This window comes from Protopterus annectens, chromosome 2.part2, assembly GCF_019279795.1.
Source record: "Protopterus annectens isolate FY-2018-M chromosome 2.part2, PAN1.0, whole genome shotgun sequence".
Lineage (NCBI taxonomy): Eukaryota > Metazoa > Chordata > Ceratodontiformes > Protopteridae > Protopterus > Protopterus annectens.
The window spans coordinates 127330154-127402242 of NC_056730.1; the positions used below are offsets into that span (position 1 = coordinate 127330154).

At 41.3% G+C, this 72089-nt stretch overlaps 1 protein-coding gene across 1 annotated transcript; it reads right to left on the reverse strand.

Moving 5' to 3' along the window:
- Nucleotides 1–30599: 30599 nt before the first annotated feature.
- On the reverse strand, nucleotides 30600–40428 carry PLK2 (polo like kinase 2). Its single transcript, XM_044063802.1, has 14 exons — nucleotides 40181–40428; nucleotides 39784–39891; nucleotides 39549–39665; nucleotides 39242–39371; nucleotides 38294–38381; nucleotides 37560–37655; nucleotides 36586–36784; nucleotides 35914–36061; nucleotides 35435–35532; nucleotides 34745–34886; nucleotides 33575–33815; nucleotides 33343–33472; nucleotides 32134–32244; nucleotides 30600–31345 (listed from the first exon to the last, which is right to left on the reverse strand). The coding sequence occupies exons 1-14, from the start codon at nucleotides 40373–40375 to the stop codon at nucleotides 31154–31156; spliced, it is 1995 nt and encodes a 664-aa protein (XP_043919737.1). The 5' UTR covers nucleotides 40376–40428; the 3' UTR covers nucleotides 30600–31153.
- Between the last annotated feature and the right edge of the window lie 31661 nt (nucleotides 40429–72089).

Genomic DNA, 72089 nt, shown 5'->3' on the forward strand with positions numbered 1-72089 from the left:
TGCATTGTCCATCTGCACAGGTGTCATGATGTTTACTACTGCTATCATAAGACATCTGCAGTAGGCGTTGTACTAATCTTGTACTGTGTATGCCATGAAGGGTGTGGTGCAGGGATGTGGATAACAAGGGTGATTAGCATATGTTCGGAAACGACCAACGAGGGGATAACCACAGGTGTGGAACACCAGTGACATGTTGGTAATGTCCATGTCTAGGATATTGTTGGTCTTGGTGGTGGTGTGTATGGGTTGATCCAGCCGAGTGGAAGTTATGAATCCTGGACAGCGTTGGCCTAATGTGTTGGTACATGAGTAGCTATCCCAGTTAAGTGTGGGGTAGTGTCAGTCGCACATCAGTAGTACCTGTCTGAACCCCACTGTCCAGTACACCAAGAAATGAGGGCCGGTAACCATGGGGTATGTTGTTGAATCCATAGCATGTTACAATGTGTATAGCAGTTCTGGCCACAGTTAGTTGCACGTGGATCACCTCTGATGCATTGTGCTAAGTAACCAGCCAGGAGGTGTGTACCATATAGTGAAATATGGACACACCTCAGCCGTGGGTGTTCTGGTCCAGGTTACATGACTGAAAGGTGTGGTCTGCGTATAACCTGTCAGTGCAGGTGTGCTCTGCAGAGCCTAGAGGCAGGTCCCAGTCACTGCAGAGATATTGAAGAGGTCCATTATAAGGAGTGCCATGCCTGCATGCGTCAGAGATGATGTCAAGCATTGAGCCACATGACCCCATGTTTTGCTTGCCTTCCCATTCTGGTGGTGAATGTTATTGGAAACTGTGCAAGACAGGCAAGAGCCTTACATGTTATCTGTACTCCCAGGACTGACAGGTGCAGGTCATCTGTGCCAAAGCATCGCGTTTTGTTGACCATGTCATTCAAAGTGGACAGATACCGGATGCCTGTGGAATGACAGCAGAAGCATAGGCAACTGTTGAAGTGAAACAGTCAGTTGTTGTACAGTGGTATCTAGTCTGGATGAATGCAGAATGCTCCCCAGGGCTTGGCCGATACCTTCTGGGCTGCAAGACCAGAGAGCTATTGCATGTCCCTGCACATGTAGTCTGGGAAGTTACATCTCAGGGCAGTCACACTAACATGGAGAATGACAGTCAACTTGTACCTGGTGAGGTGTGGCAGGGGTGCATAGGTTATGCTGCAGAACCAATTACCCGACAGCTAGATGTAAGCGACTATCGCCTTGTGTAGCCTGCTGAGTGGGACATCAGTGTGACCGCCTACAGAGTCACCTATGACTGGTGTGTTGGGTATGTTATAACACCCTATTGGCTGTATTTGATGGGCACACATGAGTCTGTGGGCTATAAGTAATTGTTGTTGTGTTTGGTGATGGGGCTGCCTCTGGTGCCTACACAGAGTATGGAGAGGTTCTGCAAATGTCATACTCATACTATGTGTGGCCTGTGGTGGTGGAGATCTTGTGAGACTATGTGATGAGTGGGGTGTGTTGCAAATGTTACACGTCCCCACATGAATGTCAGGTACAGTCTGGGTTGGTGAGAGCATAACCCCCAGCATGGCTACACATGTGCATCTCCCACAGGCTGTAGTGTCATATGTTGGGAGGTGAGCATTGACTGTGTACATGAGACAATTGCTCTATTGCCACATGTTCGCCATATTCATCATATAGACAGGCAATAGCACTGGTACGTGACAGTTGGACATGCCTATATATTCAACCATGTCTCATAAGATATGTGAGTTATGTATGTACAACAGCTGTTGTACTGTAAGCTAGCTGGAAATGTAAGGACAGACAGTGTACTTGTAAGAAATTAGTTGGAATGGGTGCTATAGTAATTAGTAGCTCATGAAGTGTTCACAAGTTCTGAACAAGTGCTGAGCATGAATATGCAATACAGATAGGGTGTTGGATAATATCAACCCACTGCAACCCACAAGTGGAGACGACAGTCATAATTGGAGGCACTGTACTATTACCCTGCTGAGTATGGTCTGCAAGTCTATGAACCTTTATCAATGTATATGTTAGCAGTACAGAAGTAGATGACAGTGCGGATGATTTCACACTGCATAGCATACCTGTGACAGGTCATAGGACATCATCACCCATACCATGTTCCAGCTACACTGAGTATACTAGATGTACCTTCATATGTCACAGGAGTGTTCTACCAGTGGCCTGTTGACAGAATCAACACTACAAAAGGTGTCAGAGTGACATGTGCATATCATACCAGTGGCAGCTACAGTAAAACAGGGTTAATGTTTTGCACTCCCCCCCTCATTGTAGCCCATACCACACAGACAAATGGGAGGCATCTGTGTATGTAAGGATGTGAATGGCCATGACCTAGGAGCAATAGCTGTCTCAGTGTTGTGGACAACATACAGAATGGGCTTTGTGGGTGAGGTGTGTGGCATATGTGCACAATCTGACAGCTGATAATAGCATTGTCACCGCTAGGTGAATAACCCTGCACCCATTAACTACTACCTAGGCAGCGGTCAACATTATGGACACTGTGTAAGGGATGGTGCTGTGCAGTTCACCTCCCTGAGTTGGTGACGTCTCCAGGCCTATTAGGTAGTCATACGAGGCACCCATGTCATGACAGGGTGCCATCCATGAGCATGGAGATCATTGGACAGGCATACTCAGCACTCGGGTGACCAATATCGGATCACGTATCACCTTGAAGGGGTATTGGCCATGTGTGGATGGGCGATAGCCTTCACAATCCTCACCTCCATCAAGCAGCATGCTGGGTGCCTTGCATAAAGACATGTGCTACACTGTGATGTTGGACATGCTACACGTACATATCCTGATCTGAAAGACATACACCATGGACAGTCACCGTCCTACTACAAGGATCGCCACATGCTGGACAGATCCCTGTGCCATACATGTTACATACTCCGCCATACCATGCAACCCTGCCCATCAAAGCTGCACATGTCATCTCTGTCATACATGGTGTGATGACTGCATGGTAGATGTATTATTAACTGTCTGGATCAGTAATGTGGAACTGATGCACCTCGCGGTGGCAAAATGGCTGTTGGATACAGCTAGGAAACCTTGCCCGTACATGCTATAGTTGATAACCATCCCTGCGAATGACGTCCGGCTAGCCATTGTCCCATGTCTATCACATGTGCAACACAGGCGATCCGTGGCAGGATGTTGAACTGCTGTACAGTGCCATGTAGATGTATATGGCAAAACACATGCATGTAAAGGTTCCATGTGTATGTGTGCATTGTCACTGCTCATGTCCATTAAGGCAGTGTATGTGTTGATATGTGACATATACACAGCATCAAGGTCAACAGCATCACTGTGGACACATCCAGGTATGTGCTGATAGGTAAGAACACCAGTACAGGCAAACAGACATGCCCACATCAAGACAGCATTCACATGGAGTATGAACAATGTAATGAGGTGACACACATATATGGTGATGATATCCAATGCATAATGGGTGTTACATGTGTGACACAAACATGTTAGTCGTGTCAGTGTCATGATGATTTGCAAAGATAACTGTGCAGATGTACTAGATTTAATACAAATGTATGTGCAGCTGTATCTCTGTACATCTCTGTGATACTGTGACCTGTCACCATCATTATGTCTTCCAGATAATGCCTCATTCACGCCTGCCAGTGTACAGCCGCCAGGAGGATGATGTCCTCATCCTGTACCTCCATGAGAACTATGAGGTGTTGTTCAGCCATGTGCCACAGCATGCCCAGCAGCGTGATGACCTGTGGCAGGACCTTCGCAGGAGGGTTAATGATGTGGGTGGCCATAACCGCACCTACCAGCAGGGGGCGCAGACACTGCATGGACTTGATATGACATGCGAAACAGCATGCCACTGCAATCGCCAGGGAACAAGGTGGAACAGGTGGTGGGCCACCAACCCAGCCCCCACTCACACACACTGAGGAGCTACTGGCCAGCCTGGGGACACCCTCAGAACAGCATCCACAAACACTAGCTGCCATCGTGGAGGTGGGTGTCTCCCAACCAATGAGCCTGGACTTGCCTGGTAAGTCACTACTGCAATATGACTATTATATCCCATTTAGTTGCATGTGTCACTGTACAATATGTAATGTAACATCATATGCAAGGTATGTTTACACACATGCTGCATACTACAGTATGCTACCCTGTGTATGCACACATGTGCATACTATATGCTGTTGTACAGGCGAATGTGTTAACATGCACAGTGCACCCTGTAGCTGTCATACAGTCATGGATAATGTTCAAACTGCTGTGTCACCCCTATACAGGTACCTCTGGTGTGCCGCACAGACATCAGTCCATTGCAGATGAGACTGTTATCAGTATCAGGCATGTTAATGCATATATCTATTCGCCATGTGGCCAGTTAACACATGTACACATGATGTATGGTCCAGTCACGATATACAGGTCGCATCTCCCATCATTCACACTGGCTACCCATGTGCAATATATACAAATGAAATGAAACACCAACATGAAACCACAGTATCTGTCATTGTTACATGTGTGGACAGCTGTGCATACAACGGTGGAGATGTTGTTCAATGTAGGCATATGTACTATACATTGGAACAACACATGTGTGGTATGCAAACAGTACCACACAGTGAGCTGGGATATGGGCAGCCCACAGGAGTCACCATTGTGTTATATGCCCCTGCAATGGGTGCACACATTGTGAGGTGTCATCTGACATGTCCCAGACATGTAGTGTTCTGGCTGCAATATTGTCACAATATCCCATAATACATACCCCACATACCAAACATACAACCCATTGTCTGCATAGCCCTGTGGATGGTGACTTATCTGACATCTATGGGTGTATGTCATATGGGACTACACAGACATGTGAGATAGATGGCCATCACAAACATTTAGCCAACACATGTTCACACATGGCCATGGAGGATGGCCAGAGACATGTAGCCACAGAGTAGATGTGATGTGTATACACCCTGTTGCACATTGTCCACACATGGTCCAACTATAGCCTTAGTTGACTGATTATACAGTTGATGTGGTACACTGGACATCCTAAAAGCCTGTGCACAGCTAGTGGAGGTGTCACGTAAGTCGACCATATAAGATGTGTTGAACATCACAACTGTGTCATAGCATGCCAGTAGTCACCTGTACAGCTTCCAAAGACATTGACACCACATCAGGCCACAGATACCATACATTTCCCTTGCTGCTGTAGGACATCACCGTCAACTGTGCACCTCATGTGTGTGGTACATCAATGTCATGTGGGACATGCTGTATTGACAAGTCTGCCAAGTGTGGACATGGTTGCCAGGCAGCTAAGACTCTGTAGTAGTTGGGCAGAGATGTCATCCAAAGGTCTTCCAGTGACCTGTCACATGACACAGTATGGTTCGGTGTGTATACACCTCAGCAACGTGGATCAGAATCCACAGTTATGTCATGTGTATGCACGCAGTTATGGCTATGCAATGTGTGCATATTACACACTGTATAGCAATATAGACGCCTCATGATGCCATGCAATGGCACAGTGTCTGTACTTCACACTGTATAGCAATGTAGATGCCTCACACTACCCTTCCATGCTCATGCACATTTGCTAAACGTGCATTCTATCTGTAGGGCATAAAGACAACACTGCAATGTGATACCCATTACAACACTGTACATGTGTCAGGACACCATTGTGTCAGACATGTATGCATGTCAATGCACACGTCAGCAGATTACATGTCAAGGTCACTTCAGCCATGTGTACTGTTAAGCTGTGCTGGTCCACATGGTGTATCACAGGGATGCATGCTTACTACCATGATTGTGTGAACTGCATGGCTACTGATATGACACCTGCTTGCTGTTGTGTGCAACCCAGGGAGGTATGCTAACTACCACTATTAATGTCTGAGCTGCATGCCATCTGCTGTATCACATGCATGCTGCATGCCGTCTGTCAAATCACATACATGGTGTGTCTGTGTGTGTGTGTCTGTGTGTGTGTGTGTGTGTGTCTCTGTGTGTGTATTGTAATCTAGAGTCTTTCTTTGCATTCACAGGTGATGTAGGTGTGTAACCTTTCTGCGGTCCGTCTGAAGTTGGTGTCCCCACGGATACTAGCAGTGATGAACATATGCATGAGGTACAGTCAGGGTTGTCAGGGGCTGAATCTGTGCCAATGGTTGCCATCCCAGCTATGCCCCCCTATTCCCCGCACACAGTTCTCATGCCAACACATACCCCATCACCAGTGGCCATAGAGGAAGGACAGTCAGCATGTGTTAGCTTGGAACAGGAACGTGTGGTGGCTACAGAAGGTGTGTCTCCACACCATGGTGTCAGTGTAATGACTGCAGATGTGCCACACAGGCATGTGGCCAGTGCTGCTCATAGGAGGACCTCTGGCAGACATGCACCTGCAGGACAGAGCGCAGCAGCTGGTGTCACCAGACGCATGTTACAGACTGTAATGGCGGCACAAGCACATGCTGAACAGCAGAACAGAGAAGGGCAGAGGCTGCAGAGGGCTGCTAACCGTACTCTAAATGACAACATCCAGGCATTGGCAAATGCTCAACAGCAGATTGCTGATGTTCTGGACAGGCGATTGGTGACATGGTCGAAATCCTTGACCATGGCATGGCAATCTGCGAGTGTAAGCTGTCTGTGCTGGAACATCTGGTAGGAGTGAGGTGTAGGCCACATGGACGTAGGCCAGCTACACCACCTAGTGCAGGTCAATGTGAATGAGCCACATCACATGCCTGCTCCCATAGTGCTGGTAGCAGTAGCAATGCAGCTTGTGCTGCTCTGTCCACACCAGGACACAGCAGGCCACGTGGACATTGCCCTGGATATTCCCATTGGGGACACGGTTCCAGTTGACATGTGTCATCAGACAGTAGCCAATCTGTACCTCCGCCTGGTAGTGGCCGTGCAATCCCTGGCAGGCACAGGTCACGTGGCCATGGCTGGACACAGTGAGCAGTACATCCTGGTCTGTACAATCTGGAGCTGTCAATAATACCCCTGTGTAGGCCTGGCAAAAGGCAGAACTGTGTGCAATCATACACGCACACAGCAAAAACATCTGTAGGGCACCGCAACACCCACATGCATAACGAACACACATGTCTAATCAGATCACCGGTCCTTACCCACACCCATGATGTCATCTGCTGGTGCAGCCTATGCCTCTGGCAAACATTATCAGCCTGTGCATATGATGATGCCTATGCCGCATCCCTGTCATCCACGCCATCGGTGCAGGGACATACTCAAATGGTCTGATGCACAGGGTGAACAGAATAGTGAGAGAAGTGTATAATACATTAGTTGTGTACTGTTGACACGCACCAGACATACCATGTAGTACAGGTTTATAATGCATTGTTATAGGTTCACAGTATGTGTCTTGGTAACAACAGTAACAGCATGTTGGTAATGATGCCCTGGTTCCCTCCTTATGGTCTACTTGCATGTGCCAACAAGTAGCAGTGTTTGCAGTTTCCCATGTGTAAATGTGGAGTACTCACAGGCATGTATGGCAATACCATCATGCTATACGTAGCCTCAACCTGACTGTTAGAAAGGCTATAATACCACAGATGTCCACACATCTACTGATCCAGAAGCATGTGGGCTGTTTAATAGGCTACAGTGGCTAGAGACGTGACATCCATACCAGGTCACATCACAGGTATGTTGACATGGTGTGGGGGTTTACACAGCAGTCTGGTCGATGATAACATTAGAGTCCACTTGATAGCATGAGGCCTCACTGTGTAGCAGTAATACCCTGTCACATTACAGGATGAGAACACACACAGACATACACAGAAACACACAGTAACATGCCCACACTCACAGGGTCAACAACATTATAATGCACAATTGATAGTGTTGAGGTGAGGACCCCTGCCTATGTGGTAATCACCCTCACAGTACTGTGCACCCACACGATGTGACACAGAGAATGAACATGTACAAGTAGCCAGTAAGGCTGAGACCGATGGCACCAACAGGGTAGTAGACTGCATCACCATGAGGGATTAGGGATCCTGTCTGTTCTGTATGGTAGCATACACCCTCACTCCATGCATCAGACAGCCATACATACATACACACACACACACACACACACACACACACACACTGTGGAGTCCACAAATGTCATTCACATATGGATAGCTGACATGTGTGTGATACACACACCACCCCTGCCTACGTCATGCTTTCCACACTGCAGTATGTACAGATCTCTACAACAGTGTACAGAGGTGTGTAACAATTGGGATGTATTCCCCGCCATATGTGGCATATATGGTCACACAATCAAACACACATGGCAGTGCTGTGAATGATACACCTGCTATATGATGATACATCTGACAGACATGCAGCAGTATTGGCCGCATTATGTGTACCAACGCTACCTTCGGCAATTGTGCTGCTATATGCACACGGGAGGATGTAAGTGTTACAGGTGTCACGTGACTTACAGTCAGTAACACCCGACCGCTGTGTAGGTCTTCACCGTCAAGTAACAGTAACATAACGTACTGTTTGCACATGTAATGGTAGGATGGCTTGTGACACACCTGTGAGTTGTCCCTGGCAAACATCCATCTGCAAAGGTGGATCACCACTTTATGTACACACATCCATCCATACCTGATGTACATCCTATCATACTGTTAGTATTTCACCATATACAGGTGTCAATCATGGGGCTGCATTGCAACTGCATGTTGTAGTTAGGTACAGATGAATTACATACATCAGCTACTGCACATGCATGGTAGGTGCATGCACACCACTACATGTACATGTGTGTTGGTCCTACATGCCTGTCATGTAGCCATGTTTGTATGCATTGCAATTGGTGGACATGTATGATGACATACATAACGCATGGACTGTTGTATGATATGATGGGTGTCATGGGTAACTAGTACAGAGGGCATTTTTCCTAGGTCAGCATTGCTACCTCATGTACTGTTAGCATTCAAAAGCCATGGACCTACCTTCCATGTGCATGCGTGTGATTGCTGTAGCCACTTGTCTGCATGGAGGACAGCAAAAACTATGCTATGTACATATGTGTTTTGTGTGTGTGTGTGTGTGTGTGTGTGTGTGTGTGTGTGTGTGTGTGTGTGTGTGTGTGTGTGTGTGTTCCATGCACATATCCACTGCGATTACGTGTATGTCATATCCATACATGTGTGTTCTTTGGTGTACAGCGACAGTCATCTGTCACAGCTGTGTAAGACCCAGGGCCCCTGTTATGTGTAGAGCCAACCTGGTTATGTACAGTGGTATCATTGCATTGCATAACACATGATGGAACCCTGTCAGTACATGTGTAGTCTGCACAGTTGCTGTAGACCTATGTACAGTCCACTGGTCATGAGTCACACGGTGTTGTGGTAATGTATGGATGTGTGTTGCTGGTCCAAGGACATGGTGATGTCTGAGGGCTACATAGTAGAATGTGGCGTTTACCTCTGTGATCTGCACCTGAGACATCTGTGATGGCTCTTGAGTGTGTACTGGTCAGTACATGTGTGTGGCCTTCATGTATGTGGGGACAGTAACACCATACTGTGCCCTTCCATGTTTAGAATCTATGTGCATGCAAGACAGCCCTTTGCTACTGCTACGTGTGTGAGCATGCCCAGTACGCTGTTGTGTAAATGGACACACAGTACATTCCATACTGTGCCCTTCCATGTTTAGAATCTGTGTGCATGCAAGACAGCCCTCTGCTAAGTGCGTGAGCATGCCCAGTATGCTGTTGTGTATATGGACACACAGTACATTCCAAACTATGCCCTTCCATGTTTAGAATCCATATGCATGCAAGATAGCCCTTCACTTCTACTAAGTGTGTGAGCATGCCCAGTACGCCATTGTGTAGATGGACACACAGACATTCCAAACGGACGTGTGATACTAAGTGTGTGAGCATGCCCAGTGACACCTTGTGTCGGTGATGTGCCTCTGTGTATGGGCATGGCCATTGACATCTTGTATAGCAATGTTGGTCATCCAGGCAACAGATGTCCATACCCCACGTCAGGATGGATGCCTACATTGAACACACTGGTTGACTGTCTTGAAGGGTGTACTGTCTGTGGCATGTCTCGTATCTATGTAGTGTTGTAATAGCGCTCCGTAGATAGGCAGTTGTCCCGCTCACACCACTGCCGTGTGTTTTTCTACATCTACCTTGGGACAGTAATATGCTTTTAGACTGCTCACTGTCTATACATTCCCTATCGGCGTCTTTGCCTTTGCGGATGATGTCATCCACCTAGAAGTATTCCTCTGGGAGTACTGTGCTCCAGTAATCTGTGTGTGTCTGTAACTGTGTGTGTGTGTGTGTGTGTGTGTGTGTGTGTGTGTGTGTGTGTGTGTGTGTGTGTGTGTGTTTCCAGCTGCCTGAGGACAGAGTAATGCTTTTAGATGGCTCACTCCACATACATTCCCTATTGGCATCTTTGCCTTTGCGGATGATGTCATCCACCTAGAAGTATGCCTCTGGGAGTGCTGTGTTCCAGTAATCTCGGTAGCGCATTCTATAACTGTGTAATGCTGTAGTGTGATAAGGTAGTTAGGTGTATGTTCGACTCCGAGCCCTGCCAAGTGTGTGTGTGTGTGTGTGTGTGTGTGTGTGTGTGTGTGTGTGTGTGTGTGTTTCCGGCTGCCTGGGGACAGAGTAATGCTTTTAGATGGCTCACTCCACATACATTCCCTATCGGCGCCTTTGCCTTTGTGGATGATGTCATCCACCTAGATGTATGCCTGTGGGAGTGCAGTGATGCTGGAACTCGGTAGCACGTTCTGTTACTGCATAATGCTGCATTGTGGTTGACTAGACAGGTAAGTGTTCGATTCCAAGGCATGACAGGTGGGTGTTTGGCAGTTATACTGTATGTGTTGGTATCTGTGGGTGGCTAGCTGCGGGATGTGCTCAGTGTGCTTTGTTGCTGACCTATATAGTGTCCACAGCCCGCATATTCTGCCAAGACACTGGGTTGTCAACACATACATTCACCAATAGGTCTGGTGAGTAACTGTCAGCAGCCCTACTCTTACCCTTGATACAGTCTGACCCGTGTGATGCAACATAACACACGTGCCTTGATAGTAACAATACTACATGATGCAGGTGGCACATGTAGTTTCCTTTTCATTCCTGTCTAATGCATTGCTGTTATGTGGTCTGCTGTTGCGATATAAACGCCATATCTACATATGTGTGTACATGTATATGTGTGTGTGTATGTATATATATATATATATATATATATATATATATATATATATATATATATATATATATATATATATGTCCATGTATAGATGTACACAAATAATATATATGATATATGTAGATGTAGAGGTGGACATAGATGTGAACATATATGTCTGGGGACATCAGCACTATTGAATGTTTGTGCCGGATGATCTGTACGTGATAACCTGGGATCTATGTATATCTGCCATGGCGTGGTGGTAATGTACATCGTCTGTAGTGTGCAGGGCCATGGGTTGTAGTTGTGTAGACACCGGTTATTTTGTTGCTGGGAAGACCATGGGACATCGAATATGGTGAAAGTAAAGCACCTGTTGCCAGTTGTGTATGGATCTGAGCAACACTGAGCAGTGGTTATTAATTTGGAGGTTCGGTATGGGTCATATAACTATTCATTAGAAGACTATACTATGCAGATGAGGTTGACTATAGTGTATCACATTTATCACCAGGGTGTGCTGCTGGTCCCTGGAGTGTATGTGTGTAGTCAGCTGTGTGCAGGTCTCGAATACAGTTGACAGCATGGGAGGGGGGTCAGGCATACTGTACTTACATTGCAGTACTGTGCCTCGGGAGTGCTTCTGCTTTAGCACACCTAAGCTAGGGTTGTGTCTATACCTGCCTGGTGACATTGGGAGGGATTACAGCAGTGGTAGGGTAGTCAGGGTGTACAGGCTGCACAAACAGGTGTTGATCAGCACAATCAGTAGATGACATGGCCAGCCCACACATGAACAGTACATTAATGCAAGCAAGCAGCATACACACATGTTTCATCCACACTACACCACCGGTGTATACCTGCAGAGACATTTCATAACACAGTCCAACCAAATGACATGGGCTGCAGCAGGCAACATATACCAATAGGAGGCTGGAGCAGTGAGGATGTGTACGCTGCTGAACAACCCTTACTGGGGTGACATAAGACTTTATAGACCGAGGGTGACTTACCAGGGGCTACATGGGCTGGGGATGTTGGAGCACTATGAGGTGGACAGAGACCTCCTACAGCAGCTTGTTGACCTGTGCCTGCCACACCTGACACATCAAACAGGCCGAGAGAAGCACATCACAGTGGATACCATGGTATGTGTTGGCCTAGGTGTACTAGCCACAGGTACCTCATACAGCACAACTGGGGATATCATGGGTATCTCACAGGCATCTGCATCCAGGGTATTACACCAGTTCACAGACGCCATGTCAACACATGCTAGTGAGCAGGTACATGTCCTCAACACACATGATTAGTAGACCAGCAATATGCATCTGTTCAACCACATGGATGACTAACCTGGGGTACTGGGTGCTATAGCCTGCACACACATATACATCGTAGCACCACCCGGTGAGTGGGGTAGGGCCTACAGTCACTGCAGGGGCATACCCTCCAACAGCTAAGCCATATGTGATGGCCAGGGCATGAGACTGAATGTGTGTGCTGTCTGCCCTGAAAGCTATGATGTGTCCGATATATGGCTTCTGACACAGCTGTAGCACACCAATGCCAATTTGGACATCCCCTACAGTCTCCTAGTGGGGGATGCTGGGTAAACACTGGTGTTGTGGCTGATGACACCCATCAGCAATGCACACACACCTGAACACTCACACCATACTGAGGCAGATGCACAGGCAAGACATATACTTGTGCATGTGTTTGGGATGCTCAGTTCACAGTTCTGGTATCCAGACACATCCGTTGGAGCTCTGCAGTATTCACAAGCTACATGCATACAAGTTGTTATGGTATTTGCTATGCTACACAATCTTATCCTGCAGTAACAGTTGCAGCAGGAACAGCATGGGGCAGGGCCACACAGTCCAACACCACTGCCAAGGCCTGTACAGGCACAGTTTGACTTGGTGAAGGAACTACCTGAGCAAGGCACAGCCAGCGAAAGCCCGTGCACAGTATGACCTGCCCTTGGCAAAGAGGCAACACAAGGCATATGTACTGACACAGTAGGTACCCACAGATTTCCGCTCTCTGACCCGCACACAGTACAATGGATCCCAAACATGACAGTACCTGTGCTCGGCCATGTATAGGAGGTGCACTGTGTGCATCCAACATAGGCAGCACTCCAGCACTGTCCTCAAGTCCGGAACACACCCAGGGTATGTCTATTGACCTAACAAGTGGCAGTTGTATTAGAATGTGTAGTTACCCATTGCTATGGTATGTATGTGAGCATACAAGTGACTGTGGTGGCCAAATGTTAGGGCAGCAGACAGTACACATCCATAGTGGCACCATGACCTCTGTAGCACATACAGGGGTCACAATGGTAGCCTGTAGTACACAGGGTGTCCTAACCCACTGCAGATTATGGGCTGACCATCATGTGTCCGTACAGCCCACACACGTTCCATGCAGCTGGACAGATGTCGACCAATACAGACAAATGATATACGATGGCCTATGGATATGCCCAATGAATGACCCCAACCCCCTAAGACACACACAGATGACAGCAGGCCAGGCAGTTTGATGTAGGTTGTGTAAGCTAGGACATCCAACACCACTGTGCTGGTAATTAAAGCTGGGAACTGACATACCCTGGTATCCCTCCAACCAACAATTTAGGTAGGTCCACACCCTAACATGGAGTACCCGGCATACCAGTACAGTAGTGGCAGATGTGTACAACTCTTGGCTGTGCCCCCCATCAAACTTACACATGTGAGAGTCATGTGTGCCACCCACGGTGCAGTGTAGGACTGTGGTTGTGGTTGGATGTCCCCACATGCTATGCAGACATGTAGCAACTGTCAATGCCACATGACCATTAGCTACCCTGCAGACACAGCATGACACCTGTCTGTGTAGAATGGAGGGGTCAGCAACACAGTACTAACTATCTGGATATGTGACACATGCAATACAGTTGACCATACTTGGCATGCTCACACACATGACAGTATGATGGTAATGTCGGCTGACAACATGTGTAACAGTCATACTGGGCATGCTCACACACTGAAACACAGGACGGCCAGGCATGCATACACCAGTGGTCCGGACATATCTGCCAGTACATTGCTATACTGTTGGAAGTCTGCGCTGTAAGGTGTGTATGTGGTCTATTGTCTGTACATATGCCACGGTCTATTGTTAATTCACATGAGCTATGTGCGCAGGGTACTTCTACCATCACATGTATAGGGCGGATCTTTGTTTGCGGACAGGCCAACACCTTTGGATATAGACTGGGTAAGGCACATTCCAGCAGGTGGGAGCAGTTGTGTGTGGGTTTGCACAGTGTTAAGCACTGCTGACCTCTGGTCACAGCACCTTATACACGTTTAGACTCCACATTTCTTTGACAGTGCACTACTGGCATACTGGTAGACAAACACGCTTACAGCTGCTCGCTCACTGTCATTTCCGCTTACATTTGTCACTCACCCTGGGTGTGTGCAATCCCTTGTGATGCGTATTACATTGGACTACAGTATCGGGTATGTGTAACCATTTTGCAACGGCAGGCATTCGACTGTACGGACTCGGCGGCCTGTCCAGTGATGTATTCATATATGCGTGTTCCTCATATGATCTGCTCCCATCTGACTGATACATGGGAACCGATACTCTGCAATGCTGACATGTGACTTGAGTTTGTTAACGCAGCTGTCTGCCGAGTCATGCTACCGCATACCTACTGCACGTTGTCCACCTTTCAGATTGCACGACGGGAGACTGTAGGAGTGACACCTTTTCCACTTTGCATGGGACAGTCCCTCATCATGCATATCTCATGTGACAATACCAGAACTCTCCACCAATCGGGGACACATTTCTACAGAATCAGGGACATGTCAAGAAAAATCAGGGACACTTTTACAAAAGTAGTGCTATTAACTTGAAACATTGACAGAATCACAGCATATGACTTAATACACATATTCTGAGGTAACAGTTGTTTATTATAACTCTTACTTATTTTCATTAGTCAGTAAGTGTAATTCACCACCTTTCCTTCAACAGCCACTAGTTTTAGGAGGGATTAAGAGGGACAGAGTTAAACTTTCAGTCAAACTCAGGGACATACCTGACATTCAGGGACGGTTGAGTGGTATGGACAATACTCTAGCCATTGCAACTGTCCTGATTAGGGGACATTCTCATGTTGTACGTGTCTGTACTGGTTGCTTGTTACAGGTCTTGTATACCTGACACGTCGATATGTCATATGTAGTAGCATAAGCAACTTTACTGCTGCTAGACTACGCTTTGATTTGTTCCAGTATGTATATTTCTGTACTATGCATGGCTGTAGGTATGTTCTGCCCTGGTACATCTGACATTTCTACAGAGCAGGTTCCACTTTGGCCATTCAGAATAGTGGCGGCCCTATAGACCCTATATGTAGAGCTATCACATGTGTCAAGGCAACACATACCCACAGCCAGTAATAAATGAACGACTTCCACGGTTTGCATACGTTAAGGTTATTCATGTAGCATTATAATTGATAATACTGTTTTCTATTACATGTAGCTGTTACTGATACAACAAATTGATGTCTGACACCACTACACACACTATATAGCCTCCATTCCCGAACTCACAGGCCATGTGCCATAACTGTCATTTTGCAGGACACAACTGCCCAGACAGGTGTGTCCCTCACAGGCGTATGGGTTTTGAACCTCTTCTATAATGCAATCATCTACCTAAGGTGGTCAGCAAATTATGCACTTTCCGTCAGTGGCAGAACTCACATACCAATGGGTGTGAATGAACACTGTATCAGAGACAGTGCATAACACCCTATGGGACACATTTAGATGACTGGTTCTATTAACCAGACACATTCACAGTCACAGAGCATATATTCATTAACGTTAGTCGTGGTACATGCTGTTTATGACTCATACATGTTGTCATCTGTCATTACCTGTATTCCGCCATCTGCTCACCTAATATCACTAGTTCTGGAAGTGTTTAGTTGGACTTTGTTACATTCTGATACATAACTATGGACGTCCATGCTAATTGGGTACACGGCACTGATTTGGTCACTATGTATTCCCCCGATGGTTTACAGACTATCCGGTAGATGTGCTCTTCAGGTTTGGGAGGCGTATGCTATGCCCACATAGGACTATTAATGACTTCCACTGGACGGGCCTACTACATCTCTGCCAACCAGCACCTGCACACTTCAGCCCATTAATGCATACCCATGGTCCACCTACCTAGCTCCCCTCTACAGCAGTCATGACAAATACTTACTGCGAGCGCAGCTGGGGTATGAACACACCCCTACACATTGCCCACTCTCCCTGTCTCGGGACACATGTCATACGTTTTGTCAACCTATGTATTCTCACACTTGCACAGCCTACTGTTCCATGTACACCTACATCCTGCTCGTATTAATGTCAGCAGATTCACATTTACCCTGAATTTTTGGGGTCCCGCAAGGGACACAGTTATCCATGTTTAAAGTGTAGACCTTGCAGAACTCTCCCACTGGCACTTTCCTACCAGTGTTTTGGACAGCGGCAGTGTATTGATCTGTATTGCCTGTCTGTATGTCTGTCCGGCCTAGCTGGGCGATGTGGGGGGTACACCGTTTATTTATTGGACCTCCCAATCACAAATGCCCGGGCTGTAAATATGTTACCCCTAATTGATGTGAATTAACCTATTTATGTACATGTGTATATCTACACTGACATATATATTTTTTGTGTGTATGTGTATATATCAGTACCTGTTGTTTGTGTATATATAAATATATCTATGTATATATAAATATATCTATCTATATGTGTGTGTGTGTGTGTGTGTGTGTGTGTGTGTGTGTATATATATATATATATATATATATATATATATATATATATATATATATATCCATATGAATATATATGTGTATGTAAATTAATATAAATATATGTATATATACGTTTTTATCTGTATATACATCTGTGTGTCCATTAACCTATACATTTCCCAGACATGGACACTTACACATGCGTATTGGGTTTTATCTCTGCTTCAACAGCATACTATCGCCTTAGTCATTGTGACACCGACACTTAACTCCAGTGAACTTGTGCTCAGTATATTGCGAGTTATACAGCGGACAGATGTCGCACGTTTTTCATGTCTGGGGTGCCGCTGCTAACTGGGATGTGATGCAGTGTCATTCGGCCTATTACTTGTATGCACAGCCTATTATTCCTGCTACTGTGTTTGTTTCTGCGCACATTCATATTATTACTGTTGATAGGATGTGTGTTTGTGTTACTGTGACTGTACGTCAACATATTGTTGTCTTCACGTAGTTGTGTCTTTCTGCTTTTCCTGGTTTGGGGTTGTCACAGCAGAACTCTGTTCCGCTCATGGGTGGCATACAGGTTTTACATGCCAGGCTGCCAGCCCTGATGCACAACGTCCGACAATGATACGCCCATTCACGCATGTCTCCACACAAACTACGCTCTATCTGGGAATCGCACATACGTACTAGCTGACCTCCACAGGCCACTCCATTGCACCTGGCGCAACATACCCTAGCACTCCTGTGTCCATAATCGCATATCCATAGTTTCTCCTGCACACCCGTGTTGAGTTTCCATGCATAACAGCCATTATACACCTGATATCGCAGCCATGACATACCTTTACACATTGCCCTCTCATGAGCATTGGGGCCCTACACACATTTTGTACCGTCTCGTGTATTCACAGGCTCAACATCCATTCATATTTGCACATAAGTGCCTTTCCTGCTGTTATGGATTATGAATGATTTGCGGGTTACAAGTGTAGATGGTCGCAACATGTACTACATTTCGTCTGTTTACAATGTTAACGTAGCACTTCAATGATGTTATGGCCACTGGTATAACCCTGCCTCTGGTGTGAAGAGCGGTGCTCTACTCACACTTGTGCAGCTTTATGTGACATACGTTGCGAGCACTTCAGAATTCCTTACTTGCTCTGGATTCCCTTTAAAACCCTTAAGTTTGCTTTCGTCTTTCCTTACATATCTATATCTATAGATATATATATATTACATATATATGTGTGTATATATAGATAAATATGTAGATATATAATTGCATATTTCTGTTGTCTGTGGATATTTATCTATATATATATATATATATATATATATATATATATATATATATATATATAAAAGTTACAGCTGTACAAGACAACATACATTTGCTATGCTAATAGCTGTGTACACCAGCGCAGGCACACTTGCATCTATTTATTCTGAGTTGCATATGTTTACAGGCACTTCTTTGGGATTACATGTGCCTTATTCCTTATGAAAGTACCACTTTGATGGGATCCGGTTAACGGACCCATGCGAACGCAGTCACCTTTACATGTATAAATGTTGGCTTTACAGCACAGAGGCATTCATTACACAATTAATATGTGCTATAGTTGTACTTGAACCGAGAATGCCTTTACGTTGGGCGGATGCTGTAACCACTACACTATTGGTGTTCTGGCTCATTTATATGTATACCCATGGTTCATAGCTACTCTGACATATGCCTCACCGCTTCCCTTACACAGCAGGCATCCATTCTCCTGCTGGGAAAACCGCAGTACTACAATTAGGACATTCCCTGTTTCCTACTGCAAGTCTACTTACTCCAAGGATATTCAGAACTCCTACGCTTATAGTCCTCACACATACGTGTGTTTGATTGTCAGGGTGTTCATGTTCTGGTCTGGGTTTAGGCTCGGCTGAGTGGCGATTGGAACTGCCCTGGCACTGTTCAAAGATCAGACATAGCACATGGACAGAGTTAGTCCAGATTTTAACATTCTACCTGTGTTTACAGATGTAGGTGTTTGGGCACCTCTGACCACATTATTGGGTTGGCGCTACATAATTTAGGGTGGGGAGTGGTTCCACTACATAATTCAGGTTGGGGGGTGGTTTCCACGTGTTTCCCTTCCCATTTGACTATTTCATTCATTTATAGATGCAATGAATATTATTCTGAACATCTGTTATAAGTTCACTACAGGTATGCAATAGTCCTGTCAACAGATGTGACAATTGGTTGCTGTACTTATGTGTACGAACCTCTGTGATACTCGGGGGCTCGTTTCTACAGTGACAGGGACAAGGCTATGACAACTCAGGGACAATCACGGACACTTCTACCATATTAGTACTATTAACTTGGAACGTGTTGACAGATTCGTAATACTACTAATTTTCTGCAGTTAAATGCATCTATTACTCTTCATTGTTGTAAGTAGTCATTCTCATTCAACACCTTTCCCCCAAAGGTCACTGGCTTTGTGAGTGGTTAAGAGACTGGCCAGTTATTGTGTGAATGCTCTGACCATTGGTAACATTGACATTGTCATATGTACAGGTTGGGATGTATTCTGGGGACTAGGGTTGCCACCTTTTCAAATGGCCAAGACAGGACATTTTCGGAACACACATCAGATTTTACAAGCTGACACATACCCACAGTCAGTACAAAGGATAGAACTTTACTTATTTGCCTACATAAAAGCCTATTGTTCTAGCGGTTTAGTTGCTTATTCTGTTTCATTTAGGTATTTTAGATACTGAAATAATTATTTTCTGCAACTATTACATAACATATGGGACATAACTATGTCCTACAATCCCAGGACATTTGCCATTTTTAATGCATTTTGTCAGGACACAACTGTCCAGAGGGAATGTCCCTCGCAAAACAGGGCAGATGTTAACCCTACTGCGGACACCAGATTGTTTGGGCCAACACATAGCCACAGTCAGTGCAGGTTTAGAACATTCATTTGTTTCCTAGCTGTGAGCCTTATACCTTTGGCACTTTTGTTGTTTGCCTGTTTCTTCTATGAATTACGTTTATTCTATCCTGACGTGACCGCTTTAGGCAACTTTTACATGCAGTATGGTACATAGTTATTTCCTACAATCACAGGACATTTGGCATTGTATCACTGTTGGTCAGGTCACGCCTACACACGCATTAATTGTCCCTCACACAGTGGATCAGGGGGTATCCTGTTTATATCAGTACCTTCATCACCCTTATACCATGTGCCACTATGCAAATGTGTGCAATATATTCTCTCGCTTATTCGTGTCGGGACACGGCAGGTGTTTGATCCTGGGTAGTAGGTTCTGCATGACCATCTAGGGCTGGACAGTCTCGTGCACCACTACTGCACATTCCAACTTGTGTCCAAATATCTACAGGACTGGACTTCGTGTCTTCATACCCTTCTAATGTTTACACAGGTTACTTATCCCATGAGGGATATCCCAAAAATTGAACAAGACCAAAACAAGACAAATACCGAATATTCTTCTGGCGTTACGAAAATGTGCTGGGGGTTTTACATGCAAGGGATACATAGTTTGCAATCCTGAAACTGCCTAGGGTGACACTACCTACTACATTATGTGTAGTGGTCACTATGTGTAGATGTGGCTGCACCAAACCAGTAGGCCAAGTATGGCTGGATTTGGTGGACGTTCAGGTATGGGAGCTGGTTGTGTGCTGTGGAGGGAACGCTGGGTAGTCCATTATGCATCCAGATGTGTTGCATTTGAAATGGCCAGTTCCATCAGGACCAATCTGTGGGTATGTGCCTGTGACATGTCTAAACATTTGTATCGCACATTTTAATATTAATATGTTTGTGGGATTGTGTTCTACAGTATGGCATGTCTGGTTGTATTGCAGATGTGTATACATGTTTTTGTGCTTCTTTCTGCTTCACCCGGTGCTCCCTCATACACCTCCGGTTCACCTATTCTGCATAATTCACAGTGTCGCCTTGGAGGATTATACCATTACCCACCCCCCCACACACACATTCCTGACACTCCATCACTGCTTTGGATGATGGCCCATGACACAGTCAAGGTAACACATTGCATACCCTACATATGTCAGGTACCTGTATGGTTGTGTGGACTACCCTGCCATGTCTGACTTTCCACATGCGATACCTCACGCACATAGGTACACGCCCATACTTAACTTTCATGACATGGTTGGTATACCCGGGTAATACCCGTTCAACTGTGACACATCCTGACAAGTTCGGCTTGGACCGCTGATGTGCAGATTTTGGCCGACTGTTCTAATCATTGGTAGGATGCCACCTTTTCCTATGTCTAGGATGGGATATATTCCGGTCACATATCTGAATGTACTGGACAACACGTACCCACAGTCAATGGTACAGATAATACTGTTCCTTTCAGCCTACATGTTGCCTTATTGTTTTAGCAATTTATAAGCATTTATATGCTTATTCTATTTCCTGTCACATTTGGTATGTGAAATACAGACATACCTATTGTATGTGACTATTACATGTGTTGTGGGATATAAAATTTGGTCACACGGTCGCTAGATATGTACATTTATCATGTTTTTTTGTTATGGACACATCTGCCCAGCTGTGTACCCTCCCTCACAATATGGGTCAGCTGGTGACCCTGACCATTGGGCTGGACGTACCTATTGGCGGCGAGCTAACATATGATGCATTTCACTTCCACTTGGTATAACTATCTACACTGCGTTGGACTACGGGCACACGGTTTTCAATGTCATTTGTTCGCGGGATAGGGACCCGTTATTCCCTACCATGCATTTATGTTTGCTTCCTCATTTTGTGTTTGCAGGAACTGTCTTGCATGCTTTGCATAAGTTTCAGTATCCACGGACACTGACAGATGTGATTACTATTGCTTGCATATTGTTATATGCAAGCATTTTAGGTTGCACGTCGACAGCTGACATTTCCACGCCTCCGTGCGGCACTTTGACATGCCCTATGCACTCCTTTCCTATGCACATGGCTGTGGCAGCAGCGTGCCTTCATTAATATGCATTTGGCGCTACTGCACCATCTTCACACTGGCCATGCGCCGAGCTTCATGAATCCCGGGGACTGTCTTTCTGTTTAGTTCGACCTCGGAGTTATAGTGGGGGTGCAGGGGGGGCTTGCCCCCCTGCTTAAATGTAGGGTAGGTTTATTTGTATTGTTGTGTTTGTGTGTGTTTTGTTTATTGTAATGTAGGGAGGTTGGTGTATGTCTTGTATGGTGTGTGTTTACATTCACTGTTTTGACTTTTGCGGTTTTGGGGTGTTGGTGTTTTGGTTTTTCAACTTTATGGTCTCGAGATACTGAAATTCAGTATTTCGAGATTCTAAAGTGAATTCATATTTATATATATATATACATATATATATATATATATATAGAGAGAGAGAGATAGGAGTGGTTATAATAAGCAAAACTCGACTGTTGAGGTAAAAAAAAAAAAACAGATGGGTCTACCTTGACCCACCGAAATTGCTTTTCTCTAAAATATAATTTCGTGAGCTCGTTTTTCCTAAAGTGCATTTATCAGAAAATGCACTTCATGAAAAAATTAGTCAAGGAAAAGCAAATTAAAAAAACATGACAATATAAACACATTTATCCAGGAGGCAAGCCCCCCTGCACTCCCCACATCCATGCTACTTATATATTCTAACTCCGAGATCACATTACACAGTGGGGAAAAGGGAATATTCCCTTATCCCCACTGTGTCACAATTACAACAAACACCTCGGTTTAATTTTTGTTGACTCAGTTTTTTGCCAAAGTGCATTTTCGGATAAATGCACATTCGGAAAAAATGGGGTCACGAAATTACGTTTCGGAGAAACGTAATTTCGGTGGGTCGAGGTGAGCCATACATGCATTTTATATATATATATAAATGTAATAACGGATTAATATTTAATTAAATGTCTTTAGTTTATTATATTGCCATTCATAACAACCCGGTTCTTAGTTGTGAACTGCAGTATTCCTGTTGCTGTTTAATTTCTGTATAAATACATTTTTGGAAATGCCAGAGGTTTTATTGACATCTGTCGCCTGATCTCACTGATACATTTTGTCAAACATCAGGTACCATTTACTGAGGGAATTGCCTATGGAAAAGATCACATAATTAGCTCTTTACATAAGGGGGCAAATCTACTGACACCACAAACTTTTGTCCTATTGCAATCTTGTAACCCCTTCTTAAGATTCCAGAAAAGTGTGTGCACCTACAACTCCTCCACCATCTTACACACAACCTAATTTTCCACACTCAACATGGCTTTAGAGCTGTACACAGTACCTCAAAACAGCCTTATCTTTCATGGACTTTGTCAATAAAGCCCGTGACACTGGTAAACTAGAATCTGCAGTATTTCTAGATTTCTCAAAAGCATTTGACATGGTATTTCACCCCAAACTCCTTAAAGAACTTTCCAGCATTGGTCTATCCTCCTCCTCACTTCAGTGGTTTTCTAACTACCTAGCTGACAGGCAGCAAGCGTAAAATGGCAGGGCTCTATCTCCACATATCACATCACCCCCAGAGGTGTACCTCAAGGATCCATCCATGGCCCATTACTATTTAATGTCTTCATCAATAACTTACATACATCCTTCTGTGAAGGCACTCTAATCCAATATGCATATGACTCCACATTAGCTCACCTACAATACATAACACAACAAGCTTTCTCTTCCATAGAAACATGAATCTCCAATACTGAACTCCTACTGAACCCAAAAAACACAAAGTTCCTCTTCACACACAAGCGCCATAGCTCCAACAAAACAAATTTCAAGATATTTTCAGCCATCAATACTGAAATTGGATTGGTACAGCATACGAAACTACTAGGTGTCACAACTGAAGATAATCTCAATTTTGACCTACACATACAAAATAGTTTCAAAAACCCCACCAAAAATTAGGCATGCTATACAAAAATAAAAACCACCTCACAGCAGCTACCAAACTTACCCTGGCTGAAACCTACCTCTTCCAAAGAAGACAACTAGAAAGCTGCTATAACAAGATTGCCAAGTTTGCCATAAATGTAACCCCTCTAACTCATCACTGCAAAGCCCTACATTCCCAGAGATGGCTAACTTCCCCTCCATCTCCAATACATACAACTTACTACGGTATACAAAATCATTCACAACCCACTAGCTTGTCCTGATCTTAGCCCATTAAACAACTTTTATATCCCAAATAAACATCACAGATCTAAAGACAAACATCTCTTCACAACTTATAAACCTAACAAAACCCCAGGCCTAAGCCTTTACTCCTGCTCTGTGGCAAAACTATGGAATTCCCTTCACTGCTACTAACCTGTACTCCTTCAAAATCTCTATAAAAGAATACTTCAATAAAGCTTGGATTTGCTCCTGTGTGAGCCCAGGCTGAGGTAGTATTATACCCTTTTCTATCTCTACTCTCTATCCCCACTAATAACTTTCCCTACCCACCTTTCCTCTATACATACTTCCCTGAGGTTACACTTGTACCTTTTCCACATCTTTTTTTCTATCACACCCTACCCTTCTCTATTCATACTATCCTACGCCTTCACCAGTATAATCTGTTACCATATTTCATGAACTCTAGAATATTAATAATCATCTATTATGTAAATAATACAGCATCTTCCTCAGCATCTTCCTATTATCAGGCTTTCCATATAGTTTATGTTTTAACACTGACTTTATTATATCTGTTCAGTTCATAGTATAGGAAGTTACTAGGCTGTTGGCCCTGAGGCCCCTATAAGCCTAGCCAAGAGTTTAGTCCATGTTTAGATGACTTGTTCTTGAAGGGAATGTTAAAAAAGCTTACCAAGGTTGCTCCAAACATATGTGGCTGAACCTTATGTATAAGAGATGAAAGCTTAAGAATGTGGAAGCAAGAGAGAAGACTTGGAGGAGGCGAGTAGCTGAGTATCACAGCAAGAGGAAGAATAGACATGTCAGTGAGCATAGATAAGCAATTCAAAGCTAGGGTGGAAAGTATCATTGCAACACATATTGCATTGTTTTTACAATAGCATGGGACAAAGTCACCTCATAAATCTGTATTTTAAACAGTTAAAGGAAATTTATGCAAGTATGATTTTATGTCTGGTGATTCTTTATGGGAGAGGTTCTCTTCCATCTGTTTCTTTTCTTTGAGTAGTAATTGCTATATGGAATATTATGTCTTCAACATCCCTTTACATTAAATATAAAATATAATCTCATAAATCTTATACATGTTGAATGACACTACTTGCCCTTTACTACGAAAACATGCACTTCTGCCTTTCCACAATGCCTCTAACTGGTATATGAAGAAAGCATTGGTCTCTTCCCAAGTTAAGCAAGAACATAATTCAACTGTATCAAATCTCATGATGCAGAATCTATCAAAAGGATCTATGCACATGTAAATACCTGCAGAGATACCTCTGTTCTCCTTGAAGCAAATACACCACCAAATTTAAAAATGAAACCCTGTGTTGGAACCCCACATATAAACAGGATCTACAATAAAAGAAAAAAAACGGATAGCGTGTAAAAATAAATTTAACTCTTTTGATGCCAAAAACACTCTGGGCCCTGACTAACCAAATATAGATATGAGGTAAAGAAAACCACAAAGCTTTACTGAACTACATTAGAAACCTCACAAAACATGTGCAACACCGTACACAGCTAATTCTAAATTATATCATATACTCATACAGAGGATATAGCCAATCTACTAGCAAATAACCCCCCATATTCCCAGATTACATACCAGCATCCACCCCCACTCAAGTCTTCCAAGAACAAGACCTCAAAGCACAATCCAAGGCCATGAATACTGTTTCAATAGGGCTGGATATCTTACTGGGATGCTTACTGGCCAACCTGAAACAGGACCGGTCATGCCCCTTGCAGAGACTATTCAATATAAACTTCCAAACAGGATTTTTTGCAGGATTTACACAGTACAGCAGCAGCCATCCCCCTGTCCCACTGCTCAAAGGAGGGGTTGTTAGTGGACCTCCGCCATAAGCTTGACTAACTGCATCTGCAAGGCTATGCAAAGGATCAGTTTGGTTTTAATGGCAGATCCTTCCTACTTAACCTGGTTGACTTAAAGAAGGCTACTGAAGTAATGGATGAGGGGACATTGGTACACACTTCATACCTAGAACTCAAAAACGATACTATCAATTCAGTTTAGTTGATACTCATTATAAAGCTGGATGTATATTCCTATACAACTCATGGGCTTGCATATTTGATCACCAATAGAAGCCAGCATATCAGGATGGCTGGGTCTACCTCCTCCAATGGCCTAGTTAGTAACTTATGAACCAATAAATGCTGAAGCACTGGGAATTAGAAATACTAATTTCAGCTGCCTAGAATCACTTATTTTAAAATATGGTGTTAGAATGTACTACTTGTGAGACCTCCATTTGGTAGAGGACTATTGATATTGGGGTGCTACAGCTCTTAGGTGTGTAGTTAATAGGACAATACTAGGCTATTAGCCCAAACGCCCTTATAAGCCTAGCCAAGAATTTTGAACATATTCTCACAAAGTCAGTGCCTGCTTCCCCTGTCCAGCAGGGAAACAAATGGGATCCCAGGAGTGCATTTTCCAGGCGTTTCCATTTCCCATCCAGTCATCCAGGTTCCTCTTAGAGACAGCAAGTGACCCTGCTTGATATGGAGGGATTCTATTCCACAGATGAGGAAGTCTTTGTTGGCGTGATAGATGTGCATCACAGTTATGTCAGACCAGGTTGAGGTCTTGTGTGTGGGTTGTGAGTGGAGTTTGACTTGCTGATGAGCAGCAACTCCAACAAGCCTGGGTCCGAGAAGGCCTTGTATGCCAGACACAGTCACTGCTGAGCAGTCTGTACAAGACTGAGTAGAGAGACAGGACTTTTAGCCTGTTTTCCTGGTCAGGAATATCTGGTCTCTCCAGCTGTTGCTTGTGCTGGCAAGGTACATGCAGCAGCTGTGGTGTTTGTAGAGGACAGAAAATCAGTGCACCTTTCAAACCAAGCCACCATGAATATTTTTATGATAATTTACCTCTGCAAAAATTAGTGTACAGAAATCCTTGCTGCACTAAAAGCATGCCTGTGTTGTATTAGGGGATGGAATTGGTCAATCTTTTTAGGTACTGTTGTGTTGACCAGTGATAATTATTCCATTCAATGGTGAAACAAAAAAGCCTGTACACTCAGAGGTTAGTATGTGGCTGTTTTCACTACAGTATTGCTTTGCACAACTGCTACTGGTTACCAAGATCAATGCCTAGACAGTATGATGCAGTATCACACCCTTGAATATGTGAGGGGGTGAAGACCTTTCCATGGGCTGAATTCCCATAGACCCTGTCTAAAGCTGTCACACTGAATATATTAAAGATTCCATAGTAGTCCGCATTAAGGAGTCCCATTACGTAAGTATAGGAAGGTAAAAAGAAAGAATGTCAAGGGACATTGTGTTGCTAACTGGATTGGCTATATATTTGGTGCAATAGATGCACACACCAAGAATCATGACATTGGGTGAAATGGAGTCACATAATCATGGGTATGCAGCAGAACACTCTTATTCAGATCCATGACCAACTTGCTGGGGGAGGCTGTGCATCACGTGAATATAATGCAAGCTAACTCACAAGTGTATGGGCAGACATGTATACTGACAGTAATGCAGATTAGACATGTATACCGACAGTAATCCAGATTAATGCATAACACCTGGAAAAACACTAGAGATAACTAGGTGTGCAGGGAAGAGGGAAGGCACCACTGGCAAACAGTAGGGAGGAATGTATGGAATCATGTATACATGTGTCTTATTTGCAGAACACTGCAACCATTTCTAAAAATTACTTATATTTGTCCGTGGTGGTGCAGCGGTAGTGTTGTTACTCACAGCAAGAGGTTCTCCAGTTCGATTCTTGGCTGGAGTGCAGGGACTGCCTTCTGTGTGGAGTCTGCATGTCCTCCCCGCGGTTGGGTGGGCGTTCAAAAGACATGCGTAAATGGGCGTGCTTTCGTTGAAGGTTGAATGTCAAGCTGGCAGCTCGGCGTTCTGTCTGCTAATGACTGGTAGTAGATTTTCACGGAGTTCTGCTGTGGCGACCCCTAACGGGGAAAAGACAACAGCTTATATTTGTCATTCAACTAGCTGCAAGCTTCAGACTGTGACAGAATGCAAAGTGTTTTGAAATCTGGCATTTAATAAACATATGATACATGTGTCACGTGGTTCACATTCATTTCTTCCTTGGTCTGGTAGATTTTCCCTTCCTCCTGCTGTTAATACGCTTGCCATTCTGCCTCTACTCCAACTGCCTAATTTTATGAAAAATACCCAGGTCCCCTCTTCAACATCACATTACTATCAGTACTATCAGTACAAATAATGTTACAAAAGAGCTAGAGTTTGTGTATATCCTCATACTACAGCAAGCAACACAAAAAGACAACGGAATAGACGCTGCCAAAGGCCGAAGAGGTATTTCTGTGATTATGAAAGCCCAGTTAAATTAGGACCAGTATCAGTGAAATCACTGGGAAAAGTGGTGGTTGAGTAGAGTGATAAATGTCACAATCAGCTTCTAGCATCCGTTTTTGGATATCTTCTGGTCACGTTTCTGGACTGAATTCTCACAGCACCTGCATCAAAGATAAACATGTCTTTGACCAACCAAATTATCTAAATGTATCATGTATTCCTGAGTGCAAAGTAGGAAAAATCAGAAACATTTGTTCAAAATGAATGATAGCAGCTATGTCAAATATACTCTGCAGTGCTTGCAGCATAGTGGTTACAGAAGCATTCAGTGCTATTAGACCTTCAAACAGGTACTGCCAGAAAAATTGTATAAGATCCAGATACTTCAAAATAACAGCCAAAAATGCAATTGCTCAGTAAGATAGTGATTTCATGCAGTTTGTGCTCATATATAGGTCATCCCATATACCTTTGATAGAAAGTTTGTGGTAAGGCCATATACTTTGATAGTAGTTTGTGGTACGACCAAGTGTTTTTAATTGATAGCAAGAGAGCAGCGTTAGCAAAAGCTGAGCAGGTGTAGTGAACAGTATAAACATTTCATAGACCATATTCTTAGACGTGGACACTTCCTTTAGTGATGGTTATAATCATAAGTGGCAGATGTTTAAGTGGTTTATTTTGCAGATGCTGCCACATGTTGAATGGTCAATGTGGCATCTGGAAGTTGCCTAAATTACCAAAATTTAAAGTGCAGTTGTGAAAGTGGCAGGGACAATAATGATCATGGCTCCATTTTCTGATTTTGTAGTATATTTTGTAGTATATTCTGTTGTAGATTTTGTATGGACTTCAAATTGACTGGAGGGAAAAGTCACCTGCATAGAAAAAAAATGATAGGATCAAGCTACAAAATGACAGGAAAAGAATTATCAAAGAGGACCTGGAAAGGTCTCTTGGACAGTTGTATTTAAGTTCAGTCATAAAATAAAGAGGACAAATTACAAGTTAAATACAGATTTGTTTTGCTGCTACTTTTGACAAATGACAAAGTTATCACTTCTTTTAAGGACCCAACTGACCAGTGACTGTAGCACATGAAGAAATTCTTTTAGATCCACCCCCTCCTCCAAATGGGTTCACCACCCCCCTATTTGTGGGCTAATCCGTGCATCAATTAAAAATGCCTCCATCTTTAAACCAGGTTTCAACTAATGTGAAAATGTCTGGTTTGCATTGAAGATGGACCACTCAGGCAGTTATTACTGCAATTTTAGAAAGCAAACCTGAGATTTTGAATAAGGGACTGATAAGGGTATGGGGAGGGTGAATTTTCTAGAACGGGGAAGTGCTTCAAGTTAAATGTCAACTGAACTTATTTGGGAAGTGCTTCAAGTTAAATGTCAACTGAACTTATGAAAATGGAAATATCTTCAGGAGTGTTAGGTACTGTGGAACTGGGGAAGAACTACTTTGTTTACAGGGTTAAAATATATGCAATTTAGAGAAAGGCACAAAAGGAAAGGACAAAATAGGTTTGGGAGGGCTGACTGTGAAGTGGAAAAGTTGGAGCATTTGAATGCAGTTTGGTAGAAGGGGATCGGACAGGGATACAGAGGAAAGGAAACAAACCAAGGAGTGAATGAAAACATTTGAGATGCTACTGAATATTGGTGCTGTAGGGAAGAAATTGAGACTGAACTAGAAGTGATTGTTTAGGAAATGATGCAAGAGTGTGAGAAGGATAATGTGAAGTCTATCCACTTTGCTGCTAAATGGATTGATAAATCTTGGGAAGGAGTACAATGTAAAAAATACATACTTAGAACTTACTATAAATAACCATGGAAAAAGACTGAAAAGGAAGATAAAGTTTAAAACAAACACTTTAATAATAAATAATAAATACTGCACTTCTGACCGTAATAAATTAGTCACAAGGAATGCACTTATCCAGCCACAAAATGTGGGATTATTATTTGTTTAGCCATGTGGACATATGGCCATAGTTCACAGTTTAAGCCACAAGAACCTGTGGCATTCACAGTTCTAAGACCAGTCTGCACTTTCCCTGCTGGGAAAGTTCACAGTTCAGTCCTCAATATATGCTCTCTATGGAGCTACATTGTACTACCCCACTTTGTTGAGTCCCACTTTCAATTCAAATGTCCAACACGAATACCACAACTGTAACATTTCTTTCTATCCAAACACTTCAAAATTCCAACAAGTCCAACAAAGCAGGATTTTAATAAACTACTGTCTGGTTCCAGCCCAGCACACCAGAGGAATGTCCACTGAACCTGTCGTACCACCTTCTCCTGCCAGTGTCTACGTTCGGTTCCCACCATCATTTTTGCAACAGTTCTCACAGTGTAAACATCCTATCAGTTCTGCACAGCCCAAGTCCTTCCTTCCCATTTCAGTTGCATCTCTGTAACAGCATATTTAATGCATATTCCATTCTGTTCTTTAGTTCCACTGAGCACCCAGACATCAAAAGTGTAGTCAAACGGAAAGTCGTTGAAAGTCTGTCCTCATTTATGTAGGTCAGAAGATACTCCTCGTTTTGATTGCATACAATAATTTTTGTATGGTCATGATAAAAGTTCACCTACAAATAAAAAAATGAATAAATTAACATCAGACAATTACAGCTGCACAGAATGTGTACATTTATAGCAAAATGGTATAAAGTCATTCATGCTTCAGTTACTGGCTTCAACATGAACATTTACAGAATATTGCTATAAACATTGAGGCTACATCTCAGCCTATTCAATGACCCGTTCTTTTCTATGAAAAAAATCCAGAGACAGAGCTCTCCTACATACAGGAAGTGACATCTTTCAGAGAATATAAAGTAACAAAAACTAATGTAGTTACAAACAGCCTGTTTAGACAGCATTGATTGAAATTCAGCACAGGAAGCAAACCAAAACAAAATGATCTGCTGCATTTAGCACAGACCTACATGGCAGGCAAGAATTACAGGAGTGAAGCACCACACTACTGACTTTTAAGGAACTGAGCACATGCATGCACACAAAACTAAAGCTGTGTGCCTACTAATAAGCCCACAACAGTGAGCCATACATACAAAAGCTATGTGCTATATACTAAATGGTCCTGCAAGGTGCAAATTTCAGGGTGAATGAACCTCAGACATGTTCATAACTGGCTTCCCCAAAAGCAAAGGGAAGCTGCCAATGGGCTCTAAATGGTTTCCAATTAACAGTTCATCTAGCATCAAGAATAGCCTTATTACCCAAACTCAAAACTGCTGCATAGGAAAATCCATAGAACTGTTGCAGAGCCATTTCTGATGCTCAGGAAAATGAAAACTACAAACACATAAAACAACCAATCAATTAATTTAGGATTATAGGAAAATTTTTTTACCTGGAAAGTGCCATCATTGAAAAGCATTAGGAGTGCCTGATCAGACTTCAGCCACTGAAGAAGGTACAGTCTTGGTTTGGAAGTATCCATTATACTGGGTAAATCCCCTCCCTGAAATACAAAAGATAAGAATTGACAAATTCAAACAAATAGTAATTGTATTAGTACAACTCAGACAAATTGTATTAGTACAACTCAGATAAATTGCATTATCAGCCAAGTTCATGCAGCCCTTGACAGCACACTTCCCTTGTACACCCAAACTCTCTAGTGACTTTGAGAAAATATTTGACTGCCACTACAGGTCTCACTGAAATATCTGGCCACTGAGGGATAATCAATTCTTGGTCTGTGCAGCACAGTACTGCAAATAGCTTAATACATCAATGCCAAACACAGTTAAGGGATACAAAAAGTGTGAGAAAGGGGGTATCAAAGACATCTGCTGAGCCCCAAGAAAACTAATCAGAATTCTTACACTATTTTTACAGTGCTTGCCAAATGGTAAGCCTGAAAAGGCAGAAAATGTGTAAGTTGCCACAAATATAGTGACCAACACTGGTCACTTAAAGGGTGCATAAGAAGCAAAGTGGGAAGGATTGGGCATCTGCATCTTTAGTACTATATACATACTAGATTTATACAATTTTCCATCTATGGCCAGATGCAGATGTTCTCCAACTCAAGTACGTACAAAAATCAAGCTTTCTCCTCTCCTTCAGGTTTGGTTCAAGATGTTCCCATACCAGTCTTTTCCATTGCCCAATCCTGTACTTTTTCCTCAAAGTTATAGCGGGAAAGTTGCAGGTCAGACTTTCCACAATTTAGGGTGCTCTACCACACCAAATCTATTTGTACTTAATTCATCTAGCAAACTGCACTACTACTCAACTTCAAGCTCCTCACTTGTTCTATACATGCTACAGTTTGCTGACCCCCTCATGTCCTAGTAAGGCAAAGAAATACAGCTGAATGGGGCAGCATCAATTTTGTCACACCTACAAGTGTCCCTTCAACAGTTGCCACACTCCAGTCTACTCAGAGAAATGGCACAGAACAAAGTCCATGTCTTGAATATATCAAAATAAATATTTAAAGAGGAGCAAGCTAGGTGACGCTAATTTACTTCCTCCATGTGAGGAACTGCTGTCAGCTAATGCAATTATACCATATAGTTTAAAAAAAGGGAAAAATGTAAAGCTGACTTACATCCATCAAGTTCTCTTCCATGTAGTGTGCAAAGTACTTCAAAATGGTAACTTGACCAATCAAGTGTTCTGGAGCTTCTGTCGTTGAATAAATGGAACACTGACCAAGTTCAGCATAATAATGGACAGTTCTGGAAGGAAAAAAAAACTCACTTAACCGAGAAAATTAATTTTAAGTGTGCATTTAATGCTACAAATCATTGCTTTAGTTATAAAACAAATGTGCAACTAACTTTTTATCTGGAAGCAGGCTCATGTGTGTTCCATTGTTGAATAAAACACCAACAGTGTGGTCAGACAGCTGATAACCAAAGCCATATTTATTGGAATAGTCCACCCACTTTGTAACCCACTGAAAGGCATCATTCAACTGTTCTTTTGGCATACAGTCTACTTCTGGCATATTTTCAAGGCAGCCACGAAGTACTCTGGCAACTGTATCTGCAACATTTCCCATTGTACTATCTTCAAGACCTGTAAGACAATAAAAAGGAATTTTAATGAACAAATCTTTTCATTTCTGCAAATATCTGACAAGAATTCTGCATTATCTGTACAAATGGTTTCATAAAATCTGCAGATGCTGTGACATTTTCTGAATGGAGAGAACTACTTGTTTCCATATCAATACTACTGAATGTCTGCCCCAGTAGCTTAAAATACTTAGAGGAACGCTGCTGTGCATCCCCAATATCCACTGAAAAAAGCTCATGTTTCTGCACTTCCATTTTCTTTAGCCCACCATCAAATCAGACCTCTGCCCCACTACAAAGGCATGCCCCTGCCATACATTTGTTAAGTCTGCAGTGGACACTTCCCCTCCAATAATTATAGGGCAAGGACAGTGCAGGACACTCTAATGTCCCAGACAAGGCCTTAAGAACTCTGAAATATTTGACAAACAGAAAAACTACACCAAGTTAACCACCCCCCAAAATACAGTGTATTATGCAAGAGGTGAACTAAACTATGCAACAGGCAAAGAAATTCCTACACATTAGGTTCCACTAAACATAAGGCATCAGAGCAGACAGTATCACACCACTCTTTCCTACTGGATCTCACTTTGCATAGCAGGTTGGACAAATTTGCATCAGTTACTTTTCTTGGAAGCAACAAATTCACTTGCATGGTACAGGAGTACTCACACCACACTAAACATGAAAGTTAGGGGCAACTACAAGCATTAGTATCACTACTCTACAAAATAATGTAGAGCTGAAAACCTTCGTAAAAAGCATTCTTCCCAGAGATATTTAGTGAGGAACGGATTTTAAAAATTCATTAAAAATCAGGATCAAGGTAAAAATGCATGCTAGTTAGCCAAGTACATTCCAAAAATATGTTAAATCACAAAAATAATGCATACTAGCCAGATGAGTACCATGACCTTTAGTACTTACATTCACTACTGCTGCTGCAGCTTCCTAAAGTACCCCTCACTATCATTCGAATAGTATCTTTCATTTGCCGACTGTCTTCCTTTGCCAACCCGCTGTGCTTTACAACTGATGCTGTGGAAGCTTTACCCATTACTGTACAGTCCTGAAAAACAGAAGAAAATGTTATCAGAAAAAGAGTTCCCTTAAATGGCCATTGCCTTCTATGTTTGAATACTACTGAAAATGCTCAAAATCGGGAGTAGGCTCAAGAAGTGATAACAGTCGGCAACAAGCGCTATAGTCCAGTCCTTGTGAAATTCAATTACAAGGCTGGCTGCACTGCTAACGATGCAAAAACATGTCAAATGCAGAATTACTATAAACTGGTGTTCTATTGCAGGGGAGAATACATCATGGAATCAGACTCAAGCCAGGAGAACTCTGGATGGGGGACTTGCAAAGCAGTACCCCAGAGACTAAACAAATACTAGGAAAACCAAGCTGCAGTAACAGGTCCATTAAATCTATTCCAGCAGCCACCAAGGAAGGTTTACAATTTTATTATAGACTTGGCAGAAAATATTATAGACTTGGAAGTCATTTTTTTGCAAACGCAATGGATCCATTTTTTTTTTTAAAACAAGACTGAAAATGAATATAGAAGTTATACAGTTTCCAAGTACAGGTTTGCATGAAAAGGGCATTACTCACTTCATCTGTTCTCTGACGAAGAGTTTGCTGACTTATGGACGTCCTCTTTAAGTCACGTCTAAGTCTAAAGATTTCATCATCATCTTTTGAAAGTTTATCTAAAATGATAAAGTGGAAAAACATTTTAGCAATAGATTGGGGACAAGAATGAAAGTGGAAATTAGCTTAGTACACAACACACTCAGTATGTTAAGTCAGAAGTATAAGATAATACCATTTAAATTACTGTTTCATGAATCAGTGTATATAGAAGACTACACATAGCTTGCAGTTATGCAGCACATTTACTCATTTCTTATTCAGTAGGTGGGACAGTCCGTAGGACAGTCCTTGGACCGCAATGACCTAGTACAAGGGCACAATTACAAAATACTGTACAAAATCTTGTATACAATGCTCAGTAACTGCATGAACAAAGTTTCTCAATTTGAGCATACTGCAGAGAACATCAGTATTAAAACATACAAGTAAATACTTACGATGACCGTCTAGATACTTGACTTTTTCCTTCTTCCCACCAAAGAGAGCTGCAGCAGCTTTTTTGAAGAAATTCTTGGCTGGACTGGAGAGATGGAAATCTGGTGCAGTGTGGCAACAGCTTGATGGTAGCCGCTCAGGTGTAAAACCCTGTCAAGAAAAAACATTTGACATATTAAAGTAAACAGTACAAAATGGCTCCCAAGTACAAGCTCAGTTATGAGAATTGAGACCAGTTACTACTCAGGAAAAATCTAGAATAAAACATGCAGTATTATTGAAACTGTTGATGACCACTACAGCTGGTGAACAGCAGACTGCTTTTGATCAGTCAAGGACATGACTATAGAGAAGACCAACTGCCACTTAATATGTGCCATCTGTGATAAATATTTTGGATTACTTTGACTAAGCAGTTGTACAGTAAAGAAATTACAAAGTTCACATTCATGCAAATTCTGTGCCAGTTCTGAAAACTTCCAAACTCACACTCATGCTAAAGTCGACAGGCGTACTGGACACAAGTTTGACACACTCGTTTTAGATTGAAAAAGAGATCCATGGAGTGCTGCGAGTAGTAGCATTAAAATCTAAAAGGCTTCTATTATGAAAATGAAACAAGTGAACTAAATGATACATAACTGAATACAGCCCAGGCAAAACAGGAAGCATACCTGTGCAAAGAAGTCGTGCTGTACAAGCTCATCTAATGTAGGCCGGTCCTGTGGATTCTTTGATAACATGTAAGCTATTAAGTGCTTAGATGAAGAAGATAATGATGAAGGCATTGTGTATCTAGCTTCCCTTATGCACCTATATGTTTCTTTGAGATTTGTGGTTTCAAATGGAGGCCTCCCCAGCAGCATTGTATACCTAAGAAAGAAAACAATACAGGTCATTAGAAACAAAAGCATGCTAACTTCCTCAAAATGAGCTCTGTCCAGCAGTCCACTTCATAAATCAAAGCATGTTTTGCCACTAATTCCAGGGACCCAACAGGTTTTGCTATTAAAGCCTAAGACCCATGTCAGGTATATATACAAGAACATGATGCCCCCTTTCCCCAAATGATCCAAAGATAGCCTTTAAGAAAAAGCACATGTATTTCTATTGGTAAGAGATTGTCAGTGATGCCAGCAGATATATGAACATAGATGCCTCTGCAGGCATAGAAGTGCCAGCTGATATAGGTTCATAGGTTAGTACTAAGCTAACTGCTCTTGCGAGCCATTTTAAGCCTAGCCAATTATACCTTGTGAGACTCAAACCTTGCACCTTGTGTTTGTAAGGCAAACACCTTAACCATTAAGCCACCTTCCTCTATTGAGGCCAACATGGTTTGCAAACGCTGTGGCTTCTACTGAAAATTGTAGAAGTATTTTCCCCACCACAGAGCTGTAAATACCATTAAGCTTGAATGTTAAAGTCCTTCCTCTTGCCTTTCATATATGTAGGACTGTATGCTTCGACAGCTAATCATTTGAAAATAATCAATAATCACCAATTCACACCCCATGACTTGTGCATCAGATATGCTTACAAGTAACAGAATTAATATCAACAAAAACAAGTTTGTCTAGTTTATGCAAAACACTAAAGTAATGCTACATGATTAACTAATAAGTCATCTTTTAAGTTTCATACTTACATTACACAGCCCAATGCCCAGACATCAGATTCGCAGCCATGGCCTTGTTTATTGAGGACCTCTGGGGACAAGTAGTTGGGAGTACCACAGATTGTTCTGTAATAAAAAGTGAGAGAAAACTATTAAAGAATGGCAAATCAGTGTGCTGTCCAAAGATAGCAAATCAGTGTGCCAACCTCTTGCAATGAAGTTTACCCTTTATGCTCATCTTAGCCTTAAAATGGTGGAGATCCTGTCGCAGCTCCTGGTGTGTGTGTGTGTGTGTGTGTGTGTGTGTGTGTGTGTGTGTGTATATATACACACATATACATATGTATATGTAATATATATATATATATATATATATATATATATATATATATACATATACACACACACACACACATATATGTGTATATATGCACACCCACATACACACACACACACACACACACACACACACGATTGTCACACTCTGAACCACTAAACAGATCCAGCTCCACTCAAACTGGCATAATGAGAACCTAAAAGAGAACAATGGTAATCTGCAAGTCAAGGACCCCTAAACAATTCATGGCAATTCTGCCTGACCTTTTAAATCATAAGAAGCCTAATAAATCATCAAAAACAGCAAACAACTTTGCCATCTAACCATAGTTGCATAACTGCATCCATCCAACACAGTATGCCAGCTCACACATTCAGCTATAAAAGGTGCCACCTACAAAGTTTTGCAGAAATATTAAAATTGTTACCTTCGCCTGTTTTCCAGGGGTTCCAGTTTTGCTGCCAATCCAAAATCTCCGACTTTAAGTTCCATTCCCTCGTTGATAAAAAAGTTACCTGTGGGGAAAAAAAGGAATATAAACTTGAGCCACACATCACAAATCAGACTTGTTCTTTAAAAAGTGTCTTCACACAGACATTGTCTGGAACGTTAAGATATTACATTGCTGCTAATTGGATGCGATCACTTTTTATAGATCCTCCACTACTGAAGACATCCAACAAACCAGTACATTTTATATTAACTGCACATGTACACACATCTGCTCAAGACAAAAGCTGCACATCAAGACAGCTTCCTGCATGGCTGGCACAGGCTGATGCATACAGTGCTCTTTGAAACTATACAAAACCACATATTTGAAAATATTCTTGTTTAGCGGTACAACGCTAAAGTTCAAAGGTAATGAACTGGAGTCCTCCACCCACATGTATGTAAAAAAAGTTAAGCAGAACATAGAGCTGTTGGTAAAACAAGTTTACCAAGAGCAACACACTGCTCATTTTGCGGTACTTGGAAGGCAGCGACAGTCATGTATATGCTTTGGCAAAACATTCACGACATCAAAAACATTCTAAGACCACTACTCATTCCCCCCAACCCCCATAGAAAACCAAGATAGGATTACTGTTGTCTTGGTTGCAAAGCCCCCCCCCCAAAAAAAAGCCAACCACCACTTTAGAGAATACCAATAAAAATCAAAATGAAACTACAGCAGATGAAAATGTGAAGTCGGCAATATTACATTTACAGTTAACCATTTTAAACAAGTCCTCTGCTTAGGAAGCATGCCAAGACATGTTCACACAAGAAATCAACAGTAGGAGGAGGTAGATAGGCCCTTAATGGTTACAATCCGTGACAGATGTATAACAATTACTAATGTGTCTTATCGAAAACTGAACAAACATTTTACCTAATTTGAGGTCTCTGTGTAGAATTTCTCTCTCATGAAGGTACTTTAATGCTGAAATAATCTGTCTGAGGTAGTACCGCACCTCTGGTTCTGTCAAAACCTTCCTCACTTTCAATACGTGCGCCATAGACTACAAAAAAACGGAGACAAAGACAAATTAGTCATCATATTGTTTTGTAAACAACAGCTTTCAACCAATAAGTGACAAATGCAAAAATAATCAGGGACACAAATATAGGCACTATTAACTTTAGACATTGACAGAAGAGAATACAAATATACATGCTCGTATTCTACAGATACTCACCCTTCTACTACAGAATTCTAGGAGAATATAAATATTTTCTTGATCTTCAAAGTGATGATAAAACTGAACTACGTGCTTGTGTTGAAGTGTTTTGTGCAATTCGATTTCTCTTTCAATCTGTAAAAAGATTATAGATGAGATTTAAAACAAACATACAAACCAATCAATCTTTGCACTAGAAATCCCAAACGAATTTATTTTATTAGCATGAACAGAAAATCAACCGAACACGCACCTTCTCCCTTTGATGAGGTTTTGCCACTCGGGAATGAGGAATGATCTTTGCAGCGTAGACTTTATTAGTTTCCAGGTCAGTCATCTCATAACATTTGGCGAAACCACCCTGGAATACAAAAAAAGATCACATTATTAAAGGGGGAAATCACTCCATTTTGTCTAGACATTTTTTACAGGTTCGAGTCGCATTTGCTGAATATTGTTCACAAATATTATGGCTGGACAACCGCTTATTCCATTGCAAGGCAAACAACCAAATTGATAAATCTCAGTTTTCGGTCCAGGTTTTACCGGTAATACAGGAAATCTATCCCAGTTGAATCCAATTAACACTTTTCCCCACATATGTATCCATCTCTAACAATCCAAAGGTAGTACCAGCAGCTGTTATTTACCTTGCCAAGTACTCTGCCTCTGCAGTAGCATTTCCCAGTACTCGGGTCAGAAATAATCCGAGACGTTTCAGAAGCCATAGCATGTGTCTGCTCCTCATTTTTCTTCTTTTTCAGTTCACACGATTTGCTACGTCCCTGTTCACACATTTTGTGATTGCTGCTAGACTGGTGAGTTATCGTTTTCAGTAAATCCATTTCCTACTACAGCTCCTAGCGGACGAAAACACCCATTAAGTTACCAACACACGCAGTCGGCTTGTTATACACTTTGACGCACCGCCTTCTGCAGTCTGCAACCAATCACAAAGTACTATCCTCCCAAATATTTCTCATGGTACCACCTTCTTCCGAAGATGATTGGTTCTTTGGCTTTTCCTTTCGTCTAATATCCCAGCCAAGTCCCACCTTCCGCCCTGCCGGTGGGCAGGTGTATGCTTGCAAATTTTCTGTCAATGAACTGCTGCAATGCCTGCTGCAAGCCTTGGGGCGTGAGAAATTAGTGAAAATAAACTATAAGCAAGTCGAAGAAATGATGCGAGCAGCAAGCAGCTCATCCACTGTTAGCGTTGGATGGCTCCCCAAACGTTAGTAACATAATTTGGCCACGATATCTGCTATGTATATACGTACCAGGCTATGTGTATCTGTACACACAGCCATACAACATTACAATTTCTTATTACTTGCTAGACTCCGTGTTCTAGACCGGGTTAACCATATTTTTCATCAATTTTATGAAAAAAAAAATCGTTCTCATTAAAAGTTGCTCACTGAGGCCGTAGAAGCAAATGCCTTTGTTTAGAGGGTGTATGATGTACCGACTCCTTTTGAAAGAAATATTCTCTATTTATTAGGTGCAATAGAATGCTAAGAACCAGAAGAATTCACAGTCTGGAGGTTTGTATTTTAGGACATTAAATAGGGCAAGTCATACTCAGCTCATGTATCTAGTCATCTTTCATAAACAAGGCATCCAGTGGTCTAATGCTCACAATTGGCTAAGTATTTGCGTATAATTTCGGTCGATGCAAGTTCTACTTAACTTATCATTAATATTATTATTATTTTCTGACAATCTATGTCTTAAAGACATATTCATACAAGGGTTGCTTTTCCGGAACACGACTCCATAGTCAGAGACTTTTAGAGTTAAATGCTTAGTAGGACCCCCTCCCCCAAACACACAAGCATACACCTAGTTCCCACCATGTGCAGCAACAAACCACACACTTGCTATGGTTTTCGGGGACCTCTCAGATTTTGCCTTATCATTTTGCTGTGCCCTTCGTAGGACTAATTATCTTTTGTGACAAAATACTGACGACTAAGATCATAAGAAGCTATATTAATACAAATATAATCAAACTTCTTAACATTTGAAGGTATTAAAAAGTCACGGCAGAGGGTCAGAAAGATGGAGGTTTCTTTCTCATAATATAATGCCTTCTGGTTGCATATCTCATACAGTTTTTTGCGGAGAGTGGGTAAAAGCTTAGTTCAGTTACTTCATAATGCTATGTTCCCCTTAAACGGGTCAAACTTTATGAAGAGAAGCAATGCATTTAAGAGGGAGGGGCAAACCTAAAACCAAGGGACATCTGACTAATCATATAGCAGTTGTGTGACAGAGTTGTTACTATTTGAACAGTTCTCAAAGTGAACATCATTAATACTTAAAAAAGTGTCCCTGATCTGCAGAAAAAGATGTTGAGACCAAAACGCTGCCAAGTCAGAGCTGGAAGCGCGCACACGCGCGTATGTGTGTCCGGGAGAGGAGGGAGGGAGCTCTCACCTTATTTATTCCCATAAATACATGTTGTTGCTCTAAATGGGGTTTCTGTATCTAGCAATATTTACATACAGAGGCTGGTGGTAGGGTCATTTTTTTGTACTAGCCGGCAGACATTTCTGCCTTACGCTCTATACTTCTGTTTGTCGTTTTTCATTGTTATTACAAAACTGATTTGTGAAATATATGAGGGGCATAAAAATCAATGAAAAGTTACATCGATATAGACATGCTGCATGCCAATATTGGTATAGAACATGCATTCTTACGAAGTTATATTTTAGTATTTAATTGACCGATGCCAACACCGTTTTCTCTCTCAGCATTGTGTGTGTGTGTGTGTGTGTGTGAGAGAGAGAGACGGAGAGATTTTGTGGAGGTGGCGGCATGCTGAGGGCAAGGTAAAATTAAGTGGCAGCTGAGATATAGGAGGAATGGCGATATGCCGCACCTCCCATTTAACTCTTAAAGCATACATCCTGATAGTACGACATACTGGCAGGCACAGTAATAAAGCAAGTAGTGTAGCTGCCTTATGCCCAAAGAGGGACTGTACCACGCAAAGTGGGACAGGTGGTAACCCTACTTATAGACCTTGGTTCTCCATTTGGTTTTCGGCTTGGGTACTTTCTTATGCATAGCATTCTCTCTGTGTTTGTATTGACTTTAACCGTGTGTTCTGGCTTTCTACCGCATCTAAAAAAAGACAGAATTCTACAGGTGAAGGACTGGTGAACCTATAAATTGGCAGGAGAAGTGTGTGTGTGTGTGTGCCCTATACAAAACGGGTTTGTCTTTTTGCGCCCATCTGTTGCCGGGAAGGTATATGCCTGTCCTGAAACCCCGAAACTGATAAAGCAGGTGATGAGCAATAAAGAATATTCTTAAATAATATTCTCCAGTAACACTAGACGCATTCATTCTTTGGCTATGCATTTGACTCGGGTATGATTAAGGGCACACATTGTAATATGTTCTTCTGAGATTTGAGCTTCTATGGCTGTTAGTCCATTTTCAGGCACAGGGCAGTTAACAACCTGGGAGTTGACTTCCTGTTGTTGATTACTCACTCAGTGTGTATTAATTTCACAGCGTTGCTGGATCACACCTGCACTTTGAACCGAATACACAAGTACTCAAGGGTAAACTTTTTTTTTTGTCATAATGACCTGACAACGTTTGCAAAAACAGTAGCGGAAATTATTTTGGTACTTGCACTTTCCTTCCATAGTGGCCAATGCAAAATTCATACATCTTCGCTAACTGTCAACACTTCCAGGGGTAAAGCCAAAAATAATCATTAGCAAATGCCCCATTCCTAGATACATTTTTTGTAAATATTGGAGCTATGCACTTAGAATTTATTAGAATAGTTCAATTTGGTTTGACACTATACAATAATTGATCAGAAACTCAATGGATGGGATATACTTATAACTGTATACATAAAGATCTGTTATATCGTCAGACTAATGTAAACAGTGTACAGTTATTTAAGATGTTATGTATAAATACTATGGAATTCATTCAAATGTATTTGAAAAAAATAAAAAAAACTGAGAGAGAAAAAGAATAGCTCAGTTTGCATTGACAGGCTTGTTTGTCATAGCTCCAAGTGTTCATGTCTCAAATTTCACAATGCCCCTGAATTTGTCATGTGATTATTCTCACTGTTGGAATGCCACGCCGACCCCATGTGCAAAAAACGGAAACAAGGGGTTGTGGACTCCTGGATGAATTTGAGTTAGGGATTTCATATCCTTCAGAAATTGCACGCCAATGCATTACTAGCTACTCTAACAACGTTCATAGTATAAACAAGCAATACAACAATCTGCCCTGATTTGGAGTCTTTGTCCCTCATTATGTTTTTCTCAGTTATGACCCTAATTCTTGTGCTAAGAAAACAAGCGAGAAGTGTCATGATTTCAGTGAAAAACTATAAGTCTGCTAGAATAATTTTTAGTGTTATTCAAGGAGAGTCTTCTTCTTCTTTCGGCTTTATCCCGGTTAGGGGTCGCCACATCGGATCACCTGTCCGCACATTGAATGGCAATGGAGTTTTACGGTGTCGAGTTGCCAGCCCGGCGCCCAACCTTCCCTAGGGCCAATTTAGAGTGTCCAATCCACCTACAGCATGCCTTTGGGATGTGGGAGGACATGCAGACTCCGCACAGAAGGCACCCCAGCCGAGGATCGAACCGGAGAACCTCTTGCTGTGAGGCGGCAATGCTAACCACTGCACCACCGTGGCCGCCCAGTGTTATTCAAGGAGAGTAGCGTTCCTTATTTTGTCACACAATCGCAGGTTTTGCAGTAGTGCACCTGGGAATCAGGGACAGCAAAGGGGTATGTAAAACCTGCCTGACGTTTTTAGGCCCGTTTGCTCCAGGACCCGGAAGCAGACCTCTCAACTGTCCCTGATTTTGAATTAAATTTTAGCTCTGTCCCTTTTAATCCCTCTTAACACTAATACCCTTTGGACAAAAGGTGGTGAGGTATACTTAATAAATAATTACAATAATTAAGAACTAAACACTTATTTTACTTCAGGAAATGTATATTAATTCATATTCTCCAATAATGTTAACGCCTTAAGTTAATTGAACTAATATTTTAAAAGTGTCCCTGATTTTTTTTCTGGATTTGTCCCTGATTGGTTGAGAGCTATGCCCGGAAGATGGCAACATTGCACAGCGACAACATTCAAGCCAATTAATTTACTATTTTATGATGCTCTACTGAACAGGTGCATTATATACAGATATGCATTTCATCTACACAGATTTGCTATCATAAGTCTGTCCGGCTGTAAACGAATTGTGCCATTTATACCACTCCTACAAGGAAGACTAGTGAGTCACAGAAATATACACCCGTTGCCCAAAAAGCCTGATAAATGATGAACCCCCGGATGTAGCACTAGAGGGGGAAAAAAGGATCTAGTCCTGCTCTGCGTCCAAGAACGGACCTAACCTCTAACCAGTACCCAGGCTGCCAACTGTCTCACTCCAGTCTGTTTTCTGGTGTAAGTAAAAAAAAAACATTTGTGGAATATGCTTGTGAGCATTTAAAAGGGCCAGTTTCCTTTCAACCCAGCAAGGAAGGGTAGTAAATGAGCGCTGTACTTTAGGAAACAAAATGTTCACCTCAGTCACCATCCGTGTGAAAATCTACAGGTACAGTATCGATGAAACAGCTGCGGGGCAGGGCTGTTTTCTGTCTGCATCCTTCTAGGCAGCTGCTACAAGTAACCGGTAGTACAGAAACCACCATTGTAGAAAGGTCGTTTTACTAAAAAGATCTACACTGCCATCTTGTGGCCAATATCAATACTGTGTAAATTAATTATTTTGCATTTATGCGTTTAAATAAAACGAGCCGATCTGCTTTCAGAATATGTTTCACGGTCACCCAGTGATAAATCAGACCTTCTCAGTCTCTTGCCTGAAGAATCAGAGACAAAGCCTTAATCTAAGTGGGATCAATGGCCCAAAATTAGGGAAAAAAATTAAATATTACTCATATACTTAGAAAGTTGCTAAAATAGATTGTTTTGCCTTATATGTGTTTTTTAAGAGGACAGTAACTAGTGGAATCCCCCAAGGCATGGCCCTGGGGCCACTCATTTTTTTTGGCATCAACTTCTTTGAAGTCAAGGCCAACATGAAGGGCCTTTGGCTGTGCAAGTTTGCAGAGGTTTACAAACTTGGCACAGTTACAGAATTCCTCCAAAGACACCCCCCATGAAGGCTGTCACAGACTAATCACTGATGATAGAGCCTTAGGCTAAGCTCAATACTAAGAAATTCTTAATGGTATCCTTCAGGAAGATGGCTACCCCTAGAAACTACCATATTGGTAATACACCCCTGAAAATAGACCCAGTGCTCATGGATTTGGGAAAGCATCTAGACAGTAACTTGTCTTTGACCATCATGTGTGTGTGGTAGTAAGGAAATCATTCTATGCTGTGCAACTTATTAAGTAAGGGTATGGCATCTAGGTCCAAGGATGTCATTGTTCTGCCATACACTGCTTTCATCAGGCTAATCACTGAGTGCAACATCCGCTTTGGTATGTATCTGATCAGGCATCGGCAACAGCTGCAGCATAAACAGAGGTTCCTCACAAAAAGGATACGAGGGTATAAACAGCATGTCTTACACAGACTGCCTCAAAGCCCTATCCCTGTACTCTGTCTTCTACAGATTGCTGTGACTTTATGTATTCTAGTCGTATAAAGCATCCTGTAATCCCGCTCCAATGAATCTATTGCACATTTGCAAAACAAAAAGCATCAGAATTACCCAATCCAGAGACCTTAACCTCATCTGCAACATAACTAGGACATGCTGGAGGGACAGATATGTATCTCAGTCACTACCCTTTCCCTGAAACAGCATTCTATCTATGTGAAGCAGAGCTCTCCCCTAACCCAATTAACTTGGACCAACAGATGGGGAGTCGGAAATTTGCCCCTGGTCTGCATCTAGGTCTCTAGATGATAGAGACGGCCTGTAAATTCTTGACCATCTATGCCCAAACCTACATACAGTCATTAAAATAATCCTGGGCTATTAATACTTGTCAGATACATTTGGGAAGCATAGCTAGGCTTAAAATGGCCCCCATGGAGTCATTAGCCTAGTAATCACCTATGAACCTATGGGTCTGTAATAAGGCTGAAACTCAAATGTCTGTCATTATTTAGTGACTGCAGCCATCAATGATATACCAGAAAAGAACACATTTTATGAGGAGCAGACCAAAAATATGAGATAAAAATCAAGGACAGTTGGAAGCTGCATATAGGGAGATGTACCTTTTCCTATTACTGCTGCATTAATGTAAGCAATGTATTTTTATTTTGCTTTTGTTTGCTAGGTTTATCTGACTGGGTTTGTCAAAACAACCTTTTCAGATGAGGCCTGGGGAATGAAAGCTTCAACATATTACAAACATTTTTTAAACAGACATTCGGTGATTGCATGAACAGATATTAAATAACATACATGAGCAATTGCACGTATATCTGCTAATTAGATTATGTTCATATGCAATAAATGCAACTACTACAACATAAAATGCTTCAGCATTGTGCAGATGTTTTTAATACTGAGCATTTGAAGAGGTGTATCAGTGGTTTTGTTAGTACAAAATAGATCTTGAGACTCCTTCTTCTTTCGGCTTTTCCCGGTTAGGGGTCACCACAGCGGATCACCTGTCCGCTCATGATTGGCAGTGGAGTTTTACAGTGTCAAGCTGCCAGCCCAGCACCCAACCTTCCACAGAAGGAACACGCATGCACACACTCACACCTAGGGCCAATTTAGAGTGTCCAATCCACGTACAGCATGTCTTTAGGATGTGGGAGGAAACTGGAGCACCCGGAGGAAACCCACGCGACCACAGGGAGGACATGCAGACTCCGCACAGAAGGCACCCCAGGCGAGAATCGAACCGGAGAACCTCTTGCTGGAGGCGGCAATGCTAACCGCTGCACCAATAGATTTTGAGACTACTGTTTAAACATTCAGAGGAGTAGAACTGAGGAAAGTAACTAGGTGGAGCAGAAAATGTTAATACTGTAGTCAAGAGTTTGGATATTAAGCAGGTTCCATGACAATTATATATTGCTATCATAAAGTTTATGTTAAAAGTACAGAGGTGAGATGATGAGCAGTGACACACAAACTAAGTATATGACTCACTGGTGTTAGTAAAACTAATCGGGTATTGGTGAAGACTGGATGTGCAGCATAGAATTCTTATTCAAGAGAAATGGTTTAATGATAAGGCAAGTTGAAGATTCCAGTGGTGTTTCTCCTGGAGACATACAGGAGTACATCACTTGATTTGATAGGTGAAGTTTTAGTTGAGTTTTAAATTAGTTTAAATTCTGAATGAATGTCAGTGATAGAGGGATATGGTTCCACAGTTTAGCTACAGTATTTGAATAGCGAGAGAGAGAGAGAGTCCTCTGCTTATTAGATAATTTGGTTAAAATGAATAGTGATTTTTCTCTTGAGCATACAATTATATTTTATTAAGTTGTTAAGGCCTGGGAAAAGTTCTAGGTTAAGATAAGTCTATGCATTGTAGTTATTTGAGGAAAGAACTAGGTGATGTGTTAGTTCTAACCAGTCTCATTCCCTGAGTGTTAGCCAGTATTGTGCTGCCTCTGCTGTTATAGTTTACTGCAAATTTGACTATTTTATTATAACATTGCTCAAGTGTGGACACTTGTGAGACTTGAAGGTTAGTGAAGATTGGGGTACCATACAGGAGAAACAGCAATAAGAAAGTAAAGGCTATATGTCTTCTGCCAATGCCAATGAAGTATATTTTTATCCTGTATATTGTACCTTGGTTTTGATGATCTTTTTATCCAAATGTGATACACAGTGCTCACATTTCAACTGGTCATCTATAATGATACCCCCAGTAATTTTGCGTGGTTCACTTGTTCTATCATGATGTTGTTATCAGAGATGGTAGTAAATACTGCTGTTTTGGTAGTGATTTGTTTTGGGGTAAAGAGCAATAATTACATGTTTTAGAGTTTAGAAGTAACTGTGAATTAGCCATGATTCAATCAATAAGAAGGATTGTTGTGTAAGATCTAAGTTTAGAAAGAGTTTTGGCAGAACAGATTTTGGTTGAGTCATATACATATTGAATTAGGGGAGCATTTTTTGTAGCAGTGCAGATGTCATTGATGAATATGGGGACTAGGATAGATAACCTGTGTGACACCAATAGTTGCTGGCAAGAAGGTGGAAAAATATTTTTTCTATTTCACTGCTTGTTTTTTTAGAAATAGCTATGGGACCATTCCAGTGAAGTCCTGGTGAGCCCTAAGGATGAGAGGTTATGTAAGAGTTTCTGTCTGGAGACAGTATCAAAAGCTATTGATAAGTATAGAAACATAATGGAGACCAGACTTCCAACATGTCTGTGGGTGTTGACAGCATTAAAAAAAAACTTTAGCAAAGCAGTAGTCATGCTCCAATGAGGACAAAGGTTGTGTTGAGTTGAAGACAGAGGCTGGTCATCTATTAGATAGCTGAAAAGTTGTATATGAACATATTTTCTTTCAAATATTTTGATAGGGGAGATGAATAGCAGTTGGCCTATAGTTTGAAAGATCTGTATTAACTCTGCCCTTATTTCAGTGGAATAATGAATGATTTTTACCATAACAGGAGGGCATTATTTTCAGATATGGATAAAATTATCAGAATTGAAACTGGATATGCAATTGCCTCTTTTGTTGTTTTAAGCTATTCAGCAGGTAGATTGTCAAGGGCAGTTGTGATTTCTGAGATATTTTTGATGGTATCTGTGAACTGATTGGAAGAGGAAGTTTTGGAGTTTTTTTTCTTGATTGAGTAGGGATGTCAAGAGCTTGGTTAGTCACCTCGATGATTTATGACTGTATTATTTGTATAACACAAGTGTGAATTGGTTGGCTATAGGTGCTGAATACACAGGGTAGAATTTCAGTCATTCAGATTTACAGTTTAAATATAAAACTGTTTTAAAGATTCGGTGTGGAAAATATATTAAATGTTACATACATCAGATAAATGTGAGCAGTGCATAAGTGTAGACCCACCACATTTGTTGCCATGTATAAAGTGAATAGGCCAGATTGTGTGCAAGTTTACTGTTAATATGTGGCGGTTTGTAGGTATGTTTACTGCATTCAGATGTCTAAATAAATTAAGTTAATTATCTTCTTCTGATAACGTCAATAGTCATCAGACACCCTTCATAAGAGATGCCCACAACAACCTGCTCAACTATCCACAGGATAGCAAAGGCAGATGGAAGGAGTACTTTCAGCAGCTTCTGAATGAAAAAAAAAAAACTGAAGGTGTACTGCCCACACACAGCCTACGATGAAAAAAGAGGAGGAGCCACCCTAGAAGAAGTAAGAACAGCACTAAGGAAAATGAAGTCAGGGAAAGCAACAGGCTCTGATGAGGTCACAGCAGATATGATCAAGATGTTGAGTGAGTTTGGAGAGAAACAGCTCTTGAAGGTACTCATAACATTTTCTTATTCATATCATATCATAATATATCAGATCATAATCTTTTTGGTTATTTATATTTGCAATGTGTACTTTCATTGTTGACCTTGTACTCTGTAATTTTCTTGTGGTATAATGTTTGTTTTTTCATATTGTTGGAGCTTTTCTCCCCAGGCCTGTGCTGAAAATGGACCTGTGTCCAGTCGGACTTTCCCAGTAAACAAATGTTAAATAAATATATAACAGCGGGGCAACAAAAGAGTATCCCAGATGACTGGAATGCCGGTGTCCAAGTGCAAAGGAGGCATTTACAACTGAGGGCAGTCTACAGGTATCAGACTCCTTTCACACTGCATGTTGAGGTACCGGAGAGGGTGATTGATAAATGAATATACAGAGCAGTAGAACATAAGATGGGAGATGAGTAATTTAGATTCAAATCAGGATGCAGCACAACTGACCTGATGTTTTCAGTGAGACTGATAGTTGATAGAAAGCTAGAGATGAGGAAAGACTGCAGCTGGGCATTCCTGGATTTGGAGAAAACATATGACAGGGTCCCAAGAAAGTTGATTTGAGCAGCATTGCTGTGGTCTAAAGTGACAGAAACTGTGGTAGAATCAAATCCAAGGACCCAATAACACAAATGCAAACGGTGTTCATCTTCACAGAGGGGTTCCTAGTGAGAGAGCAATGCATTAGTGTTGAGCTTTGTGTCCACTGCTGTTCATTCTGATGAAGTACTACACCAGCAAACAGGTTGAGGAGGACAGAACAGCAAAACTGCTATATGCAGATCATGCAGTCTTGTAAGCAGACTATAAACAAAAACTTCAGCAAATAGAAGGGTAATGGAGTAGAAAACTGAAAGCACATGGGATGAAACCATGTTTAGATAACACAGTGGTCATGCCAGCAGATGGGGGAAATCAGAAGAAGCTGAACTTCGGATAGAAGGGAAACAGTCAAACAAGGTAACAGCTTCAAGTATCTGTGAGGGGCAGCTGAGTAGAAGAGATATCTGAATGAGAAGGTCAGTGCTAGAATCAGAGGGGCTACATCCAACTCCATCTAGTGTCAGAGGTAGTGTGTGACAGAAGAATGCCAAATCAACTGAAAAGTAAAGTTTCCAAAATAGTGGCGGTGAATAGAGGTAGCTAGAGGTGATGGAGATGGCCTACCTGAGATGAAGGGCAGATGAAGAAATGATGGCATCAGAACAGATGTTCAAGTAGCTCCAATTGTAGGGAAGATGAAGGAGAGTAAATGGTGGTGGTTTTGGCACATGTGTAGGAAAGTAGAAAGTTTGGTGATGATTTGAGAGAGAGAGACAGGAAGAGGACAAGAGGAAACAAGGATGTCCAGCAAAGAAATAGATGGATTGTGTGAGAGATGACCTGTAACAGTAAGGCATGACCATCAAAAAAAGCAGGAGAGTGGCACTGAACTGAGAGAGATGGTGACATTTAAAGTGACACCCTGTCACCATGTAGAAAATGGGGAAAAGGGGGGTTATGATAATAATGATGATGATCTGATTCCATCTACTGGCACTTCCACTCTGCACCTACTTTAGCAAATAACTATTCTACTTTCTTGTTTCACTTACATTTATACTAATGCAACAATGTTGCCTTGTATGTTCCATTTGCTGCATGCTCTATTAAACAAATGCATATGTTTGTGTATCTAGTGCACTGCCTTGTGGTTCAGGTAGTGGCTGAAAAGGGTCTTTTACCAGCCCTCAAATCCAGTTGACAAACTTAACTTAATCAGTTTCTTAATCTATTATTTAATAAGGGTAACAGCAAGCAAGTAGAAAAGAAAAAGTTAACTATGCTTGCTATGTTTTTAACTACAGTCTTCATGCCATCCCCATGTACACATGGGTTTTTATTGGCCACTTTGGTTTCCTCCCACAATCCAAGTACACACCAGCAGGACAAGTGAAAATTCACTAATTTACCTAAAGGTCTGCTTGTAATTCTGTGAATGAGTTTGTGTGTGTTCACGTGCACGAGCACAGGCATTTGTGTTGTGATTGGCCGGTATCCCATCTACGACTGGATTTCTGCCTTGCACCCACTGAGTGCTTATATAGGCTGTTGCTTTCCCATGACCCTGAATAGGGCACAGCAGGTCCAAAAATGAATGACTAAATACACTTTTGTGCTGCATCTTTAATTACATATTCATTATAGACACTAGCAATGTGTGAATATGGTGTACAAATTAAATATTTCTGGCTAAATACTTAGTAATAATAATTTATCATTACTAAGAGTCGGGCTAATATCTCTTATTAAGTGTCTTATTAAAGGGCATACTCAGCCCACTGTCGTTCAGTTGTCATATGGTAAATTGCCTTGTTATGGTTTTCTCCTCACTATTTCTCCTAGGATATACCTCTGAAAAAGAAAGAATGATCTTTTATAAAACATTCCCATAAAGAAACAGAGACACACTGGCAGTAAAAAGAGGAATATGCTATTTAGTTCACAATATAAGCTGTATATTATGGGAACAGTTGTTTACATTAATATTATGATTTATTGTAGAGATTTAGATTTATTGCCAGAAGTTAGCAATAACCTTTAAGAAGAACAGTCATACTGCAGCTAGGCAGTGTGAAATAAGAGATGTTTCTTTTCACTAGATTTATACGTTAGTGTGCTGTCAAGCAATCGTCTGTTTGCTTTTTGTCGTAGGAGTTGCATATCCCTCCCATGGATGTTACTATTAGTCTTTTCTTATAATTTAACCACCTTTTATATAAACATGGAATAAAAATGATTTGTTTAATACTGATTGCATTTTGTAATTCAGATTTACCAAACTACTGTGCCTGTTTTACAGAAACCAGTTTTAAGACTTCCTCTTATGTTTTTTCAGCTGCACCATTCTGCTCACTGTTGCTGGAAGCAGTTCTCCTCACTCCCTTCCCTAACATTTTCCAGACATCCCCTGAAAGGACAAAAGTCAGGGGTCTGTTATAAGCACCACTACTAGCATCTTGTAGGTCTGGCTGGACTTATGTAACCTACCTTATTTCTGCTTTGGACACATGAGGGTGTTTATACACACCTGCTACACTGCAGACATCCTCTTCTACCCTTTCACCAAAGTATATAGGACTATTTGTTTCCATGGTTCTTTGTTTTGTAATGGGAATTTGCCACACAGAATGGTTCTTTGTTTTCTAATGGGAATTTGCCACATAGACCAGAAAATGCCAGGCACTAGAGGGAAAAACCACCCTAAGATACAAACAAGGATTATATTAAAATACAAAAAACAGTTCATTTTGTCTAGACAGAAAAATAGTATTACAGGTGCAGATCTCAATTTCTGGTTATAAAAAAACACCACAAAAGAGGCATCTAACCTCTCCCATGTATTTTTGGTTCTCTGACACCTAGGCTGGTACCCTCATCAAGTCGGTGACATCGCAAATGGAAGCCCTTCTCCTTTGTCAGAAGAACAGTCTATTACATTTTGACAGAGTTGCTAGTAAATTTGTGTTGCCTTTCAAAAATCTGTTTTGTTTCTTCACTGACTTATTTGTCCTATTTTTCTCATGTATTATGGGATGTACTGCCATACTATCAAAGACTGACCTTCTAAAGTTCAGGGAAGCTTGCTGTATCATTGTTTTCACGATCAACTATGGCTACTGATACCAGATCACAAATTCAGAGCAACTCTTGATTCTTCATTGCAGACCCCACTGAAAAACACTGGGGATGAGATAATGGTTAAGGTGTTTACCTCACAGACACAAGGTACAGGGTTTGATTCTTACCTTTGAGGAAATTATTTAGACTTAAAATGGCCCATATAGGCAGCCAGCCTGGTACTTTCCTATGAAAATACTACATTTATCTGTAGGCCCCATGATCACCTGCTGATTCATATTATGAGTATCGAGCTTGCTACAATAAAAGTATTTCTTTACTAAGGTACACAAAACATAACTAGAATGAAAATAATATCTATTTAATGTCATTTTGAAATGAGGGATGAAGCAAGAATGTTTGAGATTATCGGCTTGGTTATTGTGCAATACATAAACACAAAACTGTATTCAAACCTAATTTTTCTGTATAGGGCTACACAATAATATCCTGGTATCATAAAAATATTTGCACAATTAAAATGTTGGCAGTAATATGTTAACGTCATACATTAAAGTATTCAAGCAGGAGGATTGATCACCTGCACCCAACACCCATTAGTTAAACATATCCTTGCTAGGCTTGCTGCCTCATGAGAGAAAGGGTGTATGTATCAGGTGGTGTTCCACTGATGAAAATGTCAGATTAACATATCTGCCTGTAATGGCAACTTTTTAATGCATCCAGATTCTGAGAGTTTGCACAATACCACAAATGCAGGAGAGTACAGCATTTCATCAAAAAGATAGCTTTTATTAAAGCTGTGTTTTAATGCACTGATTCCACCAGCTGACATTACCTGTACTGTACAAAGGTGCATAAATGAGAAGCTGTATCACTGTAATGGAAATATGAGAAGATTAACACCACAGGAGTGGGGGTTCTGCAGAATGTCAGTGATACAGCTTTGATGTTGATATATAAAATGTAAGGGGAGGGTGTTGGGGGCTCTTCAATCCTATATGAAGTGATGTGGAAGAGAATGAATACATTAGTATTTTATTGTCCTATTATCATTATGTTTATATGACAGAAGATTTCAGACTTTCTGAAACACTGTGGATTTTTTTATTAATGTTGTAACATTTGGTATAATACATTGATAGTTTTCTGTGTACAGCACTTATTAACTGCATCTCATGTAAAACCTGCTGCTAGATTAATTGGTGACTGCTAAACATCTGACGGCCACATGAAGTTACCAAGTTTTAGTGATATACAAATGATACAGACAAATGAATACCTTTAAAACTTCTGTACATTCATGAAAAAAAAGAAACAGCCATTTTAATTTTATATACACAAAGGTTAAGGAATGCCTAAATATAGAATTCTTGGGCATTTGACATTTCTTCTACCTCTTCCCAAAGATTGCAGAGGACATTATTCTGATTTTGTTATAATTATTATAATATAACCTGTGTCCCAGTGACTGTGCATTTTCCGAAGCAGGATCTATGGCAAGAATCAAAAAAACAGCTCTGTATTAGGCTATACTGAGGTGCCCGATTAGTGCTTAACCATAATTTGCAATCCAAAGAAGAAGGCCCTGAATGGAACCCTCATGAATAATTAATTACCTGGTTTTCAGAGCTCTACCAAGCTGCAAGATAGAGTAGTACATTCTTCTATCAAACTGCAAGCCAAAGCCTGTAGCAGCCTGGTGTGGCAGTGATGTAGGCTAGGGTTCAGCCATTTAATAAACAAAGTGTATGTTCAGGTAATAGACTTATATTTTACAAACCCTGGAAAACGAAATGTGAGATTCACTGTAGCTGTGTAAGGCTACTGTAGAAACAGCCCTGAAGGACTGAAAATGCTCTTGGTACACAAAATGTGTTATGGTGACTGGAAGTTGTGGCTTTTGAAAAGCTGAGCCAGACTGTTGCCTGACCTGTAATTTGGTGTCACCAAAAAAACTTGTAGATTGTGAACTGGGTAACTGTGATACCCAGTGTCAATAGATGGAAGTGAAGTGCAATCGGTTTATGCTGAGTACACAAAGGAATTTTCTAGATCATAGCCTGACATTGTCCATTGTCCTTCTCAGCAACTATACCTTGTAGCCAAGCAGAAGAGTTTCTGAATGTTGCTTCTGATTTGAATCACAAGACAATAGTGTAATACTGAAGTAAGATATGAGCTACTCATAGGCTGTTATCAGCCATTTTTGCATCTTCTACATAAATCCTAAGACTTTGAGCATTAGATAATTGTCAAAACAGGACCTTTACGTGAGTAAAATATAATAAAATTCTTTAGGTAAAATAGTTGTGTAACATTTGCATCATCTGCAAATATCACAAATGTCACCACTACTGCAAACTTGCTAGCTTTCTGTCCAGGTTATATGCTTTGCTCACCTTATAGCAATCTCCACAGCTTATGTAAAGCACATAACAATGGAGTCTGTATTCATCCCAGGCCTATTTCCAAACAGTCAGTGCTGTAAAGCAGCTAGCAGTCACAGCATACACAAGAAAACATATATGTAGAAAATGTAATGCAAAACTTAACATAGACCATCAAATGCATTTTAGCAGACTATATATTTCGAGATGTTATACTTCCATTGTTAGAAATATGTGGGAAAGCATACTAAGACAACATGCTTTGGGCAAGTACTTTGAGCGAGCAGAAGTAAAACGGCATAGCTAAAACAAAAAGCACTTCTACCGAATAAACAGCTGCATTTCTTGTTAAAATGCCTGACATCTCACAGAATAAATTGTTAGGAAGCAAGTCTGCAGCTGCAAGATAACATATCTCAGCTCATTTCTACCAGACTCCTGTGTTTTGCTTGTATTAAGTAATCTAAGTTACATTTCCTCTGGACTGCACCTGCTTTACACAGTTGTTGTTAAGCCCAATCAGGACCTAGCGGGGTTGCACAGGATTTTGGCAGTGACAGCCTTGTTCTGTTATTCTTCATACTAAAAGCAACACTTGTAAAAGCATTACAGCATTTGTGCAGTGTATAAAACTATTTAATGGTTGTAAGAAGGCCCACATAATGGGAAAAATGACTCGGTAATGTCAGCAAACAGTAAAAAAAGGACTGAATTACAATTTTTTGCATATCTGTATGTGAGCTGTGTACAACATACAAATTAAAAATAAGCAAAGAAGTATAATCCAAGTTAAACAGCATATAAACAGTTGCTATCACATTCAGCGCAGAAGTTTAACTCCTTGATAAGGTTCATCCTGTAATCCTGGGTTTGATTCTTTCAGTCTCTGTTTAGCTACTATTTGACTCTAAGCAAGTAACTTAAACAGTGTATAGGGATTGCCCTGAAAAGGGGGCATTTGTGCCTAAGGGCTTTATCCAGTTAATATATAAATAATGGCACCCCAGCCAAGAATTGAACTGGGAAACCTTTTGCTGTGAGGCTCTCTGGTTTGATTCTCAGCCAGGGTGCCTTCTCTGTGGAGTCTGCATGTCTTTTCTGTGTTTACATGGGGTTCCCCCACATGCTTTAGTTTCCTTCCACAGTCCAAAGACATGCAGTAGGTAGACTGGACACTCTAAATTGGTCATAAGTGTGTAGTGTGTGTGTGTGTGTGAGTGTGTAGTGTGGAAGAACTACCGCAACAGGGCTAGCCACCCGATAGAGTAAACCTTGGCTCTAGATGATTGTCACAGTTGAAGTGACATCCCGTCCCCATGTGCAGAAATGGGAAAAAGGGGATGTGGATGGATGGATGAAATAAATAATGACAATAAAAGGGTAAGAGGCACGGTGATAAAGTTGATGGAGAAAAAACTTTCTCCAAAACCAGCCTGCATACTAATTGATTGGTAAACAGAGGTTTTACAGCAATAAATGCTAAAAGAGTAAATAAACAAAGAGTTTGCAGTAATAAATGCTAAAAGGGTAGGTAAACAGAGGTTTTACAATAATAAATGCTAAAAGAGTATTGTTTCATTAAGCTAATACACCAGCTTCCAGGTCAACCAGTCAATTGCCCCATATTAAGACCCCCCCCCAATAATGGGCTGTAAATTATGTGACATGTTAACATGTAAATGAGGTATTCCCCGTTCGGGTGATCTAGCTTGTTATCTCCAAACTTCAGATATAGAAAATGGGGAAACATGTTTAGGGATGGCAGAACAGTGACCATCAAACTTATCAACCATCGACCAGGAACAAGGAGGTCATAACATCCCTGTACTACTCCCTTATCAGACCCATTATCGAGTACAGTGCCCTCTTCAGCATGTATCTTGCCAAGCATATGCAGCAGCTGGAGAGACCACTGACGTTCCTGACCAGGAAAATCCTGGGTCTCAAACACCTGTCCTATACAGATAGGCTAAAAGCCCTGTCCCTCTACTCAGTCTCATACAGACTGCTCAGAGGTGACCTGTGTCTGGCATACAGGGCCATCTCAGACCCAGCTTTGATGGAGTCGCTGCATATCTGCAAGTCAAACTCCACTCACACAAACTGCACGGAAGGCTTCAAACTGGTCTGTAACATTAATAGAACTTGTTGGCAGGATAGATTTGAGTCCTAAAGACCCCCCCATCTGTGGAATAGACTCCCTTTCCATGTCAAGCAGAGTACCTCTCTAGGCCTCTTTAAGAGGAATCTGGATTACTGGATGAGAAACAGAAAACACAGCCCTGGGATCCCACCTGTGTTCCTGCTAGACAGGGGAAACAGGTGCTGACTTTGTGGGAACATGGGCAAAACTCTTAGCTAGGCTTATAGGGGCTTCCAGGTCAATAGCCTAGTATCATCCTATGAACCTATGAATCAACAGGTGTCTTTTTCATCTTGCTACTGCAACTCTGATGAATGTCTGTATGACAACACCAGGGCACATCTGCTACCATGGAAACACTCTTGCATGCCTATTCGCATGTTCCAAGCATGCTCAGTATTACAATGGGGAAAGTATGCGGTGTCTCACTGTATAGCTTTGCTTCTGTGGAAAGAGAGGATGGTTTTGGTCACTAATACCCCTCACCCCAAACTTACAGTGACTGAGATATTGACTGCAACATAGTCAGGCATCCAGCTTTTACACTAGTGACCCTGGAGAAATGTGATAAAGCCTTTGGCGAGAGTTGAGAGCCAGGAAAAAACTGAATTCTGTTTCAATATTCCTGTAAAAACTGCTATAGTTAAAATAAACACAATGACATTGTCAGGCCTGGTAAATATGACAAGTAGTATAACAAAGGTATTGCTGTATAGCATTAGCATTTTAACTTTTATTATTCTTTAAATACATAACTCACTCGAAAATGATACCAAATAAGAGTAAAGCATTTACACACCTACCAAAGTGTGTGTTTTTAAAACCTATAATTTACTTATTAGATGATACAACCCAAAGGTACTAAAGTGGTTCTTGTCCTTCAGGATTTACTTATGAAACTTGGGCTTACAATTGTGTCATCTGGGCTGATGTAGCTATAGTAACAGAATTGCCAAAACCTGTCACATTAGGTTGTTCTGGGGACTGCACAATTTTTTTGTCACTTCTGTAGATTATTTGCTTCTGTGCCAAACAGGCAGAACAATCTGTAGGCTTTACTGAGGTCTTGCTGAAATCCCACTACCCAGAACCACAGAGGCTAGGGAAAAAACATTGATTGCTGGACACATCGAATTTCAGGATAGAGGAGGATTGGGGTGCACTCTGTGGGCCAGTGGAAGCATGAACATTGCCAGAATGTACATAAATGTCATCTAGTAGTTATGCCTGGAATAGGTGACATAGGACATAAAAAAACTTTCTCTGCTCTGGTAAAGATTATGACTGTATAAGTTACTAATGTTGACCATAAACTTGTGTGACAGGATACTGTTGAAATCCCTTACACTGTGCAGTCTGCATTGGCACCTGAACTGAATACCCACATCAGTTTTCAGAATTCACTATTTTGTGAATCACGATTTATTTCTCAAAGCATCAAAACTCACAAAATATTAGTTTTCCCTCTTCTAATGGGGAACAGAGAGGATGTCATGTAAACTCCAAGAGAACTGTCATAACTGGGACAGGATTTTGATACGGTTATCACAGTTATGTTCAGGGGTCAGCACAATCACCTATTGTGTATCTGATGTCCCTGTACCATGTCACACCCATTCTGCCGTCACTGTCCAGGGCTGTAACCCAACCATACCATGGCTGATGATACAGAGCAAATGTCCATATAACTAGATTAACCAGAACCTGATCACATGACTTAAGGCAGAGCTTTCCACTTCGGCTGCTGCAAAAACTCCTGAATACCTTAATATACCATATTTTTTGTACAGGAATGGAATAAGGCAGGGGGTGACCACAACTTCCATCATCTTTGTGCAAGGATGGGATAAGGCAGGGAGTGGCCACATCTTGTCATGTGTGTTGCTATCTCCATTTGAAAATCATGAATGCTAGAATCTTTAGTGTGGTTTACTATTCTGGTACTTTCTAAACTAAATCTAGGACTCTGAATACTTACTACCTTCAGCCTTAATGTATTTTCTCTGTTTTAATGTTGTTTTCTTATGTTTAATGCAGCAGTAATTTTATGTTCTGGGTTAATCATACGTGTAGTCAACAACACACTCCAGTATGTGCACATGCAATTTATACATACATGGACACACACACACACACACACACACACACACACACACACTGATTTACAGTATTTATTCTTCATATGTAATACTCATGTATGCATCTTTACTGGATATGCCTGTAGCACACTTAGCCACTTCCCTTTTTTGCAGACCTACTTACATACTAGTCACTGATACAGTGACATGATCACTGGTACTTCCTCCATTATGCCTACTATACTATTACATTAGAACTGCTCTCATATATTACTGTTGTCCCAGGCAGCACCATGGGTTTTCCCAAAAGACTGATAATGTGCAACATATCCAACTTTTTATGAATTGCTAATATGTGCTGGCTTTAAAACAGCATAAATAAGAGATCTGCAGTAGTACTAGGTGCTGTCAGCTATAGCTGTGTTAACAAAAGGAAACATCCTTAGGTCCTTAGGTCATTAAAGGATACTGGTCTGCTTTGAATGCTGTGGGGGGTTATAATTACATTATTCACCAAGTTAGACATGTGAGGAATAAAAGAGAGGGGAATGTTATTTCCTTCATCGATGTGTGGGGGACACGTAGCACAGGACAGAAAAGTGTGTCATTATTTCTTTCACAGCTGTACTGCCTGTATAGCTGATGGTTATGCTACAAGGAGAAGCTATTTAATGCCATTCATGTCCTTGCTGGGGAAAGTGTGTTATGATAAATGACTAATATCAGTATTTACTGTGGTAGTGACAGGTGTGTAAACGAAAGGGGGGATTTCATGTTATTAGTCACTGTGCTCTGCACATATGTGTTAATAAGAGAGCTTATAATTTTACTGGTGATGCGTGTGCTATAAAGAAGGAAAGTTTAGTTTTGTTATGGCAGTCCTGTGAATGGGTGTGTAAAAATGAGAGGGGGTTAGTTCAGTTTAAAACTATGCTGGTGACAAATGTGCATGATGATTTTGCTGCAGAATGGCATGGTATTCAGAACTGTAAAGAGACACAACATGCACATTTGGGATCAGTAGAGATGCCACCGTGGATTTATATATATAAATGTATAGAATAAATCTAGACAGCTAAGAGGTATGTTTCACAGAATTTGTAATCCCGGTTGTTTGAAAGGACAGATGTAGTTGTTCTACACAAACAGAGAATAATAAAGATGCTAACAGTTACTGGCCGGTCAGGCTCCAGTCAGCAGTAGAAAATTCCCCAAAAGAAAAAAAAAAGATTTACATTTTATTATGTTGGAATACAGAACATAAGGCAACATGGAGCCACAGTGGAACTGTTGTACCAGTGCACTTATTAATTTGCTTTTGAACCTAGGTTTAGGAATTAGGATTAGAAGTGGTCTTAAAGCAAAAAGAAAATGTCTTAAGAGGACCCCAGAAAAGTATATAATATGATTTATAGAGTGACACATCTGAACAAATGGTTTAGCTGCACCTCCTTATTCTGTTGTTAATATTTTTATGAATGTCAGTTCATTCAACAAGTTGTTTTGTGCAAGCTGGTGGTGCACTTTCAGGAAATGTTTTCCTTTTTTCTTCACTGTAGCATGATGGCAGAGTTGGTAATATAACTTGGGGGAGGAATTGGTCTGAAGCAAACTACATGGGAGGTGTAGGGAAGGCTAGTTCTTCTACAGTGAAAGCTTGTGTGTGTGTGTGTGTGTGTGTGTGTGTGTGTGTGTGTGTGTGTGTGTGTGTGTGTGTGTGTGTGTGTGTGTGCGCATCTGTCTGTCGTATGTATATATTTATGGTTTTTGAGTTACACTTCTCAAAACTGGACTTTCAGAAAATCAGAACTACATTTATGTTGCTTCAATCAAAGGTGGATGAATCTTGAATAAACTGGACAGCTTAGTAGGATCAAGAAAGCAGTAAATTGGATTAGGAGCTGGAGTCATGATAGGAAATAGAGAATCTTTAGTAAATTGATCTAAATGTGGAAAAAGGTTTGCCATATGGAACAATACAAGGCTTTCCCATTGGGCTAGTTTCATGTCAAGCACTCATGTGTTGTATGGAATGCCATTTCACTTTGCAAGTAATGTTTGCTTTGCAACAGGATGCACACTTTGGAAATTATAAAAAAAAACATGAATGGACATATCTAAACTGGATGTATGTGTTAGGCTGTGGCAGCTAACCTTCAAGACTAGTTTGTACACCACCACCCCTTTAGGCCAGAGTTGGTACAGCTGGTTCAAGACTGACCCTGAGAAATCTAATATGTCAAAGCTGGTTGTGTGAGTCACTGATGCTCGAAACATGCAGCATCCCTTTCATTGAGATGCAATGATCCTGGAGCTGATTATAATAAATAGGAGCTGTAGATGGTTGCTCCATGCATAATTGGAATTGAAAAATGTACAATTTGCATGTAGTGGGAGTCTGTAATAGTGTTCTTAAAACATTCTGACAACACTGTCAGTCTTTGTGAAACCACTCTTTATCTGTGTATGATATGATCACTGGAAAACCATGGATAGTAAAACCTTTCTTTATGATGGATGTATGGAGCACACTCCCACTAGATGTCAGGTGGAGTGAACAGAAAGGCTACATGTAGCAATAATACAAGATCTCTGATGATGTAACATATGTGAAAACGGAGATCAGGCTAGAATTTTGTAATTATGTACAAAATGGATCAAGCCAGTTCTCTTTACCTGTTCATAATGTGCAGGTCTCTGTGTTTTATTTATTAAAACTCAAAATAATTTCAGATATACTTTCATTATGTGTCTTATACATTTTAACCACTACAATTTAGAAATAACAGTGCATATTCTTCGTGTTTCACTGTTGCAGTCATCACATTTGGGTTACCTGCTTGCAGTAGCCCTCAGTCGGCCTGATTATCAAAGTCTTGGCTTCTGCGTCGGTTGCTGTCTCATCTTCCATGATGTCAGGTAGTCAGAGGTATAAAGCATGCAACCGACGCCATTACATCGGTCTTTCTTGTCGTGCGGTGCCCGAAGCAGAAGCAGTTTGCAAGTGCCGGTCGTCCGACTCCTTAAATTTTCATTTTCGAGTTTCATAACTAAAGTCTTCAACTAAAGCTAAGTGCCCCATTGGGGAAACTTTTTCTTGCTCTAAACCGATGTCAGTAAAAGTCAATAATTGTATTTTTTGTGGAAAGCAAATACCTCATAAAGATTTTCATTCTTACTGTATTCCTTGCCTAGGCCCTGACCACGACATCCCTCGCTGTCGGTTTTGTGCCTTATTTAAACCACAAACTATTCGTCGTTGGTACATTTTCACTGCTAAATATTTTGGTACTCAGTTCAATTATCCAGATATGTCTTCGGTAAGCCACCCGACTACCGACTTTTCAAAAAAACGCAAAGACAAAGACAGAGACAGGCCGCTTAGGTCCAAAGCTGCCGACGACGCTTCTCCTAAGCTAGTTGCCAGTTCGCCGGTACTCAGTGAGGCACTTTCGCAGCCCCTGATACCCGCTACTTCCGATTCACAGGCCTCTACTGAGACCCATTCGGAGTCTGGTATGCCGCGAGATGCTTCAACTGTGGAACCTGCAGATTTCTCTACCTTGGATGGGTCTGGAGCCGCTGTGCAGGAACCGGCTTCTGAGGGTGTATTTAGGCCTACTGATTTGCATATTAAACCAACGCCATCTTCTTCTTCTAGGCCTAAAACTCGAACCATGCCTAGGAAACCAATGCCCAGACTGCATGGTCAGGCCTCTATGCCTAAAAAACAAATGATAAGAATGGCTGAAGACCTTATTACATTAATCAGGGGAAGCCAACCTTCCCCCTCTAAGATACCTAGGACTGAATTTGCTTATGATACTTCTGACCAGGATTTTGAAATTTCTGTCTCCTCTGATGACCAGGATTTACCCTTATCTGCCTATGAGGATTCTGATGCAGAGGACTCTATTCCCTCTGCTTCTCCCCCAGAGGATTCTTCTTTTGGTGAAACCTTGCATACTCTTAGAGAGCATTTTCACTGGGAAAGCCAGGATTACTCTGATTCTAAAAAGAGGCTTGGAGATTTCTTACTCCTGCCCCAACACAGGCCTTTAGCTATCCCTCCTGTGCTGGACATCGTTGACGATACCTTTTCAGAATCTAGCTTGGTCCCTGACTCTTTAGCTCCCGCTCCCAGAAAACCTGATGGATATTACAGGGTTCCTGATTCTCACAAGTTCCTTTTTAAAAATCCTACTGCGGATCCTGAGACCATTTCACAGGGACCCAAGGGCATTAAGGCTACTACTGCCAAAACTCCTACCCCCTCTGATACAGATTCCAGGGCCTTGGATAGATGGGGTAAGAAGGTATACACCTCTGCAACCTTGGCCATCAGGGCCTTAAATTGCCATTTACATATGTTAAAGTATCAGCAGCATATTATTGGATTGCTTAAACAGAAAATGATGTTGATTCCTGATTGTTCTGAAAATAAGCATTTAGAGGATTTAATGCATTCTGCTGAACAAGTTGGAAAACATACTTTGCAATGTGGTTTTGATTCACTAGAGGCATCTTGCAGGGCTGCTGTCACTGGGTCTGTACTTAGAAGACATGCTTGGCTTAAGGAGCAGTCTTTGCCAGATCATGTTAAAACTAAATTGCTGGATGCTCCCTTAAATCAGGACCGCCTGTTTGGCGACAAAGCAGAAGAAGTTCTTAAAAAGATGGGGGGAAAAAGCTAAATCTATGCAAACTGTTAAAGATTTCTTACAAGTGCAGCCTCCTAGATTTAGTAGGCATTGGCCCTCAAAAAATTGGTCCTTTCCTGCCTCTTCCAGGCCCTCTCAGTTCAAACCCAGAATAAGCAGAACACCCAGGCTTCAGTCCCAGGGTACGCACAGGACTAAGTAGTGTGTGTGTGTGGGGGGGGGGGGGGGCTCCCACTTCCAAACCAGGGAGTAGTAAGACTCCCTCTATGGTAAGCTGTCTCAATGACTTAACTTTAAAACTTACAAGCACTTCTCAACTGACTGCTCCTTTAGGGGGAAAGATTGCTCTGCAAGCAAAAAACTGGGAAGTCATTACCCAGGACAAATGGGTTTTAAACATAGTTTCCCAAGGACACAGATGTCACTTCCATACATTACCAACCCCAAATGGTTGGCCAGATCTACCCCCAAATAAGTGGGCAGAGGCTCAAAAGCAAGTACTTTCTCTCTTAAGATTAAAGGCTACTCAGACTGCACCAGAAGAGAAAAAGGGACAATGTTTCTACTAAAGACCTTTCCTGGTGCCCAGAAAAGACAACTCATGGCGTCCTATCATGTACCTGTCTATCCTAAACACCTTTTTGGTGATTCCAAAATTCAGAATGCTAACTTCACCAGTTGCTTCCCATAATTGGCAAAGATGCCTGATTGGCAACACTAGATTTAAAGGAAGCCTACCTGCACATCCCAATCAGGGAATCTTGCAGAAAATACCTACGCTTCAAAGCAGGCTGCATGCACTATCAGTTCTCTGCACTGCCCTTTGGCTTATCTACTGCACCCAGGGTATTTACAAAGTGCCTAGCTCCAGTCATTGCATTTTGCAGGGAAATAAATATTCAGATATACCCATACCTGGACGATTGTCTAATTCAGGCAGAAAGCCAGGACATACATTTGAATCATCTGGCATTTGTACAAAAGGTGTTAACTTGTCTGGGGTACACCATAAACGAATAGAAGTCATACCTGGTACCCTATCAACAAATTATATTCCTGGGAGCAAGCTTGAACACAACTTCCCAGATGGTTTTCCTCATGCCAGAGAAACAAATTCATTTGACAACTTACTTCAAACTAGTGGCCACAAAAACCCTGCTATCTGCAAGGCAAATACTGCAAGCCTTGGGGTTCATGGCCTCGTGCATTCTACTAATTCCATATGCAAGACTGCATATGAGGAAACTACAATGGTATCTAAAAAGCCTATGGTGTCAACATTCTTAGGATCTAGAAGCAATGATTCCTATCATACCTTGCCTACAGTTAGAATTCCTTTGGTGGGCAGAGGCCTGCCACCAAAACAAGGGACTACCATTCACTCTACCCCCCGCTGCCCAAACCCTAACAATAGACACATCAGACTATGCATGGGGGGGGGGCTCACCTTGCAGGGAAGTGCATTCAGGGCAAATGGAACTCAAATCAAATGCACCTGCATATCAGTCAAAAAGAAATGTTAGCTGTACAGAATGCTCTGACAGCCTTCAAGGACCACATTCTTCTAGGACAATTAATGTTAAAGACGGACAACACCACTGTTATGTGGTACATAAACAAGCAAGGGGATACCCATGCTTACCCCCTCTGCAGACTAGCCATGGCTCTGTGGAACACAGCCTTGAGCTACCAAGTTCATCTACAGGCTCAATTCCTGCCAGGAAAGCTAAATACACTGGCAGATGAACTAAGCAGAAATCTCATGGACCCACACAAGTGGAAACTGGAACCAAAGATCTTCAACATGTTGATCAACAAATGGGGGATCCCAGATATAGACCTGTTTGCCTCCCCCCAGAACTACCATTTGGACAAATTCTGCACAAGGACTCCTCACAAACAAGCTTGGAAAGTGGCTGCTCTGTCCTTCATCTGGAAAAATCTATCAGTTTATGCCTTTCCTCCTCTGCCTCTCCTCTCCAAAGTACTAAGATGAAGAGACTGCAAGGAACCACCATGAAAATAAAATGCAAAGATTTAATATAAAATGAGCGCTTTCACGCACACTCAGGTGCGCTTCATTAGGTTACAATTAGACAAGAAAAAACGCTTTCTTTTATACAGTGACAGAACTTTCAATTAAACAATCAAAAGCAGTAATTAGACAATTTAAAGATACAATGTGTCCAAAACTTTTTAAAGGCACAGTTCTTCCTGATAACTGACGATATTAAAATCCAAACCTTTAAAAATACCCTACATAAAAGCTACATGGTTCATCATTTATTAACATAAGTTAATGAAATATAAATCATTAAAAACTTCTGTGTACATTATTCATGGATTTAAATGGCAAAATCAGTCAGTATCTTACATTATAAATCATAAGCGATACTTATTAGGAGCTTGGTTTACATCCCAATATATCAATCCAAAAAAGAAGGCCATGTTTAGCTAATAGCACCCGTAATTTACAAACAAATACTGTTTGTTTATTTATTTACCTAATTAAAAAACATAGCATAAAATACATTAGAAAATAAATCACATGATTTCATCAGATAAACCTATCCATCATAAAAATAATAAACTCTCCCAGAACCAAAAGATATGCCCAGTTGATTTTTAAGCATATATGAATGTTGCAACTACCGGCTAGCACCAAATATTAGCTCGTTAGTCATCTAAAAATGTATATGTAGACAGATGAAACATCAGTCAAATTTGCGATCAGGTATATTAGCAGTAATACCTACAGTCTACGACTGAAACCAATACATATTTAATAGATATTCGCAATTCATATAACAAACTAATCATGCCCATATAGTAATACTGAACATATCATAAAAGTCGTTTACTCTACTTAATGCGCCATATTGTCTCATACTAAAATTATCAATTGAGGCAGTATGTGACGCAAACGAACAAAAGCTCAAAGAGCCATTCAACAATGGGTGATTATGTATTAATAATATAAAATCTAGTTATCTCTCCAAAGTACTACTAAAGATCAAACAGGACAAACCAAGGATGACACTGATTGCACCAGACTGGCCACATCAACAATGGTACCCCTTCTTGCGCAATGTGTCACAGCTGGCTGTCCCCATGGCGCCTACCTCAGACCCCTACCCTGCTGTCTCAGCAGGAGAGCCAGATTCTGCACCCCCAGCTTCAAACCCTGAACCTGACAGCCTGGCTAATTACCTAATCTCACCGTTTACCATCCTTCAGTAAACAAGTGTTGGATGTCATTTTGGAGGCAAGGAGGCCTAGTACTAGAAAATCTTATGCTGAAAAATGGAAAAGATACTGTGCCTGGAACCAAACTCAAGGGATGGCCACAGCAGCACCCAATTTACCTCAGATTCTTCAATACTTAACTGAGATGCTTCACAAGGGCCTTTCCTTTTCCTCCATCAAAATTCACGCCTCAGCCATTTCAGCTCATTACAACACAGAACCACCCCTTGTTCTCATCCACTGCTTAAGCAGTTCCTCAGAGGGGCAAAAAACTTAAGACCACCCAGGAGAGCCCCTACTCCAGTGTGGGACCTTAATTTTGTATTGGAAAAACTCACTCTTCCTCCTTTTGAGCCAGCTGCAACTGCAGAGTTAAAATTCCTTTCTTGGAAAACCACTTTCCTTTTAGCAATCACTTCAGCAAGAAGGGTATCTGAACTACAGGCCCTTATGGCAGTGGAGCCTTTCATCATCTTTCATTCGGACAGGGTGTCCCTCAGGACCAATCCTTCTTTCATGCCCAAGGTGGTATCTAGTGTGGCTCTTAATCAGTCCATTCATTTGCCAACCTTCTTTTCTAATCCACAGAACAAAGAGGAACGGATACTGCACTCCCTAGATGTGCACAGACAACTTAGATTTTACTTGGACAGGACTAAACCTCAAAGGAAATTTGAACAACTGTTGGTGGCATGTGCTGCAGGGGCAGAGGGGAAGGCTATTTCAAAGCAAACCATTTCTAAATGGTAGGCCATTGCATTCATTTCTGCTATAAGCACCATGGAAAACCTATCCCACAGGAGACTAGACCCCATTCAACCAAGGCTGCATCTACCTCTACAGCCTTTCTAAGAGGTGTCCCTAACACAGATATCCTAGAAGCTGTTACCTGGAGTTCTGTACATACATAAACCAAGCATTACCATTTGCCAATTTTCTCTAAATCCAGAGCTGGCTTTGCCACTGCAGTCTTGCAGGGCCTTATAGCTGGTCCTAATGCTATCTAAATTCCTCCTCCCATCCTTAGCTTTGGGGGTCTACCAAAATGTGATGACTGCAACATTGAAACACGAAGAACATAGTACAGTTGTGTACACTTACCACAAATGTAGATGTTCGAGTGTATTCACTGTTGCAGTCATGTTACCCACCCTCCAGCCCCCTGACTTCTTCTGGCTACACCTCTATTCTCCTTTACTATACTTAAAAGCTTTTTGGTGTATTTGCTTTTTTGTTGGAGGTGTAACCTTGTGTGTGTGTGTGTGTGTGTGTGTGTATATATATATATATATATATATATATATATATATATATATATATATATATATATATAATTGCTTCCCATTAAGGGTGGCACCTGACATCTGAGGCAAGAAAAACTGATGTAATGGCGTTGGTTGCATGCTTTATACCCCTGACTACCTCACATCATGGAAGATGAGACAGCAACCGACACATGACCCAAGACTTTGATAACTTAGATTTTACTTGGACAGGACTAAACCTCAAAAGAAATCTGAACAACTGCTGGTGGCATTTGCTGCAGGGGCAGAGGGGAAGGCTATTTCAAAGCAAAAAATTTCTAAATGGATACGCCATTGCATTCATTTCTGCTATAAGCCCCATGGAAAACCTATCCCACAGGGGATTAGACCCCATTCAACCAGGGCTGCATCTACCTCTACAGTCTTTCTCAGAGGTGTCCCTAACACAGACATCCTAGAAGCTGCTACCTGGAGTTCTGTACATACTTAAACCAAACATTACCATTTGCCAATTTTCTCTAAATCCAGAGCTGGCTTTGCCACTGCAGTCTTGCAGGGCCTTATAGCTGGTCCTAATGCTATCTAAATTCCTCCTCCCATCCTTAGCTTTGGGAGTCTACCAAAATGTGATGACTGCAACAGTGAAACACGAAGAACATAGTACAGTTGTATACACTTACCATAAATGTAGATGTTCGAGTGTATTCACTATTGCAGTCTTGGTTACCCACCCTAGCTTTTTGGTGTATTTGCTTTTTTGTTGGAGGTATAACCTTGTGTGTGTGTGTGTGTGTGTGTGTGTGTGTGTGTGTGTGTGTGTGTGTGTATATATATATATATATATATATATATATATATATATATATATATATATATATATATATATATATATAGGCACCTGACATCTGAGGCAAAAAAAACTGATGTAATGGCGTCAGTTGCATGCTTTATACTCCTGACTACCTGTCGTCACGGAAGATGAGACAGCAACTGACGCAGGACCCAAGACTTTGATAATCAGGCCAACTGTGGGCTACTGCAAGCATATAACCCAAATGTGATAACTGTAACAGTGAATACACTCGAACATCTACATTTATGGTAAGTGTACACAACTGTACTTTTTCATTTCAGATTTAATCTTGCACCATCTACAATTATTTTCTTAATAAAGCTTCATCTGTCATGTGTGAATGTTAATCATGTGACAGGCTGATGCCCCACCCAGGACTACTTGTTCTGCCTTGTGTCTATTGATTGTAAGGATACGTTTAAGCTCTGCAGTGACCATGAACTGGAATAAGTAGCTAATCTGACAATCAGTGATCGACTGAAGGAATTAATTAATATTTACAGATTCACAAATTACTTAGTCGTATAACTATGTCTACACCAAGATTTCTTATCAGTATCAATATGAGATCTAGTATTTCTACACCCTTTGTTGTGATAATTAGAAACATTGATCATATTGGTCAATTTTTTATTGTTGAGGGTTAGTACAAAGATTTTAATGCAGACGTATATTTACATCAAAATGATGATGATGAAACGTTTAGCAATGAAACAGTGTTAAGTTTCATTGTGTGACCACCAGATTATTCCTGGCTATTTTACTTTTTAGTTCTAATTTAAAACACACATCATGTTTTAAATAAAAAGTATATGAAGCTCTTTTCTGCCATCATGTGGCCAAATATAAAAATGCTAAGACATGTGCTTTATGCAAAAACACTTCATATCCTTTCCCGAAAATCATATTTTGACTCATTTTCAGCCCCCCCCCCCCACACACACACACACACACAAACATACACTTAATGTCAGTGTAGTTTTCAGCAACACATCTCTGATAACTTTTGAAAAAGGAGATGGGAGAAAGAATGAAAGAAAAGCAAAACAAACAAACCACTAAGATTATAACAGTATTGAATTATTAATCAGCACGAGTCACGAACATTTAAATATAATCTGTGGTGAGACAATCTTAACACCAGAAATTGTCAACATCTCAGAGACTATAATATCTTTCGCAGACATGGAGCTGGATTCAAAAACAATTTATAATTGGATTAAGGTACATCACTGATGTGACAAATGTTCTCAGCACACCTGTAAATCCAATCTTGTGCTTTCTATAGTTAAATACTAAAGAAAAGAGCAAACATTCACCTGGCAGTCTTATCATAAAGGCATTCCTGAAACAGTTTTGAAAGTACAACTGAAAAAAACATTTTTTTATTCTTAGCAAATGCGGAAAATCAGGTGTACAAAATAATAAATGAAGAGAGACAGTCTGTCAGTTTTACCAGAAGGTAGTCATATGTCCAAGTATCTGTCCTTATACAGAGATAAAGCTCAACCAGCTGTTTAAATGAGAGGTGAGTGGTAAATGCTGCTTGGACTAGGAGTTGATACAGATAATGTGCTGCAGGTGTGCAGTACACACGTGGAAGCACATACTTCAGGCGACTGGTGTACTTCATGAAAATACTGGCAAAAGGACACTGCTGTGGCATGTGGGGAGGGTGGGACACTCTAGGAGTATCCCAGACTGCAGGATCCAGTATTGTACATAAATGTCTAACGTCCATGGTCACAGTTTCAGGGAAGTGTGTAATTTTCCTATTACCACCATCACATCAGAATGTTCTGCATTAC

What these genes read in the sequence shown, in the direction of transcription:
- PLK2 (XM_044063802.1), bottom strand. Translation starts at nt 40,375, where the DNA reads ATGGATTTACTGAAAACGATAACTCACCAGTCTAGCAGCAATCACAAA. An exon ending in GAGGCAGAGTACTTGGCAAG is followed by an intron (nt 39,892 to 40,180) that starts GTAAATAACAGC and finishes TTTGTATTCCAG; the next exon opens with GGTGGTTTCGCCAAATGTTA. An exon ending in CCCCTGGAAAACAGGCGAAG is followed by an intron (nt 37,656 to 38,293) that starts GTAACAATTTTA and finishes TTTTTATTACAG; the next exon opens with AACAATCTGTGGTACTCCCA.